A 72,089-nucleotide genomic window follows, 5' to 3' on the forward strand; every position below is an offset into this window, starting at 1 on the left:
GGACACGTGGCAGTTAACTGGTTAACAGGCAAATAAACCCAAACAAAACAAAAACTGCAGCTTGTGTCCCTGCCTGGTGAAAATATAGGGGTGGATTTGTACAGGTCATTTTGGAAAAATGTTTCAACCCTTGGATCTATTTATAAAAGCTTTTGGTCTAGCAAGTCCACTTCACCAGATTTGCTTCAGGAAATAATCATGTAAGTGAACAGAACAAAGACATTTATTACCATGCTGTAAACAATGGGGAAAACTATAAGCAACTAAATATTGAATATTGGGAAGTTTGTGATACATAATTCTGATACATAATTGAGTTGCACACTGAAATATTGCATAGGCATTAAGTAGTAATATAGCTGAATATTTACTAACATAGACATTATTATGTAAAAAAGCAAGTTTCAAAACAATTTGAATTCATTCTGAAAAAACACATATTTAGCCAAAATCAAAGTTTAAAATTTAAATACAGGTAATTATTTTTGTTTTATTTTTACTTGACTATTTCTAAAGTAATGCATATTGTTGGTTTAATAAAAACAATAAGAGTTAGAAATAGTAAACATTCAGTGGTATCTCATCGCCTACACAATATATTCCAAGCTCTTCAACAAAGGATTGGTGGCCCGTTCCCCACTATGTCCTCCTCAGCCACAGGGCTTGCTGTGTCTTGGTCACCAGTTACACTCAGGTGGGACAGTCTTAGCTACCTCAGGGTATTCCCACCCACACTGTTTTTTGTCCAGTTGTTCTGCTTAACAACAACTATACTGACTATGGATCATGCACTTTGCTCTTGCATATTATCTATTTAGTCCTCACAGCTACCCTCTGAGTGAGACATTGCTGCTGTTCTTAGTTTACAGGGGAGAAGAGGACACTTAGAATGGTGAGTGACTTCCACAGACACCCTAGGGATGGGGAGAGCAGTCCAAGGCCAATGGGAATATCCCTCTACTCCATGCCTCCTCCCCTCTGGGAGTGATCTTATTGCCCCCTGGCCACTTTTCCTGGGTGACTCATCAGCATTCCTTAACCTTAGCTCAGCTGTCCACCTTAAGGAAGCCTTCCCTGAATCCTCCATCACTGACAAGGCAGGCTAGGCTTTCCTACTTTGTGGCCCCAACCCTCCTGCCCCGACCATAACCTTTCAGGCATCACATTGAAGTTGTCTTCTTTCCTGTCCATTGTAAGCTCCTGATTCATGTTCATAACCCAATTTGGAGTGCATAATAGGCATTCAATCATTATCAATGGGAGGAAGTGAACCTCCGATCAATACAACTGTCTAAATGTCTAGGTCAGAACTGTCTCCCCTGACTCATCTGTAAGGGATTGCTCTCTTTTTCCACCTGCCACCTGCCAATGACACATCTTTTCATCAGTTACTATCCCTTTTCTAGCCAGTGCATTGTTCAGGGCAGGTTGAACTTAAGTAGAGCTTGGATCAACCATTTACCTCCATCCTGTCTACTGCCTCCACCACCACCCCTGTTCAGGAATGTATGTTGATATGCTGAGAGTTTTGTCTTGAGTGAAGAATGGAGTAGTTGCAAGGGCAATGGAGTGAGGAGCCACAGTAATAAAGGCTATAAAACTAAGACCCAGGAATAGGGTCTTCCCACAGGAAATAGAGAGGAGGAGAAAGGCACAGCCAGTATTGTTTAAAGCCAAAGAGACAAAAATAAACCCACAGCAAAGGAGAACATTTCTGCAAGTTTTGCCTGAATCAGAGGGGCTTTGTCCAGAGAGACTCTGGGTCAGATGGAAGCAGTGGGAGCTGTGCCCAGCAGAGCATCAAGAGTGGGGCAGCCTCACATAGAACACTTGCAGGGAGGGTAGTGCAAGGTGTCTCCTCCAAATGGCTTACAAGTATTGGCTCCTTAGAGAGGGCCAGCTCTCAGGATTGTGAGTGGGTGTGTGCTAGAGAACACAAGACTCCTCCCAGATCATAACTGGGTATGTTTTGAAAGGCTGGGTTGGGGGCACTGTGGTCCTATGGTCAGGTAAGTGAAGGGTCTGAGCCTGCAATCTTCTAGTATTAGTGTTTGCATGACCTTAGGTATTGCCAAGGCGGTGAGATCTGGTGTCTTGGGTTATACCTGTCTTTTTTCCTCACAGATCTGTGAGCTCATTCTGAGCAGGAGCTCTGTCCTATTTACTCCTGTGTTCCCCACAGGGAAATGCTCTTCACTTGGTGGAACAAGTTCCCAGTCTCCACATCAATGCCCCAAATTACCCTCATGTCAACCTCTGCAAGGCTTTCCCTAGGAGGTGTCTTCCCAAGGCCCCAATGCATGTCTTGTTCCTCAGGTATAAATGAAAGTGTTCTTCAACATGGAGTGACCACAGCCTACTGTGACCACCTAGACCTTCACGGACTAGGGGTAGAGAGGCTACAGTTATACTATGTGAAATGCCCCATGAAAGAGGGAGATTACATCCAAATAGGAGTCACAGGTGGAGAAGGCTTTGTACTTCCCAGTGGCTGAGGGTATTTGGAGGATGACTTAGACAATCCGGAATAGGGCATGATCATGAGCCCTTATGGGGTGAAGAAGATAAAGCAGCCTGTGGCCATCAGCACATATTAAACCTTACTTGTGTTTCAGTATAAACTAATGAATTAGATATGCTAATGTTTTATTTAGGCTTTTATAGTCATAGTTATTAATAAGTTGGTCCATAGCTGCTATTCTGTATATGCCTATCTTACTTTTTATTATGACATCCAATGCATTAACTTCCATAGTAAACTTGCATTCCCTTATTTTAATTTATATTATTTGGATTTTATTGAATTTTCATTAATATCCTTAAATATAACATCTAAAGGAAGTAAAAATCACCCCAGATTCTGTTAACATTTTGGTGAAAGTTCTTCTAATTTTGTTTTTTCATTAAATAGTTTTTATTCACTCAATGTGCTGGAGAACATACTCTGTAAATATTTTCATCATTCTTAATGGCTGTGTGCTATTACTCTTTATGATTGTATCAGATATATTTTAAATCATATTGTGATAATGATATTTAGCTTCTTTCCTGTTTTCCCTATTACAGACAATGATTCAGTAAATGTCTTTGTACATCACTTTTGGAAATATTTCTAGGTACATCAAAGGGGTGCACACTTTTCATTTTTATACATATTGCCAGAGTGTCCTCCAGGAAGATAGTTTCAACTTGCATTCCTCAAATTAATGCAAACTGTCAGGCTCATGGCACCCTGCCCATGTTATCTGTGAAACATGTTTAATTTTCTCAGCACTCTTTACTGGTAAATCAGGTGAAGATAAAGTTTTGTTTTTTTAATACTTTGTTGTTGAAAGTATTACATGTGCCCCCCTTTTATCCCACTGACCTCTCCTAGCCCTCCCATTTGCAGCAGCCTAGATGGACCTGGAGAACATTATGCTAAACAAAATCAGCCAGTCAGCGGAAGATAAGTATCACATGATTTCACTCATTTGTGTAATACAAATAAGTTTTTTTTTAAAAAAATTAGCCCAATACCTTAAGAAAATAGCAAAAGGAACTTTTTGTAGCTAAACCTCAAATATTGAGAAAGTTATCTCTCTCCAAGAAGCAAGACTAGCAATCAAATTATACTGACAATTATTATAGACTAGAAGCCCGGTGCATGAAATTCGTGCACGGCGGGGGGTTGTCCCTAGCCCAGCCTGTACCCTCTCCAATCTGGGATTCCCACCAGGATCGGGACTAAACGGGCAGTCGGACATCCCTCTTACAATCCAGGACTGCTGGCTCCCAACTGCTTGCCTGCCTGCCTTCCTGATTGCCCCTAACCGCTTCTGCCTGCCAGCCTGATCACCCCCTAACCACTCCGCTGCCAGCCTGGTTGATGCTTAACTGCTCCCCTGCCAGCCTGTTTGCCCCCAACTTCCCTCCTCTGCCAGCCTGGTCACCCCTAACTGCCCTCTCCTGCAGGGCTGATCACCTCCAACTGCCCACCCTTGCAAGCCTGGTCCCTCTCAACTGCCCTCCCTTGCAGGCCTGGTCCCTCACCACTGCCCTCCCTTGCAGGCCGGGTGCCTCCCAACTGCCCTCCCCTGCTGGCCATCTTGTGGTGGCCATCTTGTGTCCACATGGGGGCAGGATCTTTGACCACATGGGGGCAGCTATATTGTGTGTTGCAGTGATAATCAATCTGCATATTATTCTTTTATTAGATAGGATAGAGGCCTGGTGCACGGGTGGGGGCCGGCTGGTTTGCCCTGAAGGGTGTACCGGATCAGGGTGGGATTCCCTTGGGGCATGGGGTGGCCTGAGCGAGGGGCCTGTGGTGGTTTGCAGGCCAGCCATGCCCCCCAGTGACCCAAGAGGAGGCCTGGTATCTGGAATTTATTTTCCTTCTACAATTGAAACTTTGTAGCCTGGAGCAGAGCCAAGCCTGGGGCTCCCTCCGTGGATACAGCCATTTCTGTGGCAGTTAACTCACCTTCTACAATTGAAACTTTGTAGCCTTAAGCGGGTGGGCCCAGCCAGGGTGTGCGGAAAGCTTTGCTTCACCTGTTGCCGCCGGCAACGCTGGCCTGCTCTCTCAAGCTCCATTCTGCCACCATTTGTTTGAATTTGTTTACCTTCTATAATTGAAACTTTGTAGCTTGAGTGGAGGCTTAGGCCTGCAACGGCTATTGGAAAGCTTGGCTTCCTCTGTTACCTGGGAAACCTTGCTCTCTGTGGCTGTAGCCATCTTGGATGGGGGTTAATTTGCATACTCGCCCTGATTGTCTGGCAGGCATGGCTTGGGTGGTGGGCGTGGCTTATGTAGCAGAGTGATGGTTAATTTGCATATTACCATTTTATTAGAGAGGATACTTGAGACCAAGAAACGTCTTTTATGCTAAATATCACTATGAGAGGATTAGACACTGAAACAAATTATCAAACTGCTTATATTTGGTTTTTCAATTTTTGTAAACTTAATTTTATATTTCTTGAACGTCATGGAAGTATGCTACACAATCAATTTAGAGACTTTATTTATAGCATCTATAAAAATTAAAATGTTCATTTTGGGGGGGACAATTCCACTCTTTGAACTTATTTTATAGGAATTCAAGCAACTATAACAAAAATAAAATATGAGTACTGGTAAATTTATGACAACATTGTAATCATAAAAATTTGGATTCATTATAACATGTATCAACAGACAACTGAGTAAAATACACTACTGTGCATACATAATGAATACTTATTCAATTATAAAAAGAGTGATGCTATCTTAAGGCAATATGAAAAAAAGTCCCATGATGAAGTTTAAATTAATAACACAAGTTTGCATAATCCTACTTTTAATTATATATGTGTGTTTGTATATTATCAGAAAAATCTGCATGTGTATTATCACACCCTTAATATTGGGTATTTTATTATGTAAAAAACAAGATATTAAAAATATATTGTTCATGTGACTTGACTCTATAACTTTACTCCTATGGATACAGATCCTAATATATCATTCAAAATGGAAGTAGTTTTATAAACAAAGATATCCATCACGACATTTTGTACATAAAAAGAGTCTAAATACCCATAAAATAGGCAATGCTTAAGCACATGATAGTACTTAAACAGGTGAAATATTATTCAGCATGTTTATGGGCACCAGACATTTCTTTTGAGATAAATATAACAAGATGGGAACTATTGCAACATGCACAGGAAAATACTAGAAGCAAATATGCTAATATGTTGCATGTGATTGTCTCTGGGTGACGGGATTCAAGGTGATTTTACTTTTGTGTGTTTTTCAGTGGATTGATATCCAGGACTTCTCCTGGGTAAGAATCACTCATTCCTCTCAATGTCCTAAGGGTCCAGCCCAGCACTTGGGGCCCATGAGACTTGAGTCCTGTCTGCCTAAGGGAGACCATGTGGCTAAGCCTCCAGCAAGGTTTGGCTTCCCTCAACCTCCTCGGCGCAGATATCAATCGCTAAGAAACTACTTCCACCCAAGAAGCTTGCTCAGTAAGTAACATTGGATGTTGGAATTTCTGGAGCACCTCAGAGCAGCATTCATTCTATTCTGTCCACTAGGATTTTGTCTCACAAGGCTAGACAGAGATACAAAGAAACCACCTCAACAAACTCCTTGAACACCACCTGACAAATGGATTTGCAGAGCATGCCATATGCTTCTCTGGGTACTTGAAGAAAAATGTCCAGGGAAATCTCAAGGTCTTTGCCCCCAATCAAGGATTCAAGCGATCACTTTTGATCCATAAGCATCTGTTGATACCTAATGGAAATCAGCCTATAAGGTTTACTTTTCTGGCTCCGCCATATATCTCCAAGCTATCAGGCATGGTAGAAGTTTGGTCGCCAGATCTCCTGGGACCAGGACATAAAGTTGTGCAAAGGGGAAATAAAAAGACATTATTAACCAGGATTATCTTTGATCCCAGAGATAATCCGGGCTCCATGGAACTCGCAGAGAAAGGAGGAATTAGGCTGAGACAGTGCATCAGGAGCATCCACCAGGTCAGGCATGAGACTGCCTTATTGCTCCCATCTGTGTCCTCACTAATGAAGCTCCAGGGAGGTTCTGCTTCCTCTACCCTCTAGGTTCCTTGACTCAGATGGTGCACTAATCACCAGGGAAGGTCTTTGCCATCCAGTTCAACTCACTTAGTGTGTAAAAGTCGGTTTATTTGGAAGTTGTGTCAGAAAACCTGTTTCCCATCCCAGACATAGGTCTCCAAAAGTTGAAGGAAAATAATGGGTAGGGAGGGGGCTGATTACTGTTGTTTGGATTTTTGTTTTCTTGGTGCAGAGCTCCCTCATCACCTCCATTCCTTGGGAAACATCTTCCTGGTTTTATTATCTTATATATTTTTTTACCTCTAATCTCTGTTTCTTTCTTCGCCCTCCACATAGGTAGCCACTTCAAAATTGGCATGTATGCTTGAAGAATTCATGTCTTTACATGTCTGTATCTTTTATTGACACACCCAGTACTGTGCTATAAATTCCATAGTGTTTCCTACTTTCTGTGTTGACACTATAATTTTTATGATCCACTGACATTACTGTGTGAATATTCAAATCCTTGTTCTCTTATCTTCTTTCCAAACCATACTCTTTACACTCAGACTAATTTTCTTAAAGTCTAAATTGAACTGTATCACTTTCCTGCTTAAAGCATTTCACAAGATTCCTATTCCAGTTAGGAAAAAAATGGAAACCAGCATAAAAGGTCTACTTGTTTGCCTCCTAAATACATCTCCAACGACAACCAGTATCCTTCTATTTCAACTGCTCCCCACACTTCAGCCATATTGGCTTTCTTTCAGTTTGTTGAATTCACAAAGCTATTTCTTCTCAGAGCCTTTGCCTTCTCTGCACTTCAATTTTTTAAGGGCTTTCTTTCCCAGCCTTTAAGCCTCTCATAACTGTGGACATTGGTGCAGCCCTTGTGGAGAGACTTTGGCAATATTACTCATCTTGTGTCAGGTTCCCTGGAAGCAAAGGGACTCCTGGGAACTGGGATAGAGTTTAGTGATGGAGTGACCCCTAAAGTAGATGATGGAGGGAGGTGAGCAGCGATGTGGACTCAGCACATTACGTGCAGCCTGGTTTTGAGAGGGGATCTGAAACACCATTTGTACCCGATGGATGAGTCCCATTGGACATAAGAAGCCAGGCTTGTCTACCCAGTGCCAGTCAGTTACTGGCCTCTGGCTGAGCCTACATCCCAGGGCAGTGGAGTGGGAGCACCTAACCCCTCTGGTCAGGGAAAGGGCAGTTAGGAGCCGTTAACCACCATCATCCACAGCACCTGGGAGGTGGCTGAACCAGCCAGTGAAATTGCACCCACCAGTAAAACTTAAGGTGTGCATGGCCTTCCTCCTACAAATTCATTCTTAGCAATGTACTCTAGAGAACCTTCATTCATGTCCCCAGAATGGAGTATATAAGGAAGTCCATTTTAGCATTGTTTTCAATGGTGAAATACTAGAGATAACCTAAATGTCCTTCAACAGGAGAATGAAGTAATCATAGTAAATATCTATAAAAGTGATAAAAATAATGGACTAGAATATGTATAGCAACATAGATACATCTGGATAAATCTCAAAGTATGTTTTGAGTGAAATAGCAAGTTTCAGGATATATTCTGATTTATGCTATTGAAATAAAATATCAAAAATGCAAAACCAAAACTAAAATATTTTGTGGATAAACTACTTTAGAGTAAAACTATACAAACGTTCATAAGAAAGACTTATGAAGCGCAAAGTGGATGATAGTAACTAGCTCCGGGGAAGGAAAAACTGGGATGGAATCAGGAGTTCAACTGTCTCCCAACTGTCACTCTAATGTTCTATTTAAAGACACACATGCAATGGCAGCATTTTAAGATTTAGTAGTAACACAGGTGATCATGTTTTATTCAAGACACTGGTCTGTGTATTTGTAATACTCACACTTTAAAAAATTATAAAAATATTCATGTGTCTATATGTACACCTAGAGTAATACTTCTTTATTTCTATGTTATCATTTTACTGACAAATGACAACAGAAGAAAGTACACCAATGATCCATTTGCTCTTTTTAGGCTACATCACAGCACTTTGCCACATTTCATCACATCACATGAATTTATTAGCTATGCTGTTCATATACAATCCAATTAACACCGCCAGATGATGTTTAGTCAGTGGAAAAATACTCATAAAAAGGCTCATGTTTTTGAGATGTTATTGATAGGATACGTTTTTGGAACTTATTCCAACTGCTTCTTTGCTATATATTCTTTCAAATATTTCCAGTGGTCCATGCCCACCCTATGATGCTGACCTGAAAGCTGGGTTCATGCTCTTAAACTCTGAGAGGCTATGATTTCACACAGAAGGCCTGCTTTTTCTCATGTGTCCCAGCAGAGCAAATGTTATTCAATAAATGACAATTCAAACTTGAGAATGAGAGGCCTATGTTATAGATTCTCCTCCATTGATTCTTAATGCTCTTTGGCTTGTTTCCTGGTGGGAGGTGGCCAGAATCAAGCATCTGATCATTTTCCCTGAATGAGATCATATGAGGAGGCAAGGCTAAGTGCCATCATAATGAGGAAGTGCTTTGTTTTATTTGAACACACAGATCCTGAGTGATGAGAATGGGACCATGCACAGTGAAAATGCTTTCCCTGACCATGTCCTAGCTTGCCCCTGTTTGTCCATGTCTACAGTACTGTGGACCCAGGCAGACTGATGCTTCCTTTAACAAATTCATGTATCTACCACATTTTATTCACTCATTTCCCCAGGTGATGAACAGCTGACTTTGTACTGCTACAAACAAGGCTACGGTCTTGCATGTCTGACTATGGATCTTAAGACAAGACCTGTGAGATATATGCCAGGAATGGGATTCTAGGCAACAGGAGACTGATGCTAGATAGATAGATAGATAGATAGATAGATAGATAGATAGATAGATAGATAATAGATAGATAGATAATAGATAGATAGATATGGATGTAGATTACATATACATGCACATATATGTATATATTGTATATTTTCTAATATAGGACATCAGAGCAACTATAAGGATTTAGAAAAAGTATACATATGAATATTCAAATATATATAAAGTATTTAAATTTAATTTTTCTATGTACTTATAGATGGCCTTCCTGGATGCCTGTACTAGTTTACAGTACCATCACAGTCCATTTGTTCCATAGTCTCACCAACACTCCTCATCATCAGACTCTAATCTGGCTTTCAGATTGGTGTAGAGAGCATCTCATTACTTCTCTGACCAGAAGTGAGATTTAACATCTCTTCATATCGTGTTCACATTTCATGTTTACCTTTATGAAATTCCCTTTTCATATACTCTACACATTTTTTATGTGACAGACGTTTCTTACAAACTCTAGATATTAATCCCAACAAGGGATTTCAGAGATAGCTTACAAGTGTTAAAAAAAAAAGCTCTTATAGACATTTGTGCTCAGGTTTTTGAGGGGATGAAAGTTTCTATTGCTCTGGGATAAGTACCAGGAGTGCAAATGCTGGGTTGTGTGGTAGTTGCGCGTTTAGTTTTATAAGAAACAATCAAACTGCTTTCCCCAGTGGCTATAATAGTCTACATTCCCACCAGCCCTATATGAGTGACAGTTTCTCCACATCCTCACCATCATTGAGTGTTAGCACATGCTTTTATTTAGTTAGTCTTCTTGTGGTTTAATTAACCTTTCCTAATGGCTTATGATGTTGAACCTTTCAAGTGTGCTTCTGTCATGTTATAGCCTCTTCAATGAAGTGTCTGTTCATTTATTCTGTTTAATTCCCCAGTGAAACCATCTGGGCCTGGAAGCCCTTCATTAGAATGCTGTAACTACAAATTCAATCTCTTTAACAGACTACTCAGGGCATCACTTTCTTTTCAGGCAGTTTTCATAGTTTCTTTCTTTCCAGGAATTGGTCCTTTTTACCCAACTTGTTGGAACTATGTGCAGTGTTTTTCTGTTTCTTGGTCAGTCTGGCTAGAAATCAGTTTATTTTACCAATGTTTTCAGAGAAGCAGTTTTCCAGTTTGTTGAAGGCTATTTTACAATTCTTTGTAATACTCATTTCTTCCATTATGTTTCCCCCCTTCCTTGTTTCTTCAAGGTCACTCTGTTGCTGTCTCTAATTTACTGTTTTGATACTTTGATCTCACTTTACAACTGTATTTCTTCCCTTAGAAGTCTATTTAAAACTAAAACTCTCTTTTATGGCTGCTTTTGATTTGTAGTTTTTCTTTCTTTATTTTTTTTTTTAGTTGTAAATATTCCATAATTTCACTCATGATTTCTTTTGAACCCAGGGTTTATGTAGAATATACTTCACTTCAGGTTCCCTTAAACCTTCTCATGTGTGCAGATATTTGGTGGTTTTAAAGCATCATTCATTATGGTTCATGAACATAGCAACGGAGAACAAACATATTTCTTCTTTAAAATTTATTGAGATTTCCTATGTGGCATAGCACATGCTAATGTTTTATTTAGTTTAAAAGACTGGGTGTTAAATGTTAGTTGCTAATATAATATGTGTAACAAAGCAAACAATAACTTCCATTTGTCAAATTTTCTTCTGATTTTTTTAAAAATAACTTACTACTTCTCATTTAATAGGTCCTATTTCTGGAGGGAGGTTTAAGATTTACACATTCTATTTTATAAGCCAGGATCCTTTCCATTAACTTAAAATACATGCATTTAAATGTATTCCCTAGGGATTTCTTACACACATGTATGTGTTCCCAGCAAGACATGCTCCTTAGCATGCTCTCCTGTCTTCTATTCCCCTACTCTCATTCTCTACACAGCATTGACACTATCTAGTATTTTAGAATTTTATTTTCACTTTCTATGTATCCTTTTAGTCAAGAATAAGCTTTGCTATGTTATTTCTCTGAAATTCACATCCATGGCTCTCTTTGACTCCTTCCCATTTTACTAGGAGAAGTCCTCCGACCTCTGCCCTACAGAAATCTCCCTATGTGTGGGATCCAGTCTTTGGTCAGCAACTTGAATTCACAGTCCTCATAATTGCCTCACTGCTATGAACCAAAGGCCACTCTCTTTTTCTCCTGTTGCAGATATCCACCATTTTCTTCACAAATGGGAAAATACAGGCATAGGTCCTGGCTGACATCACATCAACTGTCCTGTGGACACTAGGAGCCTGTGCAGCCTAGCGTGACTGACTTGCTGCTAACTAGAAGGACGCTCTGCAGTGCAGGCGTGGGCTCTGCTCTGTACCCTGCATTATGGTCAGAGCCTAGAGACGTCTCTGTACCTGTTAGACCTTCTGATATATGTGCCGAATGAACACAAACCAGCCCTTCTCAGAGCTGGGTGAGCCTAGGGCCCCATTGCTCACTCCTGGGATTTTGGGTTCTGGCTTCACCAGGACACTGACCCCTCACAGAATCTCCAATCTCTTTATCAAAGGAGAAAAAAGCTTAGCTCAAGGCCCTGAGGACAATCACAAATGAGGTGGAGGTTTGGTTAAGAGGAAGAGAAAATGGCCAATTAGCTCAACCACAGCCCCTCCAGCACACCTCTCTACTGTGCAGGCACTCAGAGAGGACGCCACTGAGTCTCTGCAATAAACCTATAAGCTTGCTCTTTGGTCCCCTCACCTCTCCGGGTTCAGAGGAACAAACACTCAGAGACAGGAAATAACCTAAACACTCATAGTAAGCAGGTGGCCCAGTGACCACTGTGCTGTGGAGAGGCAGGTGGTAAGTAGTTTATCTCTCACCTGTTGGGTGGTGCTAATGTTCTGAAGTTACACAGAAAGGTGGGGATGAAAGTGGAGTCCCTGCTCAGGAAGGCCAGCAGCTAGTATCCCAGCAGTTTGTCCAGTCAGTGTGCCTGGGTTTGTACCATACAGGTGTTTGGTTCTGTTGTTGTTGTTGTTTTTCTCTGTGAGGCTGGAGTTTATTGGGAACCACGAGTAGGTGCTGCGGTGGCCACTTGGCTGGTTGGCAGCTGAGGCATAGGGCTGGGCTGATTGGCTTTGGTGTTATGCTCAGGATGCCTCCAATTCGAGGCCAGACCTTGTCATCTGGCCAATCAGCTCTGAGTCTGGGCACACAATGGAGCCAGATCCCCGGGAAGCAGAGTCCTGGTTTCCAGGTAGGGAAGGTGGAGACAGTGAGAACCCTTCTCATAGGAAGGTTAGGGGTCCTCAGGCCAAAACACATCTCCAATGATTCTCCAGCTCAACAGTGCCTGCCTGACCACCCACCCTCAAGAAGGTTAATAAGCAGAGCAGTTGGGGCCTCCCAATGGGGCCACCACATTAGTTTCCAGGTTGTGAGCACATTTGTACTCTTTGTGTTTCCAGGGTCAGTCTCTGTACTAAACTAAAATGTTAACAGAAAAGTAGTTGTTGTTGTTAACTAAAATGTTAACAGAAAAGTGGGTCCTCCTGTGCTTGGTGTCAGCAGGGCGACAGGCAGGGCTGGAAGGTGGACTTGAATGCCTGGATGCAAATGGGGAACTTGGGCTTGGTGGTGCTGAGGATGCCGTCATCATCGTCCCTGTCTGGGCTACTGTCACTGGTGTTCTCCAGCATGTTAGACAGAAGGTGTAGGTACTCTCCACTCAGGGCCATGATCTACAGGGCCCTGCTCTGGGTCCAGGGCCTGCTCTGACACTTAGACCCTGCTCAGCCAAGCCATGACTTTCTGATTTAAGTTTGGATGCCTTGTCATGGACATTGTTGTGACTTTCAATAGTCGCTGCTTCCTACTCCAGGTCCTACCTGTGTGTGGCATCTTCACTTGCCTCCTCCTCAGAGGAGAAGCTTTCATATCCCTCCTTAGAGTAGAGATCTGTGGACTTATCCTTGGGCTGGCCTGCACAGCACTGTCCTCACAGTGAATGGGCTGAGTAGACATGGAAGAGATCCAGACCCTGGCCACCTTAGGGTTGGGGGTGCTGTGGGCCACAGAGTCTGAAACACTATCACTGGACTGTTTGATGCCTGAGGGCCCACATGGTCTCTTGCACTTTGGCCAGATTTAGACGCTCCTTCTGGTTCTGAGCACTGTGGATGCTCCCCATCTTTGTCTGTGATCTGGAGTGTGCCACATTTTCGATGTACAGTCTGAGCTTAGTCCTGAGGGTGCTGCCTGAGAACATCCCCCATGTCTGGGCCTTGGGTTTTCCAAGTCCTCCTCCAAATCAGGGACATGTTCTGCTGTGTCCTGATCAAGTACACAACTTCCTCTGACACCTTGATTTGCCCATACATGCCACGACTTTCTCCTTGATATTTTGTGGCCTGGTAATGGATGTCTTTCCTAATATCAAAGGTGTCTGCTTCTTGGGGATCTTCGTGTCAATGCCCTCCTTAGCCAGCTCTTGTGCATAGTGGCATTTTTAATGGCCTGCTCCTCAGATAAAAAACTCTGGTATACCCCCTCGGAGTAGTTAACCCTTGACTTGGCCTTGCTTCTGGCCTGTATGGCACTATCCTCCTGATGGATGGGCTGGCTGGACACGGAGGAGATCCAGATCTTGGGCACTTTGGCAGAAGCCTCCTTGATGCTGCTGCAGAGGCACAGTCCCTGGTAATCTTGAGGGATTGCTGCCTGACCTTGGCCATGTGAATAGCACCCATGGGGTGTGCCTTGTAGCCCTAAGTGGTCTGGTTCTTAAAGCACTTCTTCCACTGCAACAGGACCTGTAGCATGTTGCTTCTCTCTTGAAGAAGTGGGGGTCCTGCAGTGAGGCCAGTCCAGGTCACTCCAGTTTTCCACTGGGGAGCATCACACTCTCATATGATGTGCTTATAGTCCTGCATCTTCATGGCAATCACCACTAATATGAGGTTGGAGCCCTATATCTTCATGGCAATCAGCATGAAGATGAGGCCCTCCAGCTCTTTGAAAATGACCATCTTCATTGAAGTCAGGTTGTACAACCTGGGCATGCAGCTGGGGCTGGGGCAGTCCAACTCCCAGGTAGCAAACAGGTTCGTGAGCACTGGTGTATTGTGCCTGGGGGAAGTGCAGGTCAGGCCTATGGGCAGTGAGGAAGCTGCAGGTGCTTGCACCATACAGGTCCTTTTTGGATTCTCCGTTGGTGGTTTATCTTCCTGTGTTGGGACAGCAGAGGGACATTACATTGGCAGCAGCTCATGTAGTGCCAAGTGGGTTGGGAATTGCTGCTCAGACCCAACCCCTAAGCTCTCTGTGATTGGTGTCAAGAAGTGTGACACTAGTGATCCAAGGACAGTGTGGACAAAAGGGGACCATATGCTCACTGACTAGCTCAGGGATGGCCTGCGTGGTGGTCTTGCAAACTCAGAGACCTAAAGCTATCACAAAGGATGGTCTGAAATTAAAACTTTTTAAATGAAAGCAGTTTATGTTGGATAGTCATGTCCTAGGCTGGCATCTTTTCTAACAAAGGCCAATCTTTACCTTAACTGAGCCTGTGTATTACCTTTTGGCATCTACAATAACATATCTTTGAAATGTCAAAGAGATTTTTTCTTTTTTCTGGATCCCTGAAAGCACAGGCAATGCTCTGCAGAGACCACAAATTCCCTCGTTGTTTTGTTTGTTTGTTTGTTTGTTTGTTTTTGCTATCTTTTTAAAAATTTCTTTATTGATTATGGTGTTACATATGTGTCCTTATTCCCCCATTACCCTCCCAACCCCCCCTCATGCCCTCACCCCCTGTTGTCTGTGTCCACTGGTTAGGCTTATATGCATGCATACAAGTCCTTTGGTTGATCTCTCCCCCTTACTCCCTCCCTTCCCTACCTTCCCTCTGAGGTTTAATGGTCTGATCGATGTTTCTCTGTCTCTGGATCTATTTTTGTTCATCAGTTTATGTTGTTCATTATATCCATAAATGAGTGAGATCATGTGATATTTATCTTTCTCTGCCTGGCTTATTTCACTTAGCATAATGCTCTCCAGTTCCATCCATGCTATTGCAAATGGTAAGAACTCCTTTTTACGGCAGCATAGTATTCCATTTTGTAGATGTACCATTGTTTTTTAATCCACTCATCTGCTGATAGGCACTTAGGCTGTTTCCAAATCTTAGCTATTGTAGATTGTGCTGCTATGAACATAGGAGTGCATATGTCCTTTCTAATTGGTATTTGTAGTTTCTTGGGATATATTCCTAGAAGTGGGATCACTGGGTCAAATGGGAATTGCATTTAGTTTTTTGAGGAAACTCCATACTGTTCTCCACAGTGGCTGCACCAGTCTGCATTCTCACCAGCAGTGCACAAGGGTTCCTTTTTCTCCACATCCTCGCCAGCACTTGTCCTCTGTTGATTTGTTGATGATAGCCATTCTGACAGGTGTGAGATGGTACCTCATTGTTGTTTTGATTTGCATCTCTCCGATGATTAGTGACTTTGAGCTTGTTTTCATATGCTTCTTGGCCTTCTTTTGAAAAGTATCTATTTAGGTCCATTGCCCATTTTTTTATTGGGTTGTTTATATTCCTTTTGTTGAGTTGTATGAGTTCCCTGTAGATGTTGGAGATTAAACCCTCATCGGTGATTGGCAGATATGTTCTCTCATGCAGTGGGCTTTCTTGTTGTCTTATTGATGGTTTCTTTTGCTGTGAAAAAGCTTTTTATTTTGATTTAGTCCCATTTATTTATTTTCTCTTTAATTTCCATTGCCCTAGGAGTGGTATCAGTGAAGAAATTGCTTTGGCATATATCTGAGATTTTGCTGTCTATGGATTCTTCTAGTATTTTTATGGTTTCCCGTCTTACTTTTAAGTTCTTTATCCATTTTGAGTTTATTTTTGTGTGTGGTGTAAATTGGTGATCTAGTTTCTTTTTTTTTTTTTTTTTTTTGCATGTATCTGTCCAATTTTCCCAACACCATTTATTGAAGAGACTGTCTTGACTCCATTGTATGTTCATGCCTCCTTTGTCGAATATAAATTGAGCATAGTGGCTTAGGTCGATTTCTGGGTTCTCTATTCTATTCCATTGATCTCTATGTCTGTTCTTGTGCCAATACCAGGCTGTTTTGAGAACAGTGGCTTTGAAATACAGCTTGATATCTGGTATTGAGATCCCACCTACTTTGTTCTTCTTTCTCAGGATTGCTGCAGCTATTTGGGGTCCTTTTATATTCCAGATGAATTTTTGGAAAGTTCATTCTAGGTCTGAGAAATATGCCATTGGTATTTTAATGGGGAGTGCATTGAATCTATAGATTGCTTTGGGTAGTATGGACATTTTAATGATGTTGATTCTACCAATCCATGAACACAGTATGTTCTTCCATCTGTTTATGTCTTCTTCTATCTCTTTATTCAGTGTTGTGTAGTTTTCCACGTATAGGACTTTTACCTCCTTAGTTAAGTTTATTCCTAGGTATCTTAATTTTTTTGGTGCAATGGTAAATGGGAGTGATTTTTTAGTCTCTCTTTCTGTAAGTTCATTATTGGTGTATAGAAATGTGTAGATTTATTGGCGTTAATTTTGTTTCCTGCTACATTGCCAAATTCATTTATTAAGTCTAATAATTTTTTGATGGAGTCTTTAGGGTTTTCTATGTACAGTATCATGTCATCTGAGAATAAGGACAGTTTTACTTCTTCTTTCCCAATTTGGATGCCTTTTATTTCTTCTTCTTGTCTGATCGCAATGGCTAGTACTTCCAGTACTATGTTGAACAGTACTGGTGAGAGTGGGCATCCCTGTTTTGTTCCTCTTCTTAGGGGAAATGGTTTTAGTTTTTGTCCATTGAATATGATGTTGGCTGTGGGCTTGTCATTTATGGCTTTTATTATGTTCAGGTATGATCCTATTCCCACCTTGCAAAGAGTTTTTATCAAGAAAGGGTGTTGGATTTTGTCAAATGCTTTTTCTGAATCAATTGATATGACTATGTGATTTTTATATCTCAATTTGTTTATGTGATGTATCACGTTTATTGATTTGCGGATATTATACCATCCTTGCATCCCTGGGATAAATCCTATTTGGTTATGGTGTATGATCTTTCTTATGTACTGCTGGATCCAATTTGCTAGAATTTTGTTGAGGATTTTGACATCTATGTTCATGAGGGATATTGGCCTGGAATTCTCTTTCATTGTGTTGTCTTTATCTGGTTTTGGTATTAGGGTGATGCTAACTTCACACACACACACACACACACACACACACACACACACACATACACACCTACAAATCAAGAAAACACACCCAAAATTAACAAGGGACATTGTGCTTCCAAGGCTGGAAACTCCCAGATCCCAGCCCTCATTAATACTCCTGAAATGAAGTTTTTACTTGCAAGTGCTTTACAGAAATGGGAAGATTTAACTAGAAAATATCCACCTTAAAATTGGCAAAATGCAGTTGTCTTTGCATGCCTAAATTAACTTTTTGGCATGCAATAAAAATTAGAAAAATGCCAGGTCTAACATTACACTGAATGAATGAATGGGAAGCATATCTTAATTTGGAAATGAGGAGATTTTTAAGGAAAAGTGCAAGTAAATTTTTAAAAAATTAAGGAATTAGAAATTTTAGAGACTGTCTCTGAACTCTTCTGAAGCTAATAAACGCCAACACCCCATTCTTCTGCCTTCTCTAGCTCCCCTACTATATCCTTCACCCTTTCCCCTCCCTCTTCCTTCCCCTTTAGTCCCCTCCACTACCACTCCCTACTGACTTAAGAAATAATGAGAATAGGAATTCCAACAGCTTCCTTTGGAGAAAAGCTTGTCTCAGCAAGAGAGGAACCAGCAATTGTTCCTGATTTTCTCAATGACCCTGATGGGTTCACAAAGGCATTTATCTGTTAGAACATGCAATCCTGGCTATTCTAACCGATTCCAATTAATATAGCTAGTGGTTTCTGCCAGCAAATGCAACACAATTTCTAAATAAGGTTTGTAAGAAAATTCCTGTAGAGAAATCTGTCCACTGTTAGAATCATAGGAAACTGAAATAAGATGTAGTAAAAGGGGGAAAAAAAACCCACAAAATAACTATAGGGTTGACACAAGGGTGTTTCCCCTTCTCACTGATAGTTTGGGAGAAGTTGAAATTATCATAGAACGAGAAGCCACTGAGACCCCTGTAGATACCGGGGCTGCTTTATTTGTTCTTAATCACATCCAACTAATTGTCTTCCCCTTCAGAGTAAAGCTTCTGTATAAGTGGCAGGAATATTTAACCAATGTCTGGTTTTTTTTTTTTTTTTTTAAATCGAAACATGCTTCCTTCCAAATAGGGAATGTTATAGGAATATAAGCAAATATATATATTTGCTAATAAAATCTTCCCCAATTCAACAGATAGGGAGTGGTGTTTTGTTTGTTTGTTTCATGGAATCAGTGATACCAATACACGATTTTTCCAGAAGGGTAATCTATGTTTAGAAGTAAATGAACAAGACACCGAACACAACAGAGCTTGAGATAAACCCAGCTGTGTGTCCTCAAAGTTGGGGTCCCCAGCTGCACCCAGGTTTCCTAGATGGCTCTGGAAAAGATGGTGGCATCATGCATAGACATGGAGATGGCATGGGAGAGATTGTGAGCATTCAGCAGGTAAGATGGGCATTTGGCCAGTGTTTGTCTGAAAAGGAGGCCAGAATTGGAACCACATACATGCACCTCTGTGCAATACCCACCCGGAGTGGAGGGAGCTGGGCTCTTTATTCTAAGGTCAGGCCTATGCAGTTCTGAACCCCACCCTCACTGGAAAATTGGGAAACTGATGTCCATAGAGTGGCAGATATTACCCAATGTCCATGACATTCAGAGTCCAGAGTTGAGGAATGTTCAGGCCTTGCAGGCCAAGGCTTCAACCTCTCCTACAGAGTTGGTCTGGAAATTAGAAATCCTGACATATTGGGAAACTCCTGCCTATTCCTCCATATCTGGGGAAAGCTGGCTCTTTGTTCTGGGATCCAGAAAGAGCACTAGATAGATCAAATGACTTTGGGTGAAATTGGAAGAAAAGGAGACACAGAGGAGGTGACGATAGGAAGAAAAGGAAGGCTGGAGGTACTACTGTTTCATGACAGTTCTCCTCTTTATAGCTACTACCCACATGAGCCTGAACATCGCCAAGAAGCACATGCTGCAATAATCTATTGTGCAGTCAGGAGAGAGACAGGCCCTGACAGGTACAATGACTTATCCAGGATCAAGAAGAGGTAAGAATGAGGGTTTGAGTCTGAGCCCAGGTCTGTCTCCTAAAATCTGGGATCCTGGCTTCAGCCAGACTTTCTAGGGAGCTGTGGAGAGGGGTATGTAGGTGTCACTATGTGCACTGTTGCTATTCCATGAAGAAGGTGGGTGAGAAGTCAGCAACCCACAGGATTATATGTATAGCAGTTATTAGATGAGGGGAATCAGAGGAGGTAATCCCAGGAAGTGAGGTCACTTCAAAATAGAACTTGGAACTGCCGTATCCAGGCACCCACTTTCTAGCAACTGCCCAACCACCACTCACTTGGCAAGAGACGGTTGACAGTTCAAGATGTTCTCTTGTTGTGTTCCCAGTTATCAGGGCTCTGGTTCTGGCAGACCCTGCAGTGAGAGTTGTTCCAGACTCTGTAGACTGTAGACGGTTCAACACTCACGCCTGACATCTCTGGATATTTTCATGAAGATCTCCTCAGGTAACAGAAGGTTAGACCCATTCATACCAGGCCAGTCTCCTCTGTGGGCCATCCCAGTGCAGCCCACTTCCCTTCCCCTCCATGTGGTGGAAAGAGGGACCTGAGGGAGAACCCTGGGACAGGAACAGTTTTCCAGGCAGTGGATAACCTAGAGGTCCTGTTGTGATCACACCCCAAGACAAGGCATGCAGTTGTTATGGGCTTCCAGAGGAGTCTCTTATCTATGCCAGTGGGAATCCTAGGCCTTCAGGCTGTCATGCCTTTTCCTCCCCAGGGGAGATCCCAGCAGATCACACTGTGTGTGTGTGTGTGTGTGTGTGTGTGTGTGTGTGTGTGTGTGTGTCTGGAGTGGGGGGTCACAGGGTTAGAGAACCAGCAAAATCAGGGCTCTGAGGCTTTCCCCTGGTGACTGGGAACTGTCTTTACAGAGCTCTGCACAGGAGAATGGAGGGGAGCTGACAGATGAGGTCCTCACCTCCATGCCCCCACAGGAGGCACTGGTGCTCCAACCATCCACAAGCATGCAGCATGGCCTCAAGGTGAGTGTAGGTGCCCCGTTGACCCAAACTCCAGAACACCAGGGACCCAACTGGACCCAGATTCCAGAAGGCACTCTGCTACTCCCCGGGGATCCCTCCTTGTGTCCAGTTTACAAAGGAATCTGGGGCCTGTATCTTCCAGGTCAGAAGCTGGGGCCTCTCTGGGCTGCATATTGTACGGGGATGGGGACTGCTTATCACTGTGATCCATGTCTTCATTGCTATGAGACCTGGGCCTTATATCCTTCTGTTGCCATGACAACGGTGCCACCCTGAACATACCACATGTCCTAATATCCAGACCCTCCACCCCAGGAAAAGCCTCTGTGTTCTCATTTTATATTGGGATGTTTTGTCAGAAATCCCATGGGTGACACTGTTAATACAAGCATGTGCTATCTGTCCTCTGCTAAGAAAATGACCTAAGGTACTAATGTATTTCATCATTCCTCACCTCTAATTCTACTTTTCCTGCTAAGAATCTTTTCTTTTATCAATGTGAAAAACACTCAAAGATGTGAAAAATGGTTGTGTGTTTATTTGAGCCAAATTGTTGATAATTGCGGGCGAGCAAAATCTCAACGGGCTGAGACAATGCTCCGGAAAATGACAATTTTGCACCTTATTTGATACATTACTAGAGGCACAGTGCACGAAAATTCTTGCTCTCCAAGGGAGTCCCTCAGCCTGGCCTGTGCCTTCTCACAGTCAGGCACCCCTCCAGGGGTGTCCATGGGATCGGGCCTAAGATGGCAGACGACCATCCCTCTGACAGCCCAGGAGCCCTCAGGAGATGTCAAAGAAGTGGGGAAGGCTCCCACCACCGCAACTGCGCTCAAAGCTGCAGCCATCAGCCTAGCTTGTGGCTGAGCAGAGCTCCCCCTTGGGGGCACACTGAACACCAAGAGGCAGCTCCTGTGTTGAGCATCTGTCCCCTGGTGGTCAATGCGGATCATAGCAAACAGTCATTCCAGGTCATTCTGCCTTTAGGGTCACTTTGTATATTACCCTTTTATTATATAGGACAAGCAAAAGTAGAGACTTATGTGGGTTACATAAAATCCATTGGTGATAGACTAGAGAGAGGGGAGAAAGCAAAGTGGGGAAACCTCTGTGATTAGATAAACAGTAAAATGATAGATACTTACTTCTTTTACATAGGTGGGTACAGGATAGTTACCCATCAACAATGAACTCAATAACAATGAGGGGATTTGTGGTCTCCCAGGGCACAGAGTGGTGCATGTGCTTGAGCTGTTCAAAATAAGAAAAATTCCTTTGATAATCCAATGATATGTTTTCATGGATGCAAAAAGGCAGTACATAGACTCTGTTAAGGTAAAGATTGACCTTTGTCAGGGAAGATGCCAGACTAGGACATGTCTACCCACCATGAACTCCTTTTAGTTAGTGTTTTAATTTCAGACCATCCTTTGTGGTTACTTAAGGTCTCTGAGTTTGCAAGGCCTCCAACACAGGACTTCCTTGAGCTAGTCAGGTTAGCATGTGGTCCCTTTTTTCACCCATACATCCTCCTTTTGTTCATAAATCAATACAAATTATGTACTGATGATGAGTGTTAGTATTTTGTCTTGCTGAACAATGGACTATTGGAAATGAGGCAAGACCATAACCTTAGATGGCATTCAAGGTTCAATTTTTATTATTATTCAAAATAAAAAGGCCTGTAAATGGGAATCTTTCAGATCCTATATGACCTTGTTAAAAAGTATTCTGGATCAATTTTGAATTTTGAGCTACCATAAGCAGCGTCCTTTTGCTGCTTGTCTTAAGATTTGTTATTTTTCATCTAGTATAACATTTACATACCAGGAACAAAAGCAACAGCATTAAAGCAGTAACACCGTTTAGGAATAGAAAATGTCTAGTGCTAGACTGAGGGGAATAAGCATCCCAGCCAACCAAAAAAACATTTACATGTATTTTCATAATTGTTTATTAAGCTAAATATATGTTTTCCTCTTCATGCACTGTCCCTTGTACTTATGATATGTTTGGCCAGATGAATTAAGCTACTCTACTATTTCCTTGTAATAACTGATCATCAGAATGTCATTATCTGTATATGGGAAAAATTATCAGGTATCCAAATTCAACTTTTCATATGTAATAAGGAGGGTAATAATAATATAAAAATCATTTATGGACATTTAATTAATAACAATTAGGAGATATAAGAACCAGTTTTGAGCAGTAGTAATTTGTGAGCATCCAGGCCTTGTTGACTTCTTGGGCTAGCTGTCAGCCCCCATGGTCAGTGGCTTCTCATCCTTGAAAAGTCTTCAGTCTCCATGGTGGATGGAGGCCAGTGTCAGAGACAGATGTCCATTTGTGGTTAGGCATCTGATAAGGTAACGTCCTTTTAAACACGCTGGGGAGAGTCTTTAATTAATGTGTTTCAATAAACAAAACTCTCCTGGTTGTAAGTTTTGGTCTTTGAAGTCTTTGTCTCTTGGGAGTACTGTGAAATGAATGTCATTAATTTATCAGACCCTATAACCTTCTTAGTGAGTCATTGATAGTAATGTAGAATGTCTGCTTTTAGTTTTCCTTATATTTGGAAAACAAAAAGATTTAAAAATTGGCAGTATTTTAAACAGAGTCATAAGACTAATAATCATCTTCACTTCATTTAGTGCCATATCCATTTTTTGTTTTTTCCTGATTATTTGCCAGTATTTAAATGAATTCAGTTATTCCTTAGAGTTCTTTACATATTCAGTTCAAAGATATGACCTGCTTAGAAACCTGTCATTTAGAGTAAGTTGGAGTCCTTTTCATGGATTTTTCTAAAGATGTAACATATTTGAAAATGCAGTAGTGTAAAAAAATAACTACCTATGAATGACAAAACAAAGTGGCATGGTTATAGTTTTGGTTATAATGCAATTGATAAAAAAAAACTTTGCTGTTTTTGTAAACTATAACATTTCAAGGAAATAATTTTTGGAAAATAATAATTACTGTAAAATGACAGAGTATAATATAAAAACATATATAATATATATATACATATATATATATATATATATATATATAGATATAGAGAGAGAGAGAGAGAGAGAGAGAGAGAGAGAGAGTTGGGAATAATTCATAAACTTCCAATGTTTGCACCACATATATCCAGGGTCCCCCTGCCAGACGCCTTCACAGGGAACCATCCCTCTCATCTGGTCCGGTATTGCTGACACCAAGACCACTGTTACAGCTGAGAGTTTCCTATTTGAACTTTTATTTGAATCTCTCTACATTCCTTCCTAGGGCAGGTTGAAATCTTTAGAATATCTATTTTAATAAAAATATATGTACACAAATAGTGCAATTATTTTTATTTTTTAATTTGGCTTCCCATGTAATTTCAAGCATATTAAGTAGGCCTAATTTAGTTTAAAAATGTCCCTTTAATAAGGAGAGAGAATAAATCCTTGAGGTATTCCAAGGCCCTTTGGAGTTACCTTAAAGTCATCTTTGTTTGTAAAAGTCTCTTAAAATGAGAACTTTGGGAAGACTGACAAATATATGTACATAAAAGATTATACCATGGATTTTTGTAAATCCAAGGAAACAAACACATACATATGGTAATAACTCTAAATAACTCATACTTACAGTTTTAATATTAAAAATTCTGTCCAGACTGCAAAATTATCCTTAATTTATATAAGTATTTAATCTTTTTAGGCCAATAAAAGATTATATCCTAGTATTACCATCTGGAGGCTGAAAATTCACCACACATAACACATAGATGAACACATATCACATAAAGACCATACATATAATTTGAATTACTGATTTTTGTAGAGAAAATACAAAAATCTTTTTATAAAGTTAATACTGTCACAAAATTTTATAGCCTGTACCACCTTTTACAAACCTTACCTCAATTTTCCCACACCTTCTTACCCATTCAGAAATAACAGTCCTTAGAGAAACTTACATTTTTCCTTCAAATATGACTCTCCATACCTCAAGCCTTCTATCACCACAACTATATGATTTCTTCCAACTTAACTGTAACTTTTAACTCTTAGAAGCCTTAATTTCCAATGATAACCACAAAAGTGAACAACCAGCATTCCTTAGATTGATGATGACGAACATATTTTAAAAAAATATATTTTTATTGATTTCAGAGAGGAAGGGAGAGGGACAGAAAGATAGAAACATCAATGATGAGAGAGAATCACCAATTGGCTGCCTTCTGCACGCCCCCTACTGGGGACCGAGACAGCAAGGCAGGCATGTGCCCTAGACTGGAATTGAACATGGTACCCTTCAGTCTGCAGGCCAATGCTCTATCCACTGAGCCAAACCAGCTAGGACAACGAAGAACATATTTTAATCACACTCTCACTTTCAAGAAACACACCTTCAACAAAGCACAAAACATTACATCAACAGCTCCAAATCCATTTTACTGACCTTCTGTAATAAAACAAAACAAAACCCCCAAAGCAGGTGAATTTAAGACTTGTCTAGCAATCAATGTTTCAGTATTTCATGTTATTTCCAAATATCCAGATATTCAATAACTTTCATTAAAACTTACCAAGTTAGAAATAGTTGAAATAAGCTAAAGTAGTGTGTGTAGGTGATTTCTTTAGTTGGATAATTTTCTAAATGTTATTTGGATTAGACATATCTTTCAGAGATTTGTATTTTAAAACAGTGCCCTAGATAATAGGTCTTGGTGAACTCAGGTATTTTCACTTCAAAGGTTCTGGGACTTTGGTTGCATAAAGCTGATTATCGATAAGCCTCTGAAATTAATAGGAAGGGGGGCTTTGGGGAAGGTAAAAAGATTTGGTTGGCTTTGAATTGTTTCTGGAGCCAAACCTCAGGCCCTGTGAAGACTTCGTTTGTAAAACAAGGATCGTCATTTTCAATACCTCAGGGACTGGGTTGCCATCCAATGTAATCAAGGGACTGACAGAATCATTCACCCAGTTTTGGGATGTTGCTTTTTATTTGGATACATTTTTCTAGTTTTCAGAAAGCACATAGCATAGGGTCACCTCTGAGAGGTATAAAGGCTTTCAGGTATATGAAACCTTTAGGTCCATTTCCTTTGGGAATGGCAAAACAGGTCCTAGCTGCAAGATAGTATTAACATCAATGGTGCCAAAACTCTCTAATACCCACTTTATATTGCAATGGGGTCCTATAGCAAAACAAGATTGGATTTTTTCTTGAGAGCTCAGGGTCCTGTTTCTCCCATTTGGTGAATATGTACCCAAAAGAGGACTCTCAAGTCACTGTGGGCTGCTTCCCCATCTACAGAAAGACATATGAGCACACCAAGTGTTAGAGGCATCTCTGCACCTCTCTGGGCTGTTTGGGGCTATTCTGAGTAGGGTGGGTACCCTGTGAAGCAATCTCTCAGGCTCTTGTGGAATTTAATAATGAACAAAAGGTGATTATCAAAGGTTTAGTCACCAAGATTAGTTTATTCTAGGGAGGTTCCTTTAAAATCATTATTTTTTTCTTTTAGTTCAGTATTTGGTTCATTTATTCCAAATATATAGAACTACCTGGCAAAAGCATATGTGAGCATCACTCATTTCATAAAAAAGAAAAATAAACCTCAGCTATCAGGTGAATTGGGGTAGATTTGATTAGAAAACTATATATATATACTAGAGGCCCATTGCACGAAATTCATGCACGGATGGGGGGGGGTGTCCCTCAACCCAGCCTGTACCCTCTCCAATCTGGGACCCCTCGAGGGATGTCTGTCGGACATCCCTCTCACAATCCAGGACTGCTGGCTCCCAACTGCTTGCCTGCCTGCCTTCCTGATTGCCCCTAACTGCTTCTGCCTGCCAGCCTGATCACCCCCTAACCACTCCGCTGCCAGCCTGATTGATGCCTAACTCTCCCCTGCCAGCCTGTTTGCCCCCAACTTTCCTCTTCTGCTGGCCTGGTCACCCCTAACTGCCCTCCTTTGCAGGCCTGGTGCCTCCCAACTGCCCTCCCCTGATGGCCATCTTGTGGTGGCCATCTTATGTCCACATAGGGGCAGGATTTTTGACCACATGGGGGCATCCATATTGTGTGTTGGAGTGATGGTCAATATGCATATTACTCTTTTATTAGATAGGACTAAGGGCCTGGTGCATGAAATTCGTGCACTAGGGGTTGGGGGTCCCTCAGCCCAACCTGCCCCCTCTCACATACTGGGAGCCCTCAGGGGATGTCCTACTGATGGCTTAGGCCCGCACCCCACGGGAAGTGGGCCTAAGCCACAGTTTGGCATCCCTTTGTGGGAGGCAACCTGGCTGATCAGGGGAAGGCACCAGCCCCATCACCCCGCTGCTGCAGCCACTGTCAGTCACCGCAGCCACCAAGGTGTTTTCATCAACACGGACTCCAGTCCCTTCACCAAGAAGAAATGACAACTTTCTTTAGGCATTTTAAAGATGTGTCTTTCATAGGATATGCATTTCTTTATTTTTTTATCCTCACCTGAGGATATGTTTCCATTGACTTTTAGAGAATGTGGAAGAGAAAGGAAAAGACAAAGAGAAACATCAAAGTGAGAGGAACACTTTGATTGGTTGCCTCCTGCATGAGCTCTGATCTGGGCCCCAGCCAGGGAAGAGCCTGCAACCTAGGTACATGCCCTGATCAGAATGAACCCAGACCCTGCTGTCTGCAGGCTGAGGCATTATCCACTGAGTCAAACTGGCTAGGGCAGGATATGACATTTCTTAGCCCTCCAGCAGCGGACCTTCATTTTTTTTCTCCAGAAGTGTGGTGGAAAAACCCTAGATTACCTTTTTGTATTCTTATTACCCAAGTTACTAAGAATATTACCAGTGGCATACAGGAAGCTTAGCCAATGTGCAATCAGAAAAGGTGTTTCCTCTATAGTTCACACCAATGGAGGGCTGGGCCCTGCCCAGGCCTAAAGCCTCTGGCTGAAGCTTTAGGCCTGGGAAGGCCCCTCCAGCTCCCTCTGATCACCAGCTCAGCCCTTGCCCAGGCCTGCCCAGACCGAAAGCCTCTTGGGCAGAAGCAGACCAAGCTCCCTGCGATCAATCACAGGGGGTCCGCTCCTGCCCAGGCCGAAAGCAGACCGCCAGCTCCTGCCATCGATTGCAGGGGTCTGCTTCGGGACCAGGTCAAAAGCTTCCGCTGGAGGCTTTCGGCCTGGTGCCAGAGCAGACACCCAGGTCCCTGCGATGGATTGCAGGGGGTCCGCTCGTTCACCAGACACCCAGCTCCCAGCGATCCATTGCAGGGGTCCGCTCCGGCACCAGGCCAAAAGCATCCGCTGGAGGCTTTCGGCCTGGTGCCAGAGTGGACACCCATCTCCCTGTGATCAATCGCAGGGGGTCCGCTCGTGCACCAGGCCGAAGCAACCCCAGCTCCCTGCAATCAATTGCAGGGGGTCTGCTCCGGCACCAGGCCAAGCTTCCGTCATAGGCTTTCGGCCTGGTGCCGGGGCGGACACCCAGCTCTCTGTGATCGATCACAGGAGGTCCGCTCATGCACCAGGCTGAAGCAACCCCCAGCTCCCTGCAATCGATTGCAGGGGGCTCCGGCACCAGGCCAAAAGCTTCCGTCATAGGCTTTCGGCCTGGTGCTGGGGCAAACACCCAGCTCCCTGTGATCGATCACAGGGGGTCCGCTCGTGCACCAGGCCGAAGGAACCCCTGCTCCCTGTGATCAGTTGCAGGGGGTCTGCTTCAGGACCAGGCCAAAAGCCTCCGCCAGAGGCTTTCGGCCTGGTGCCAGAGCAGACACCCAGCTCCCTGCAATCGATTGCAGGGGTCTGCTCCGGCACCAGGCCAAAAGGCTCCGCCATAGGCTCCGCAGACACCCAGCTCCCTGTGATCGATGCAGGGGGTCCGCTCGTTCACCAGGGTGAAAGCCTCCAGTGGAAGCTTTTGGCCTGGTGTCAGAGCAGAAACCTAGCTCCCTGTAATTGATCATAGGGGTCCGCTCCTGCACCAGGCCGAAAGCCTCCAGCGGAAGCTTTCAGCCTAGTGCTGGAGTGGACACCCATATCCCTGTGATCGATTGCAGGGGGTCCACTTGTGCACCAGGCCAAAGCAAGCCCCAGCTCCCTGCAATTGATTGCAGGGGGTCTGCTCAGGCCCAAGGCTGAAAGCCTCTGCCAAGGGCTTTCGGCCTGGTGTGGGAGCGGACACCCAGCTCCCTGTGATCAATCCCAGGGGGTCCGCTCATGTACCAGGACAAAAGCCTCTGCCGGAGGCTTTCGGCCTGGTGCTGGAGCGGACCATTTCAGGGGGTTCACTCAGAGCACCTATGTATGCAAATTAACCGCCATCTTGGTTGGATTAATTTGCATACTTACACTGATTGGCTGGTGGGCGTGGCTTGGGCTGGTGGGCATGGCTTGGGCTGGTTGACGTGGCTTGGTTGTAGCAAAGTTGTGGTCAATTTGCATATTACCCTTTTATTAGGTAGGATAGAGGCCTGGTGCAGGGGTGGGGGCCAGCTGGTTTGCCTTGAAGGGTGTCCTGGATCAGGATGGGGGTTCCCTTGGGGCGTGGGGCAGCCTGAGCAAGGGACCTGTGGTGGTTTGCAGGCCAGCCACACCCCCTGGCGACCCAAGAGGAGGCCCTGGTATCTGGAATTTATTTACCTTCTACAATTGAAACTTTGTAGCCTAGAGTGGAGCCAAGCCTCCTGCTTGCTCTGAGGCTGGCAGCCATTTCTGTTGGGATTAATTCACCTTCTATAATTGAAACTTTGTAGCCTTAAGCAAAGGCCTGGGCCTTTCAGGGTGTTCGGAAAGCTTTGCTTTCTCTGTTGCCAGGGGCAACCCTGGCCTGCTCTCTCCAGCTCCTCAGCTGCCACCATTTCTGTTAAGATTTGTTTACCTTCTATAATTGAAACTTTGCAGATTGAGTGGAAGCTTAGGCCTAGCAAGGGCAGGTGAAAAGCTTGGCTTCCTCCGTTGCCTGGGAAACCTTGCTCTCTGTGGCTGTAGCATCTTGGTTGGGTTTATTTGCATACTCGCCCTGATTGGCTGGTGGGCATGGCTGGTGGGCATAGGAGTAGCGAAGTTGTGGTCAATTTGCATATTACCCTTTTATTAGGTAGGATGTTATTCTATAACATTCCCTAGTTGGAAGGAAACAGGTTTTGATTAAAAAGCAGACATTTGTACAGAAGTTTTAGTCCGATGGAGAAAGGATTTAGTTGGGTGCAGTTAAGAACAAATAAAGTGGCCCCAATATCTACAAGGTCCTTAGTGGCTTCCCACTTAATGATAATTTCAAATTCTCTAAAACAATCAGTGAGAAAGGGAAACACCCTTAGAGCAACCCTATGCTTAAGGGGTTTTTTTATTCCTTTTTTCTAAATCCTATTTAATTTCCCATAATCCTTAAAGTGGGCAGACTTCTCTACAGGAATTTTCTTAAAAACCTTATTTATTAATTCTGTTGCTTTTCTCCAAGAAACCAGGCCTATATTAATTAGAACAGCCAGGATTACATGTTCTATCAGTTAAATTTCTTTGGATCCAATCAGGGCCATAGAGAAAATTGACAACAATTGCTGGTTCCTCTCTGGCTGAGAGCAGCTTTTCTCCAAATGGAACTGATAGAATTCCTATTCTCATTTTCCCTTAAGTCAGTAGGAAGTGCTAGTGGAGGAGAGAGATGGGGAGGGAAAAGTACACATCTGGACAAGGAAGCTCAGAGAACAAAAGATATAGTGGACATTCTATAAAAGGAGGAGAATGGGATGTTAGCATTTATTGGCTGTAGGAGAATTAAGAGATAGTCTCGACAACTTCTCATTAATTTATTTTTAAAAATAATTTTCTGTTCTTCTCTTTAGAAGCCTCAAATTTCCAAATAAAGATATACTTCCTATTCATTCAATCAATTTTATTTTTGGACCAACTTTTTTCTAGATTTTTTTGCCTGCAAAAAAAATTAATTTAGGCACCTAAAGACAGCTGCATCTTGGCCATTTTTCAGTTAATATTTTCAAGTTAAATCTTCCCATTTCTGTAAAGCACTTGCAAGTCAAGTCTTCCTATCAGGAATATTAATGAGGGCTGGAGTCTGGGAGATCCCAGCCTTGGAGGCACAACTTCCCATGTTAATTATAGGTGTGTTTGTTTTTGTTGGTTTTGCGTTGTTGTTTTATATCTGCAGAACTGAGCAAATTTTCTAGGGATGTTATGTAGTGGGTCAAAGTGTGCAGCTTCTGGGTTGAACTCTATGATGCTCACACCACTCCATTCTCGTTCAACTCTCTTATGGTCCTTGGCTTCTCTCCCGGCTATCTAAAACAACCAGAAGGCCTCTAGCCACTTTGGCTCAGTGGGTAGAATGTAGTCCCTTAGAGTCCTGGGTTTGATTCCAGGTCAAGGGCATGTACCTCAGTTGATGCTTGTTGGGGTGTGTTGAGGAGGCAACCAATCTATATGTCCCTTCAATTCTCTCTCTCTGTATTTCTCCATCTCTTCCAGTCTCTCTAAAAACCAATGGGAAAAATAGACTCAAGTGAGGATAAATAAATAAATAAATAAATAACCACAGGAAGGACTAGGAACGCTGGTGGACCAAACCTTATCGGCTCTCCCACAGAAGAGCCAGCCAGTTGAATTACAATTGTCTTGGAATTCCCTATGGGGCTCCTGCTTGGCCTGAGGAATGACCTCTGACACGTCCGCAAAGATTCTTCATTGCTTAAGAACAAGGAGATCAGGTCAGAAAGACCATGTGCCTTGTTATCTTCAGAGCTGAACAAGTTCAGCTCTCACTTATACAGTGAAAGTTTTTTGCTCAGACTCTCAGAAGGCAATTCCAAATGAAAACCCAGAATTAAAAACCAGCCACCCATGTTTCCTCTTGTCTCTCATTAGCCTTGGTTCTGCCAACCCTTAACCTTAGTTCTACCTTAAGGATTTAAAAGTACAGCTCAAATAAAGTCAGACCCCCTGCCATAAGCAAGATTCTGGATATAAGAGACAACTTAGCCAAATTGACCTAACAGGCAAGGAAGTGGCAGGCCCATTGGGCCCTTAGCTGGATGATAGCACTGGGTCTGGGTCTGCAGGGTGGTCCTGTGTGAGCTTCTTTAGAATCCTGCCACAGGAAGCCAAGTAAATATCATTGCAACAGCATTCAAATCTGTGCAGAATATTTGTGAGTTTATTGGAGCCAAACTGTCAACAATTGCCAGAAAACAAAATCTCACTGTATTGAGGTGATGCTCCAGAGAATGGCAGTATTGCACCTTATTTTATACATACAATCAAAAGTGGAAATGTATGTGGAGGACATGAAATCCATTGCTTAGGGAAGCAGGAGAAAGCCGAGCAGAGAAATCTTTGGGATTAGATAAAAAGTAAAACGATAGACACATGCCTCTCTTATACATGTGCCTATAAGCTAGTTAGCAGTCATCATTGAACTCAATAGCAATGAGCAGATCTGTGGTCTCTGCAGAGCACAGAGCAGTGCCTGTGCTTGGAGGTGTCCAGAAAAAGGAAAATTCCTTTGACATTATAAAAATATTTTATTGTAGATGCCAAAAGACAATAGACAGGCTCAGTTAAGGTAAAGATTGACCTTTGTCAGGGAAGATGTTGGCCTAGCACATAACTACACACTGTAAACTGCTTTTAGTTAATAAGTTTTAATTTCAGGCCAACTTTGTGGTTAATTTAGGCCTCTGAGTTTGAAAGGCCATTATGCAGGCCTTCCCTGTGCTAGTCACAGATGAGCCTGTGACCACTTGTCATTCACTTGCTCCTTCGATCACTTGTGTCCCATTTTTTGCCACAAATCATGTCCCTCTTCTGTCCCACCACAGGGGGAGAAACCATCAAGGACCTGTATGCTGCAAGCAGCTGTAGGTTCCTCGCCACCTGCAGGCCTGGCCCGCATGCCCATTGTGCTCAACACCCTAGTACCCATGAACCTCTTGTCTACCTGAGAGGTGGACTGCTCTAACCCTAGCAGCGTTCCCAGGTTGTGCAGCCTGACTTTAAAGAAGCTGGTGATCTTGAAGGAGCTGGAGAAGGAGCTCATCTCCATGGTGATAGCAGGCCTCCAAGGGCATTTTGAGATCCCATGAGATTGTGCTGCCCCCGAGTGGACCAGTGGAGACCGACCTGGTGCTAAGCTTCTCCCTACAGTACTCCCACTTCCTCAAGAGAGAAGGCAACAAGCTACAGATCATGCTGCAGCAGAGGAAGTGCTATAATAACAGGATCATCCTGGACTACAAGACACTGGCCACAGGTGCCATCTGCATGGCCGAGGTGTTGTAGTGACCCCCCGGCGGTGGCCAGGTGCTGAGCCTCAGCAGCAGCAACCAGGAGTCCTCCACCAGCTGGCTAAGATCTGGATCTCCTCCCTGTCCAGTCAGTCTATTGACTATAAGTACAGGACCATGAAGGCCAGCCCAAAGGACAAGTTCATAGATAGCTACATGGAGGGAAATTCTGAGAGCTTCTCTAAGCTGGAGGCCAGCTGCAGTGCCCAACAGAGGCAGGACCTGGGAGAAATTTATTTTGACTTGGGGCAGCCCAAGAAGCAGTAGCAATGCATGCAATGAAACTTGAAGCAGAAAGTCATGGCACTGCTTCCCCGATCCAACATGTCAGAAGAGGTTGTGGATTCAGATCCAGATCCTACAGAGCATGTCCCCGAGGTGGAGGAGGACCTGGACCTTTTCTATGACAACCTTGAGAATCCCTGCTACCGTGAACCAAACATGGAGGACGATGACAGCATCCTCAGCAACACCAAGACCAAGACCAGGCAATACTTTGAAGGTCTGTCACGCTCCAGCTGGCAGAGGGAGATGAGGAGCTAACACTGTGCCTGGAGACAGAACGAGTCTCCTCAGCTGGCCAACATGCCCATGAAGACCCAGGGCCCGGGCAGCAAGCTGTTGAATGACAGTGTCTCTGACTTGATGGCCTGCAGCACACTCGCCACCAAGGTGGACAAGACCTGGATCTCCCCATCGAGCCAACCCATCAACCACTTGGAAAGTGCCATGCAGTCCAGCACCAAGGCAGAGTCCACGGATAACTTCTCCGAGGGAGAGTGTGAGTTTGTTTTCTCTGAGCTGGAGGTTAGCTACAATGCTGCCCACAGGCATTGCCTGGATGAGCATGACTTGGACCTGGAGAAACCTTTAGTAAGAAGGAGGTCCATGAACAGGCAACAGAACTACCAGCAGAAAGTCGCAGAATGGCTGCTTAGGTTCCAAATGACGGAAGAGGTCCTGGACTCAGAGCAGGACCCTGAGGAGCAAATCCCCAATGTGGACAAGGACCTGGCCCTTCTGTTTCACAGGCTGGTGAACCACAGCGACAGTAGCTCACACATGGAAGATGATGACTATCTCCTAACTCCTCCCATGCCTGAGCTCATGACATACTCTGAAAGCCTGTCAAGTGGCCCAGACATGGAGAAGGATGACACAGTTCTTGGCACCCATAGCCTAAGCTCAGGTTATACTTTGAAAGCCTGTCAAGCGACAGTGGCTCTGACTGGGTGGCCCACAGCATGCCCAACACTAGAGAGCAGCCTGCATAGCCTGAGGACATCCTGGAGGCAGAGACCTCTGCTTAGGACATGCTCACTAAGAAGATGCTGCCCAGTGGGCACATCACCAAGACCAATTCTCTTGTCATGCCCTCCAGCAGCTCCACGGGGAAGCAGCCTGCCTGCCGGGGCTGAAACAGGTCTCTGAATGCGTTGTCCAACAGCCTGAACAAGGAACGCTGCCCAGATCCACAGAATCAACTGCAGTTCTCCAGGAAGACCGTGTACTACCAGCTGAACCACATCCTTATCTCCAATGACTGTCTGCCTAAGAACATCATCCTCATCAACTCCTCTGACAGGCAGGGGGAGTTCCTGTCAGACATCCTGCAGCAGCACACACTACCCGTCCTGTGCACCTGCTCCATGGTTGATGTCCAGCAGGCTTTCAGCTCCATCATCTCCTGGATACAAAGATACTGCAACTGCAATACAGAGGCCCCCAAACCAGTGAAGATCACTGTTGTGGGGGCTCTGCATTACTTCAGCACCATGTTGCGGGTCTTTGTGGAGCAGCTGTCCCATCAGAACCCAGCCTGTCTGGGCTACATGCGCTTCCTGGTCATTCCTCTGAGTTCCCATTCCATGGCCGGGTACCTGGGCTCCATGGATTACCGCTACAACAAACTCTTTCAGGTCGTTGCCTGGCAGAACCTGTTCCACAACCTGGAGGCTCAGAGTGCTGTGAAGGACACGCTGGACATCCTGTCGAGAATCACAGAATACATCACAGAGCCAACCGTGTCCACCAGCTGCCCATCTCTGAGGCCATGCTCATCTCTAAGACAAAGAGCCCAGGCGAGTTGTCCTCACAGAAGTTCATTCCCTTTGTGGGGACAGTGCATGTTGGAAGAGTGGAACCATCTTCAGCCATGTCTGGAGACACAGACGATGCGGTCCCTTCATGCTCCAATGTGCTTTTGTCCACCGCCAGGGAGGCCTCACACACCCCAACCTCCTTCCCAACAGTGAGTGGGGACCCGTCCTCCCCCAGCCAGGGTGTCGTTGCTGAGCTGATGGAGCTGCAGGTGGATTACTGGATGGAAGCCCAGCTCACACACAGGAAGAGAAATGGGGAGAAGGAAGACCTGCCGACCACCAAAAACACACTCCAGTGCACCTTCCGGTCTCTCCAGGTCAGCAGGCTGCCCAGCAGTGGCAAGACCGCAGCAACACCCACAATGTCCATGACTGTGCTCACCAAGGAGAAGAACAAGAAGGTGATGTGTTTTCCCAAGAAAATGAAGGACAAAGACTTGGAGTCCAAAAGCCAGTGCATTGAGGGCATTGGCCCCTTGGTCTGCTCAGCCAAGAACCAGCAAAATATGTTGCGGGTCCTCATCGATAGTGTGGAGTGGAACAACATGACCTTCTTCCAGCTGATAGCCTAGTGGTCCTCCCATGTCAAGCACTTTCCCATCTGCATCTTCGGACACAACAATTCCACCTCCTAGCCCTGCCCCTTCCCCTGCCCTTCAACCTGCCTGGGCCAAGCCCAGGAGGACCCGGCTGCTTTTGTGTTAACATTGTAGTTTACTATGGAGACAGACCATGGAAACACAAAGAGAAACCATTTTAAGTTAGAATGTGTTCATAACCTGGAAGCTAAGGGGGTTGTCCCCACTGGGATGCCCAATTGCTCTATTTAATAACCAGCACACTACTGCAGGTGGGAGGTGAGGCCCGCACGGTTGAGCTAGAGAATCATGGAAGATGTATTTTGGCCTCAGGATTTCCAACACAGGGTTCTGGCCTTGGAGACCTTCCCTTCATGGAATCCAGGGCAATACTTAACCCTGGGAGCTGGCTCCAGCCTCTCCAGCCTGGGCCCAGACTCAGAGCTGGGCAGCCAGAGGCAACTGGCCTCCCTTTGGGGCATTCTGAGCAAAACACAGAGGCCAGTCAGCCCAGCCTGGACACCAGCTGCCAAGTTCCCCAGCACCAGCCACTTATGGTTCCCAATGAACTCTAGCCTCACAAGGCAAAATGAAAAATAGACCTGTATATGGTGCAATCCTTACAGGCACACTGGCTGGACAATCCGGTGCCTACCTTCCTGAGCAGTGACCCCACCTTCGTCCCTACCTTTCCATGTTATTACAGAACAGTTGCTGCCACCCATCAGGTATTGGACCAGCTATTTACAAGGTGAGCAACCTGCCCCTCCACAGCACAGTCGTCATATGGCCACTTGCTGGCTGTGAGCTCTCAAGTAACTGCATCTCTCTGAGTGTTTCTTTCTCTGAACACGAGGTGAATCGAGGAACAAATTCACAGGGTTATTGTAGAGTTTGTGGGTCCTCCCTGGAAAGCTTTCTCTGGGTGCTGCACAGTGGAGAGGTATGCAGCAGAGGCAGTGGTTGTACTAATTGGTCATTTTTCTTCCCCATGATGAAGCCTCTGCCTCATATGTGATTCTCCTCTGGGCCTTGTACTAAGCTCTTTTCTCATTTGATAAAGAGATTGGAGATTCCATTAGGGGTCCCTGTCCTGGGTGAAGCCAGATCAGATAGCCCAGGGGTGAGCAGTGGGGCCCAGGGTCACTCAGCTGCCTGAGAAGGGCTGGTTTGTGCTCATATATTCAGCAAATATATTAGAAGCCCTGCCAAGTACAGACACGACTCTAAGCACTGACCAAACTCCAGTACACAGAGCAGACCCCAAGACTGCACTGAACCGTCCAGTCGGGAGCAATTCAGTCACACTAGGCTACACAGGCTCATAGTGTCCACAGTACATTCGATGTGACATCCTCCTGGCCCCCGCTACTTATGGCTACATCCTCCCATATTGTGAAGTGGAATGTGGACCTCTGTTGCAGCAGAAAATGTGAGTCGGCTTTGGAACCTGAGGCGAGTAGGGGGACTGTGAATTCAAGATGCTGATGGGATTTCCGCAAGAGGGCAGAGGTCTGAGGGCTTCTCTTAGAAAAAAACATGGTTCAAAGACCTTTGTATGTGGATTTGGGTAGTGTGGGCAAGTGGGGAGGTCAATGAGAGGGTGAGCACTCGGAAAATTCATACTCTTACACTCTTAATCCCAGCCCTGCCTGCACCCCTATCCAGGGACCCTGCCCACTAATCTGGTGGAACCTCCTCAGTGGCAGCTTGACAGGTGTACCCACCTTGTGGGAGTTGAGTTTCAGTGGGAGGCAAAGAAACATACAGGACATCTAGTGAATTAGGCAGCATGTAGGTGCAGGAGTCAAAGTCTGAGGTGATAGGAAGTCCCTGCGGTTCATTTGCTTGCTCATTGGTCAGTATTCCTGAAGCACCTACTTTGTGCCAATGAGTGACATGAACAGGGTGGACACCAGCCCTCTCAGTCCTAATGGGAGGGTCATGGGAGGGAACAGGGACACTGGGAGAGCATGTCAGGTTCCCCTGAAGAAAGGGACAGGTGGTTACCTCATTGATCCAGAGCAGTCAGTTAGGAGGGCTTTCTGCCAGCCCCTTCTGGGTGACCAGCGCATCTCTGCCAGGACTGTCAGACTGAAGGTGGACAAGAAGTAGGTCTGGCTTCTGGATGGGAAAGAGCAGCAGGCACAGGACCCAGGCTGTCTGAGTGCTGTTCTGGGAAGACCGTGTGGAATGAAAGGCCCGGCCTCAGACTGCTGCTCACCTATCTCTCTCCCCAGAACCATCTCCTGCTTCCTGGGCATCTGGCTGGACCAGAACCTCCAGAATTTCCCAGCCTGATGATGCTGTTGGCTTCTCTAGAGCTCAACTTTCCAGGCCCTGACCTGCCAAACCAGGCCCAGTGCCTCCAGTCATGATGGGAGCACCTGAGCCCACTGAGGCTGAGACATGAGGAGGAGGAGGCCTCCGGGGGTGGTGTGGGTGAGTGTGCCTTTGGAAGGCACACAAAAGGCAGTGAGGGTGGTAGCATGTCCTCTTCTTGGATCTACAGAACCAGCTCCAGAGCAACATCAGGAAAACCCTCAAGAGGCAACGCCACCCTAGTGACCTCTCCAGAGCCAGAGCTGGATCTAGGCCCAGCTTTCACTGAACTTCAAGAGGCAGAAGAACCACCTGCAGCATTTGAGCACCTCACCCCAGCTCCCTGCGAGGCCTGTGGTGCCAGATCACTGGCCACAGAGCATGTCAGCTGTCACAGCAGAGAGGGCACACCCGCCCCCATTTAGATGCAGTGTTAAAAGTTTTGTGTTTATGTTACATATGCCTATAATTTTACTGTATTTTTTATGATGTTCAGTAACATACAGTGAATTGTAGAGAACATTCAATGACATACTCCTAAACATAACCTTCATTTAGTTTCTATAAAATTTAACCCTATAAACCCTCAGAGCTTTGAGCAAGTCTGTTTTTCTGGACCCTGACACACACAAAGAGAACTGTCCTCACCTTCTCCACCTGCCTTTTCTGGAAGCCAGGACTCTGCTTCCCAGGGAGCTGGCTCCATCCTGTGCCCAGACTCAGAGCTGGGTGGCCAGAGGCCAAGGATTGTCCTCCCATGGGGGCATCCTGAGCCCAACATGGAGGCCAGTTAGCCCAGCCCTGGGCCTCAGCTGCCAACCAGCCAAGGGGCCCCAGCAACACTCTCAGGGTCCCAAATAACTTGACCCTCACAATGGAAGAAAAAGGACCTGTACAGTGCAGACCACCCAGGCATCCCTTCTGGGCAATCTGATCCAATACCTGATGCCCGCCTTCCTGGATAGGGGCCCCACTTTCATCCCCACCCACCTTTCTGTCTTAATACAGAACATTTGCTACTAACCAACTTGTGTGGGACCAACCATATACCTGGTGAGCCCTGCCCCACCATAACACAGTGGTCACTCTGCCACCTGCTTGCTGTGAGTCTTCAGGTCACTGCATCTCTCTGAGTGTTTGTTTCTCTGAATATGGGGAGAACTGAGAACCAACCTCATAAGGTTATTGTAGGGACTCGGGGGGTTCTCCTGAGAAAGGACTCTCTGGATGCCTAGACAGTAGAGAGGTGTGATGTAAGGACTGAGCTAATTGGCCATTTACTCTTCCTTTTAAGAAAGCCTCTGCCTCACTTGTGATTCTCTTGGCACCTTGGGCTAAGCTATTTTCTCTTTTGGTAGATACTGGAGATTCCATTAGGGGTCCCTGTCCTGGGTAAAGTCAGACTAGAAATCCCAGGTGTGAGCAATGGGACCCCAGGCTCACCCAGCTATCTGAGATGGGGCTGGTTTGGGCTCATTCATTCAGCAAATACATTAGAAGGCCTGCCAGGTACAGACACATATCTAGGCACTGACCCCAGGACTGCACTCCAGAGGTGCCTTCTAGTCAGGAGTGATTCAGTCACACTCGGCTACACAGGCAGGTAGTGTCCATGGACAGTCAATGTAATGTCCTCTTCGAGGTATTGCTGCATCTTCCCATATTATGAAGCAGATGGTGGATCTCTGGACTAGCCGAAAAAGTGAATGAGCTTTGGATCAGAGCCATAAGGAAAATACAGGGATTATGAATTGGTGATGCTGACCAAACCATTGTGATCCACATATGGTAGGATATCTGCAAAAGGACAGAGGTCTGAAGACTTCTCCTAGTAAAAAGGGAGGGAGTCAAAGAGAGCTGTGCATGTGGATTTGGGTGGTGTGGGTGAGTGGTGAGGGGATGGGCGGGACCACACGGAGAAAAGCTCCCAGCGGCTGGGTTTAGGCAGGAGCATAGAGTCGCTCAGGTCAGTGCCCATGGTCTGCAGTCTGGAGGACTTCCGGGGGTGGGGGTTTAAACTGAGACTTCAGTGATGGAGATGGGAGGTTCCCTTCCTTGGAAGGCACACAGAAGGCAGTCATGGTATAACATGTTCTCTTCTTGGATCTACAGAAGCAGCTCCAGAGCAAGATCAAGAAACACCTAAAGATGAAACACCAACTCTAGTGCCCTTTCCAGAGCCAGAGCAGGCTCCAGGCACAGCTTTCAATGAACTTCTAGATGTGGACCCACCTGCAGCTTGTGAGCCACTCTCCTCAGTTCCTGGGAGGCCTGTAGTCCTGGACCACAGCATGTGTCAGCTGCCACCACAGAGAGGGCTTCCTCCCTTATATGCAGTTTTAAAACACTTGTGTTTATTTTATATATACTTACAATTTTACTGTATTTTTCTTATACTATTCAGTAACATAGAGTCTATTTTAAGGAAAATTTAATAAATACTCAAACATAAATTTAATTTAGATTCTATAAAATTTAACTCTATAATCCTTCAGAACCTTGAGCAAGTCTGTTTCTTCTGGGCCTCCATCGTGATACTATGAGTCATTGGTTGGGAATAATTAGTCTCTCAGGAGCCCTCTGCTCTAAAGATGTGACATTCTTGAGATCCAGGACAATGGGACTTTGGGGGAAATTGACCAATGAGCATTGGGGCAGAGACGCTTTATGTCAGGGCTGTCCTTGGGAACCTGTATTTCATTTGACTTCATCTCCCACCAGCACATGGGCAAAACATGCTTTAAGCGAGGGTTAAGCAGCAGCAAGCAGTTCCTGAACACTGACTGTCACCTGCACCTGGGACAGAAACTCTACCCTGCTCCACTCCCAGGAAACAGCATCCTGAGCATCTCCTCTGTTCGCCCATAACACTGAAGAGGGGACAGGGCATGTTCCAGGTCCCAGGGGTCCACACTCATCTTCTCCACAGGCACCGCTTCTAATCTCCCCTGGAGTCAGAGCCTCTCTCAGCCCTCAGCACTTGAGCTCTGGTTCAGCTGGGCTTTTTCCTGAGGCTCTTCTGTCTCACCCAGTGGCCATTCCTTCTCACGCCCTAATGCTGAACAAGATTGTGGATGTGGCCTGGCTTCTCCCTTTCCATCAGTCCTCTTCAGAGCTCCAAACTACTCTGGAGAGAAGGGACTAACACCCTTATAGGCACCATGCATGACACAAGCTGCAATGTCTCTGGACAAACGGGAATAAACTTTGGAAAAGACACATGATCCATACCCTCAAGATGAGCACATGACTGGGTTGACTTGGGTTTTAAAATATTCTAGTAGAATGTGATGAGTCCTGTGGTTAACCTGGTACCATAAGCACTGAGAACACAAACCCATCTGGGGATCATACACAAGGGTCTCTTTAGGATGGGATTCCTAAAGCAAACGAGAAGATGAATAAGTATTTGTCCACCCTCTTTATCCTGACTTAATGCACCATGGCATTTGCGAGAAGCATTTTGAGATTAAATAAAGGTTGGAGAAGTAAAGGGAGGGTAGGTCTACATTAGAGGCCATGGTACTGTTCAGTAGACTTGTTCATCCTAGCAATGGGTTTGGAGGTGGAGCCACCCGCCTTGAGTGGAACATCTCCTTATTTTGGAAGCTCTGGACTGTGGTCTCCACAGCAGCTGTTTACTATTTAAAATTGCACATTTTAACCTGGTTTCTCTTCCCCAGGTACTTTCCTCAGCTTCACAGCCAACCTAGAAACTGGAGGTTTTGCATTTTTAAAAATAAATGTTTTTATTGACTTCTGAGATGAAGAAAGAGGAAAAGAGATAGAAACACCAATGATTACAGGAAATCATTTATTGATTGTCATTCACAGATGACATGATATTGTACATAGAAAACCCAAAAGACTCCTTCAAAAACTACTAGATTTAATACATGAATTCGGTAATGTAGCAGGATAAAACATTAACACCCAGAAATTGATGGCATTTTTATACACCAAGAATGAACTTTCAGAAAGAGAAACTTAAAAAAACACCTAATTTACCATTGCTATAAAAAATTAAGATACTTAGGAATGAACGTAACCAAAGAGTTAAAAGACCTGTACTCAGAAAACTACAGGACATTGAACAAAGAGGCAGAGGACGATATAAACAAATGGAAGGATATACCATATTCATGGGTTGGTAGAATCAACATCATTAAAATGTCCATATTACCCAAAACAATCTATAGATTCAATGCAATTCCTACTAAAATACCAATGGAATATTTCACAGATTTAGAACAAACGCTCCAAAAATTTATATAGAACAACAACAACAAAAATACCCCAAATAGCCACAGCAATCTTGAGAAAGAAGAACAAAGTTGGAGGAATCACAATACCAGATATCAAGCTACATTATAAAGCCACCGTAATCAAAACAGCCTGGTACTGGCACAAGAACAGGCATATAGATCAATGGAACAGAACAGAGACTCCAGAAATCGACCCAAGCCATTACGCTCAATTAATATTTGACAAAGGAGACAAGAGCATACAATGGAGTAAAGACAGTCTCTTCAATAACTGGTGTTGGGAAAATTGGACAGGTACATGCAAAAAAATGAAACTAAACCACCAGCTTACACCATACACAAGAATAAGCTCAAAATGGATAAAAGACCTAAATATAAGTAGGGAAATCATAAAAATCCCAGGAGAAATCATAGGAAGCAAAATCTCAGACATCTCTTATGTTTATGGATACATCTCCTAGGGCCGTGGTCGGCAAACTGCGGCTCGCAAGCCACATGCAGCTCTTTGGCCCCTTGAGTGTGGCTCTTCCACAAAATACCATGGCCTGGGCAAGTCTATTTTGAAGAAGTGGCATTAGAAGAAGTTTAATTTTAAAAAATTTGGCTCTCAAAAGAAATTTCAGTCGTTGTACTGTTGATATTTGGCTCTGTTGACTAATGAGTTTGCCAACCACTGTCCTTAGGCAAAGGAAACTAAGGAGAAAATAAACAAATGGAACTACATCAAAATAAAAAGCTTATGCACAGCAAAAGAAACCATCAACAAAAATGAAAAAGGAGCCCACTGAACGGGAGAACATATTTGGCAATGATACATCTGATAAAGGGTTAATATCCCAAATATATAAGGAACTTATTCAACTTAACAAAAGGAAGACACACAATCCAATTAAAAAATGGGCAAAGGACCTAAATTGGCACGTCTCCAGAGTAGACATACAGATGGTCAAGAGACAAATGAAAAAATGCTTAGTCGCTCATCATCAGAGAGATGCAAATTAAAATAAGGTATCACCTCACACCTGTCAGAATGGCTACCATCAATAAATCAACCATCGACAAGTGCTGGTGAGGATTTGGAGAAAAGGGAACCCTCGTGCACTGCTGGTGGGAATGCAGACTAGTGCAGCCATTATGGAAAACAGTATGGAGTTTCCTCAAAAAATTAAATATAGAATTGCCGTTTGACCCAGTGATCCCACTTCTAGGAATATATCCTAAGAAACCTGAAACACCAATCAGAAAGAATGTATGTATCCCTATGTTCATAGCACAATTTACAATAGCTAAGATCTGAAAACAGACCAAGTGCCCATCTGTAAATGAGTGGTTAGAATAGTTATGATATATTTATGCCATGAAATACTATGCAGCAGTAATAAAGAAGGATCTCTTACCCTTTGAGGTAGCATGGAGGGATCTGGAGATTATCATGCTAAATTAAATAAGTCAGTCAGAGAAAGACAAGTATCATGTGATCTCACTCATATGTGGAATCTAATTAACAAACTAATGAATGGTGTGGATACAGAGACAATGAAGCATGGGACAGAGTGCAGACTCTTGGAGGGAAGGCGGGTGAGAGTGGGTGGGAGGGAGGTAATCAACCAAAGATCTGGTATGCGTATATGCATAACACATGGACCCAGACAGTGGGGTGGTGAGGGGTTGGGGTGGGGTTTGGCTCTGGGCTGAAGAGTTGATGAGGGGAAAAGGGGGGCATATGTAATATTTTCAACAATAAAGAATTAAGAAATAAGTAATACAATTTTAAAAAAGAAAAAACGAAAAGAGAAGAATCCCAGAGCTGATACTGTTAATATGGGGTTGTGTTATCCATTCTCTGCTAAGAAAATGACTAAGATTCTAATGTGTTTCATCATAACTTACCTTCAATTCTACTTTTCCTTCCAAGTAACTTTTCTCTTGTCAATGTTTCTACTTTCAAAGCTCTGAAGAATTTTTGTGAATTTATTTGAGCCAGTGTCGACAATTGGGGTGAAGCAAAATCTCAATGGATTGAAATAATGCTCCAGAGAATGGCAGTTTTGCACCTCATTTTATACATTAAAAACAGGAGTCATATGTGCATTCTATGAAATCCATTGGTGATAGATTGGGGAAGCAGAAGAAAGCAAAGTGGGGGAAACTCTGGGATTGGATAGACAGTAAGATGACAGATACATACTTCTTTCACTTAGGTGTGTGCAGGATGGTTAACAGTAAACAATGAACTCAACAACAATGAGGGGATGTGTGGTCTCTGCAGAGAGCAGAGTGATACCTGTGCTTTGAGGGGTCCAAATTAAGGAAAATTACTTGACATTCCAAAGATGTTATTGTAGGTGCAAAAAAGACAATAGACAGACTCAGTTAAAGTAAAGATTGACCTTTGTCAGGGAAGATGCTAGGCTAGGACATGACTACCCACCATAAACTGCTTTTAGTTAAAAAGCTTTAATTTCAGAGCATCCTTTGTGGTTACTTTAGGTCTCTGAGTTTGCAAGGCCACTAAGAAGGCCTTCCCTGGGTTAGTCAGGTTAACATGTAGTCCCTGCGATCACTCCTATACCGCCTCCCTCCACCAATCACTGAGTGCCTGGGGGTAGAAATAAGCCCGCTGAGGTACCCGCAGCTGCAGCTTTGCCTGCAGTCCTGGACAACAAGCCCACAACACACGGGTCCCCATGAACCTGTTTTCTACCTGGGAGGTGGACTACTCCAGCCTCACCTACCTGCCCAGGCAGTGCAGCTTCTCCTTAAACAAGCTGGTGATCTTCAAGGAGCTGGTGAAGAGCTCAGCGCTGTGGTGATCAGTGTGAAGATTCAGGGCTCCAAGACCATCTTGAGGTCTGACAGGATTGTGCTTCCCCCTAGTGGACAAGTGAAGGCCAACCTGGCGCTGACCTTCCTGCAATACTCCCACTTCCTAAACAGAGAAGGCAGCAAGTTACAGACCATGCTGCCTCAGAAGCAGCGCTTTAAGAATTAGACCATCCTGGGCTACAAGACACTCTCCGTGGGCGGCATCAACATGGCTTAGGGGATGCAGTGACCCCTTGCAGATCTGCATCTCCTCCCTGTCCAGCCAGCGCATCAACCCCGAGGACAATGCCATGTAGGCCAAGTCCAGAGTTCGTTACTCTGAGCTGGAGTATGAGATATTCTACTCTGAAAAGCAGATCAGCAATGATACCGAGCACAGGCAAGACCAGGATGAGGACGACTTTGACTTTGGGGAGCCCAGGAAGCAGCACCAAGGAGTAGTAAGGACACTGTGAAAGTAGTAAGAAGCAACAAGAAAGTCCTGGCGTGGCTGGCCAGGGTCGAAGTGTGGGAGGAGGTCCTGGACTCAGAGCAGGAGTCTTGGGGGCATGTCCGTGAGGTGGAGAAGGACCTAGAACTTTCGTATGACATCCCTGATAATCTCAGTGACAGTGGCCCATGACAACATCCCCAGCACCCAAAAGCCCAAGCTCAGGCCATACTTGGAAGATCTGTCCCAATCCCACTCTCAGATGGAGATCTAGAGCATCCACAGTGCCTGGAGCTAGAAGGAGCCTCCCAGTCCAACCCATGTGCCAGAGAAGATGAGCCCCAAGCAACCAAGGAACAGTGTCTTGGACTCAGTGGCCCACAGCACACCCACCCCCAGGGAGCAGCTGGCACAGCCCTAGGACTGTCCTGGGGCAGAGACCTCTGCTCTGGAAGTGTTCACTGAGAAGCTGCCACCTTGTGGGTGCAGCACCAATACTCAGTCTCTCCTCATCCCCTCCACCAGATCCCAGGGGAAGCAGGTGGGCCGTTGGGGCTGGAGCACGTCCCAGAAGGAGCAACAGGTGGTACAACCAGAAACAAGAGGACCAACAGCCTGGACAACTGATACCTGCTGAGCCAGCTACAGATCTCCAGGAAGACTGTGCACGGCCAGCTAAACCACATCCTCATCTCTGACAACCAGTTGCCTGAGAATATCCTCCTCCTCAATCCCTCCAACTGGCAGGGGCAGTTCTGGTCCGAGTCCTGCAGCAACACATGCTGCCTGTGGTGTGCACCTGTTCCCAGGGTGAGGTCTAGGCAGCCCATCTCATGGATACAGAGACACTGTAACTACAATTCCCAGCTCCCGAAGCCAGTGAAAGTCCTGGTGGCCAGAGTGCAGCACTACTTCAGTGCTGTGCAGCCACTCTTCCTGGAGCAGCTGTCCTACTGGCTGGGCTACATGCTTTTCCTGGTCATCCCGCTGAGTTCCGACCCCATGGCCAGGTACCTGGGCTCTGTGCATTACCGCTACAACAGCTTCTTCCAGGACCTGCCCTGGTGGGACCTGGTCTACAAGCTGGAGGCCCAGGGAGTATGCAGAACATACTGAACATCATGTTGGGAATCACACAGTACATCATGGGGTCCTACTATGTCCACAAGTTGCCCATTGAGGAAGCCATATTCACCTACAAACAGAAGAGCCCCAATGAGTTCTTGAACTGTATTCCTTTCATGGGGGTGGTGGGACTTAGAATAGTGGAACCATCCTAGGTTATATCAGGAGACTCAGATGATGCGGCCTTTGGGTTTCAGGGTGCTTTCATCCACCCAGCCATACAGGTCTGTGTCCAACAAGGAGGCCTCACCCTCCTTGCCCCTTCCCTCCCCTGAGCATGCGATCATTCCTGTCCCAGCTCCCTTTACCAATCATTGAGTGCCTTGGGGTTCAGTCTGAACTGGAGTCCCCAGCACACCTGGCTTGTTCTCCCCAAGCCAGGGCATTGGCCCTGAGCTGATAGGGCTGCAGGTGAACTATTTGATGGTAGCCCATCCCAAAGACAGGAAGAGAGACTCTGAGAACAAAGACCTAGCTACCAACAACAATATAAGAAACCTGAAACATTCTTGGGCAGGGACCCCACTTTTCTTCCCACCTTTCTGTGTTATTATAGAGCATTTGCTACCACCCAATGGGTGTGGGACCAACTATTTACCAGGTGAGCCCCTCCCCCTCCACAGCACAGTGGTCACTCTGCCACCAGCTTGCTGTGAGTCTTCAGGTCACTGCATCTCTCTGAGTGTTTGTTCCTCTGAACCCTGGTCAACCTAGGAGCAAGCTCACAGGGTTATTGTAGAGACTCAGTGGGGGCCTCCCTGGAAAGTTTTCTCTGGGTGTCTGGACAGTGGAGAGGTCTGCTGGAGGGGCTAAGGTTGTGTTAATTGGTCATTTTCTCTTCCTCATGATGAAGCCTCTACCAAATTTGTGATTCTTCTAGGGGTCTCGGGCTAAGCTCTTTTCTCATTTGATAAAGAGATTGGAGACTCCATTAGGGGTCCCTGTCTTGGGTGAAGTCAGATCAGAAATCCCAGGGGTGAGCAGTGGGGTCCCAGGGTCACCCAGCTATCTGAGTTGGGGCTAGTTTGGGCTCATTCATTCAGCAAATATATCAGAAGCCCTGCCAGGTACAGACACATCTCTAGGCACTGACCATAATCCAGTGCACAGAGCAGACCCCCAGCCTGCACTGTCTTCTCTTATGCTTTTTGATTTTGTCTCTCACTTTGAATGGAAAAGATGTTTCCATCTTATCAGGAAGATAGGCTATGTTGTATTGTACTAACAGAACCCTAAAACTCAGTGGTTTGCAGCAGCAAAGATTAATTTCATAGTCATGTGACTTCAATGATCTGATGGATCTAACAGAGTTCCTGTTTTTTGGATTGTTCATCTTTTCTCTTAACATAAGGATGAGAATAAGGACTTCCAAGCTCTTTATATGTCATAATGGAAACCAGAAGTCGACATTTTATTTGACAATGGCCTGTGGTGGACATGACTTCTATTTCCCCTGCCAATTTCCACATCCAGGTGGTTCTGGGGAATGCGGTTCAGGGCCCCAGAGAGGAGGTATCAGCACATTTAACTGGCTCACCACAGTGATGATGCTTGTATGTGGACATGTGACTTCAGTGAGTTTAATAAGATTCTTTATACTAGTGACCAGAAAAAAAATTCTGGATGTTCTCAATTAAATTAGAGCAGCCAGGAAGTGAGAAAAAGAGACAGAGCAGTTAGCCTGTAATGGCGGGGAGCCAGCAGACTGAAGGGTCTCCAGTTTGATTCTGGTCAAGGGCACATACTTTAGTTGCAGCATAGATCCTTGGCCCTGGTTTGGGAAAGTGTGGGAGGCAACCAATCGATGTGTCTTTCTCACATCAATGTTTCTCTCTCTCTATCTCTCCCCCTCCCTTCCACTCTCTCTAAAAATCAATAGAAACTTACCCTTGCATGAGAATAACAAAACAAAAAAAAATTAGTGATAAGAATGGCACTACCACCTGCTTTGAAACCTCAGACATGTTAGCTGAGCTCTTTATGATTTGCTCTTTTCATGTGGGAAAAAAAAAGAGCTGCAAGGTTAACATCCTATATAATAAAGAGGTAACTTGCAAATTGACCATCACTCCAACACACAAGATGGCCACCCCCAGGTGATCAAAGATGGCCACCCCCATGTGGACACAAGATGGCTGCCATAAGATGGCCAGCAAGGGAGTGCAGTTGTGGGCAATCAGGCCAGCAGGGGAGGGCATTTGGGAGGGACCAGGCCTGCAAGGGAAGGCAGTTGGGGGTGGAACAGGCCTGCAGGGGAGGACTGTTAGGGGCAACCAGGCTGGCAAGGGAGGGAAGTTAGGGGTAACCAGGCCAGCAGGGGAGGGCAGTTGGGGGTGACTAGGCTGCAGGGGAGGGCAGTTAGGGGCAACCAGGCTGGCAGGGAGGGAAGTTAGGGGTAACCAGGCCAGCAGGGGAGGGCAGTTGGGGGTGACTAGGCTGCAGGGGAGGGCAGTTGGGGGTGATCGGTCTGGCAGGGGAGCAGCTAGGCGTCAATCGGAATGGCAAGGGAGTGGTTAGGGGGTGATCAGGCTGTCAGGCAGAAGTGGTTAGGGGCAATCAGGCAGGCAGGCAGGCGAGGGGTGGAAGCCAGCAGTCCTGCATTGTGAGAGGGATGGTCGGCAGGGGAGGGCAGAGTGACCAGAAAAAAATTTAACGGACAGTTGGACATCCCTCAAGGGGTCCCAGATTGGAGAAGATGCAGGTTGGGCTAAGGGACATGCACCCCACCATGAACAAATTTTGTGCACTGGGCCTCTAGTTAAGTAATAGTGTTTAACACAAAGAGTTGACCTGTTGTGGCCCCTCAGTAAATATTTCCCATTACTATTATAAATATATGTATATGTATATGTATATGTATATGTATATGTATACGTATATGTGTATATATAGACAATCATCAGGTGAAAATACAATGTGAAACAACCACAAATTAATCTAAAGCATTAAGATGTTAACAGGAATTGTGCAGGGCCTTCCAATGCTCCATTTCCCCATCTATATATATAAAACCTTATTTTGCAAATAGACTAAACAGTGGAACAACCCAACAATTGAACTACCTAATAACTGGTTGCTATGATGCATGCTGACCACCAGGGGGTGCATGTGGAACATGGCAGGCATCAGCAGCAGGAAGCAGTGTGTGGAACATGGTGGGTGTCAGCTACAGTGGGATGGTGGAGCAAATGAGTGGAGGCACCAGACCAAGGCAGGGCACCAGTCACTGTCATGTGGCAATCCTCTGGTGGTTACTGAAAATTCTTTGCTCCTGCATGCCACGGTCCCATTCAGCACTCACACCTGCTGCTGGTGCTGGCTCCGATTGCTCGGCACTGTCAGCCAATGTGAGCGGGCCGGCACCTTCAGTGCATGGGATCTGCGGCAGTGGGATCAGAACTGCCTGCAGACAGGGGATTGGGGGCTGTGGCAGGAGGGTCCCGGAGGATGGGTCGAGACTTGCCCCTGTGCCCACCACAGCCTTGTGGCCCACAGTTGCTTTCAAGGTGCATGAATTTGTGCACTGAGCCCTTAGTCTAATCATAAATGGATGGACTTACTAATTTCTAGATAGAAAGATAAAATATTGCAAAGGCACACATTCTCCTAAATTAATATAAATTTATTAACTTATTTGAAGTCAAAATCATAACAGGATTTTAGGGAAACAAAAACTATTCTGAATTTTATCTAAAAATAAATATGCAAACAAATCAGGAAATGGTTGATTGTAAGAAGGGGACTTGCTCTGTCAAGTAGAAAAGACTCTAAAGCAGTGTGGCCCTGGTGCTGGAGTGAGCAGATCATGGGAGCTGGGCAGCAACATTAGGAACAGGGCTGAGCACACCTGGTATTGAGTGGGTCATTATGGGGACCCTTTGGCATAAATAACACTGGGGCAGCTGTTTATTTATTTAGGGGAAATCTTTAGATCAATATTTTAGATCTCACCAAAAACATTTAAAATGGATTTAAGATTAATACATTTTACTATGCCTTTTTCATTTTGAAAATCTAATGCAGGTGGAATGAAAATTTTAAAAATAAAAAATTCCATGATATAGAGATATATAACACTTTCCATATTTTGATGTCTTTTTTGGATGAGATATAAAGAAAGTCCTGAACAGAGAGCCTTGCAGACAGAGATGTGTGTGTGCAAAGGCCCTGAGGTGAGAAAGAGCTCACTGGGGTGAAGGAATGAAATAGGGGCCAGGGTGGCTGTAGTAAAGAGAAGAGTTGTGAGACAGAAAGTTGTGCAGGCCAAAGGGGTCCAGAGCCTGCATGATCTTGTTCAGGTTGTAAAATGTATTCCAAGTGCAATGAGGAGTTTTAGAGGATTTTTAAGTAAAAGATATTTAGCAACTATCTTTCCATTTGCATTTTACAGTAGTACTTTAATAATCAGATATGGCTGTTGCATTTTGGATCAGATGCTTTTTCAGTGCCTATCACTTTTTATTAACTTCTATAAAAATACCTTTTTAAATTTTAGAATAATCATTCCTAGGTTTAATTTTCTAAAAAACCTACAATATCTGAGAAATTAATTATTTTTATTTTTTATTTCTTCTTAATTTAAGTATAGTTGATATACAATCTTATATGGTCATTAGAGGCCCAGTGCACGAAATTTGTACACTTGGGGGGTTCCCCTCAGTTTGGCCTGTGTCCTGTTGCAGTCTGGGAGCCCCCGGGGGTTTGTCCAACTGATGGCTTAGGCCCACTCCTCACTGTCAGTCAGACAGCTTTAGCGCTGCCGCAGAGTCAGGAGAGGCTCCTGCTGCTGCTGGTTCGCCAGCCGTGAGCCCGGCTACTGGGCTTCTGGCTGAGCAACACTCCCCCTATGGGAGCACACTGACCAGCAGGGGGCAGCTCCTGCATTGAGCGTCTGCCCCCTGGTGGTCAGTGTACATGATAGCAACTGGTCATTCCGCCATTTGGTCTATTTGTATATTAGCCTTTTATTAGATAGGATATTGTTTCTGGATTCGACAATTTTTTACTTAAAATGTGATCACCCCACCAATTCTTATAATCATCTGTCACCATGCAAACTTATCACAATATTATTGACTCTACTTCCCTTCCCCTTTCCACCCATCCCCCAGACTACCTTTTGTCTCTTTTTTAAATGAATCTGCTCTTTTTGTTTTGTGTTTTGATTCCACATATAAATAAAACTCTATGGTAATTGTCTTTCTCTGCCTGACTTAGTTCACTGAGCATAATACCCTCTAGGTCCACCCATGTTGCTGCAAATGGTAACATTTCCTTCTTTTTTATGTTCCAGTAATATTCCATTCTACATATGCCCCACATCACCTTCTTCCATTCATCTGTTGATGGAAGGAAGGTTACTTCCATATCTTGGCTATTGAAAATAATGCTGCAATGAACATAGGGGATAGTGCATATCACTTTTAATAGCTCTCCTAATATTAAACCACTAGTGACCCAGTGCACAAAATTCATGCACATTAAAAAGAGGATTAGAGGAAATAATTTAATATTGCTATTTGCCCTTTCTCTATAATAGAAGTGTCAGAGATAAAAATTACTAAAACATATATGAAATCCTTCCTCCTGTCAGAGTCTGGGGCACACCACTGGACCCAGAGTCAAGTCCCTGCCCACCCACATGCACCTCAAAATTGTGTGAGAACCAGACCAAGCCAGCCCTGCCCCCACTGGGCTAGATCCAGATCGGCCATTCCCACACTTGTCAAGCCCTGCTGGGCAGGGGCATAGCCTCAGGTCCCCTGGCCTGGTGCCAGGATGGGGGGCGTGGCCTGAGGTCCCCCAGCTCAGTCTGGGGCAGGGAGTGTGCCTTGAGGACCTCCATCAAACCCCACCAGGTCGGGAACACAGCTTGAGATCCCCTGTCAAGCTCCGCTGGGTGTGGGGCATGGCCTTAGGTCCCCTGTCAAGCCCCTCCAGGCAGGGGTTGCAGCCTCAGGTCCCCCAGCCCAGCACCAGGAGGGGGGCGCAGCCTCAAGTCCCACATCAAGCCTTGCTGGGCAGGGGCACAGCCTAAGTTCCCCTGACCCAGCACTGGGGGTGCATCTTGAGGTCTCCCATCAAACCCCGCTGGGTGGGGGGCATGGCCTGAAGTCTCCTGTCAAGCCCAGCCAGGCAGGGGGGCACAGCCTGAGGTCCCCTGGCCCAGTGCTGGGACAAGGGGCACAGCCTGAGGTGCCCTGTCAACCCCCGCCAGGCTGGGGGTGTGGTCTGAGGTCCCCTGGCCTGGTGCCGGGTGGGGGGCATGGCCTGAAGTCCCCTTTCAAGCCCCACCTGGTGGAGGGCGCAGCCTGAGGTCTCCTGGCCTGGTGCTGGGGCAGGTGGAGCAGCCTGAGGTCCCCTAGCCCAACACCAGGACAGGAAGCGCACCTTGAGGTCTCCCGCCAAGCCCTCCTGGGGGAGAGCATGGCCTCAGGTCCCCTGGCCTGGCACTGGGGTTGGGGGGGTACGGCCTGAGGTCCCCTGTCAAGCCCCATGGTAGGGGAGGGTGTAGCCTCATGTCCTTGCTTATTTCTCGTTAAGGGTCCTTATGGGAACTTGGCCTCAGCCGTGGGTGCAGCCATCTTTGTGACAGCGTGATGGTCAATTAGCATATTCCCTCTTTATTAGATAGGATACTTGTGTTTCAGTATAAACTGATAAAGTAGATATCCTAATGTTTTCTTTAGGCTTTTGTATTTATATTTATTAACTAGAGGCCCGGTGCATGAAATTCATGTACGGGAGTGGGGGGGGGGGTAAGGGGGTGTTGTCCCTCAGCCCAGCCTGCAGTCTCTTCAATCTGGGACCCCTCAAGGGACCTTCATTTTTTCCTCCAGGAGTGTGGTGGAAAAACCCTAGATCACCTTCTTGGATTCTTATAACCCAAATTACCAAGAACACTGCAAGTGGTGGCCTATAGGGAGCTTAGCCAATGAGTTGTCAGAAAAGGTATTTACTCTCAAACTGGTTTGGCTCAGTGGATAGACCGTAGGCCTGCAAGACTGAAGGGTCCCAGGTTTGATTCCTGTTAAGGGCATGTACCTTGGTTGGAGGCACAGCCCCAGTGGGGAGTGTGCAGGAGGCAGCTAATTGATGTTTCTCTCTCATTAATATTTCCAACTGTCTATCCCTCTCCCCTCTTCTCTGTAAAAAAAATCAATAAAATATATTTTTTAAAAGGTGTATCCTCTGCAGCTCATGCAGCCCCTGGGTTTGTTCACTGGGCTAGGGGCGTGTCCCTGCCACCCAGTGGTGGCTGCCAGGGTCTCTGCACACCCCAGAGGCCAGCAGCTCTCCCCCTGTGGAGGGCACTGGGCTGAGGACATGGACACGAACCGCCACTTGGTGCTGAAGCTTGGAAAGCCTCTGGGGTGGGGCAGGAACATCCCTGTCTCCAAACGCCCCAACGCCAGCAGCTAGCCCCACCATGGGCCCCAGGCTGGGGGCATGCAGGGACCCTGGGCAGCATGTAGCAGTGGCTGCCAGGGTTTCGGCACACCCCAGAGGCCAGCAGCCAGCCCCCGGTCATGGGAGCCTGGCTGGGGGCATGGCCCCAAACTGCCGCTTCATGTGCGAGCCTTTGCAAGAGGCTGGGGGAGGCCAGCAGCCAGCCCCACCATGCGCCCCAGGCTCTGGGCATGCAGGGACCCTGGGCAGCATGCAGTGATGGCCGCCAGGGTCTCGGCACACCCCAGAGGCCAGAAGCCAGCCCCAGGTTGTGGGTGCCTGGCTGGGGGTGTGGCCCCAAACCGCCACTTTGTGCACGAGCCTTTGCAAGCTGCTGGGGGCAGGGTGGGATCATCCCCACGTTGCTATAGAGACACGGGGATGTTCCCGCCTGCCAGGTGGCTTGGCGCCTGCACCCATAGGCTTCGAGTGGCCAGGGGGTGTTCTGGGACCCCTGCCGCTGAGGACCTAAGCACGGGCCTACAAGCTAGGAGCGGCTTGGGTCTGGAGGATGTTTCCGGGACCCAGGCTGCTCAGCACCCTCATATGCAAATTAACTGCCATCTTGTTCGCTCTGATTGGCTGTGAGCATAGCGAAGGTACGGTCAATTTGCATGTTTCTCTTTTATTAGGTAGGATAAGTTGGTGCATAGCTGATTTTTTATATGTGCCAAACTTACTTTTTATTATGATATCTGTTCAATAAACTCCCAAATTAAACTTGCATTCACATATGTTTATTTTCTACTATTGGATTTTGTTGAATTTTCTTTAATGCCCTTAAATATAAAATGTAAAGGAAATAAAAATCACTTAACATTTTGGTGAAGATGTTTCAATTTTATTTTTTTACTAAAGTGTTTTTATTCACTCAATGTGCTGGTGAACACATTCTGTTTATATTTTCACATTTTTAATGCTATTAAATTTTATGATTATATCATATATATTTTAAATCAATATTGTGTTGATGATATTTAGCTTCTTTCCTGTTTTCCCTATTACAGACGATGAATCAGTAAATGTCTTTGTACATCACCTTTGGATATATTTCTAGGTAGATTCAAAGGGAAGCACACCTCATTGTTATACATATTGACAGAGTGTCCTCCAGGGAGATAGCTTCAACTTGCATTCCCCAAATTAATGCAAACTGTCAGGTTCATGCCACCCTGTCAACTTAATCTGTGAAACATGTTTAAGTTCCACAGTACTCATTACTAGAACATCAACGTAAATATGAAGAAGGTTTTTTTTAATTAACTCAGTGCCTTAAAGAAATAGGCAAAGAAACTTTTTGGAGCTAAATCACAAATATTGAGAAAGGCATCTCTCCAAGAAGCAAGGATAACAATCATAACTTATACTGACAATTATTGCGGATATGTGAGACCCAGAAACTATTTGCTTTTATGCTAGAAATTATTGTGATAGAATTAGACACTGAAGCAAATACCAAACTGCTTATAATTGTTCTTCCAGTTTTTTTGTAAATTTAATTTTATATTTCTTGGAAATCATATAACTATGCTACACAACCAATTTGCGCGCGCACACACACACACACACACACACACATACAATTCACTCTTATTCTTGAAAAATAGTGTCTCCATATTACTGAGTATTTTTCCATACACATGGAAAAGGAGAAAAATGTATGTTCAACACCATCATTTTGTGACTTTAAAAACAAACAAACAAAAGGACATGCTTTGGATTAGACATATTCTAGCTCTAGAAATTTATCTTAAGAATATAATTCAACAAAATGTAAAAATATGTACGGCATATTAGTTGTTTATCAGAGTCTTGTTAATAATCATAATATGAAAACAACATAAACATTCAACATTAGATATTTTGTTTAAAAAATTAGAGAAAAGGCAAATCCATAGAGACAGAAAGTAGACTAGATGTTGCCAGGAGCTATGGGGAGGGAGAAACGGGATGTACCTGGGAATGGGTATGGGGTTTCTGTGACAGTGATTAAAATGTCCTAAAAGCACATTGTGGAGATATTTGCACAATTCTCTGACTATATGAAAGCCATTCAATGGTATACTTTAAATGGGTGAATTTTATGATATCAAATTATCCTATATAATAAAAGGCTAATATGCAAATCGACCCAAGGCAGAACCACAAGTCATTATGATGCACACTGACCACCAGGGGGCAGAAGCTCAATGCAGGAGCTGCCCCCTGGTGGTCAATGTGCTCCCACAGTGGGGAGCACTGCTCAGCCAGAAGCAGGCTCACTGCTATCAAGCACAGCGGCAGTGGGAGGAGCCTCTCCTGCCTCCACAGCAGGACTAAAGATGTCCAACTTCTCCCCACGGGCTTAAGCCGTCAGTCAGACATCTCCTGAGGGCTCCCGGACTGTGCGAGGGCACAGGCCCGGCTGAGGGATGACCACCCCTTCAAGGACCCTACCCCCCCCACCCCCAAGTGCACGAATTTCATGGACTGGACCTCTAGTATCTCAATAAAACTGTTAATAAACTATGTAATCCAATAAATCAATAGAACCCACTTAGTGGGTACAAGTTGGATTATTTGGAAGGTCTCTCAGAAAACCTGTTCCCCATCCTAGACATAGTTCTCCACAAGGTGAAGGAAAATAATGGGTGGGGAGGTGGGTGGTTGCTGTTTTTTTTTTTTTTAATTTAAATTCTTTATTGATGAAAGTACTACATACGTCTCCTTTTCCCCCATTGACCTCTCCCCGGCTGCTCCTGCCCCTAAGCACATGCCCTCGCTCCCCTAGTGTCTATGTCCAATGGTTATGCTGTCTGCATGCATACAAGTCCTTTGGTTTATCACAACACCCCCACTCACACCCTCCCCTGCCTTCCCTCTGAGGTTTAATGTTCAATGGTTCTATGTCTCTGGATCTGTTTTTGTTCATCAGTTTATGTTGTTCATTATATTTCACAAAGGAGTGAGATCATGTGATATTTATCTTTCTCCAAGTGTCTTATTTCACTTAGCATAATGTTCTCCAGGTCCATCAATGCTGTTGTGAATGGTAAAAATTATTTCTTTTTTACAGCAATGTGGTATTCCATTGTGTAGATGTACCACAGTTTTCTAATCCATTCATCTGCTGATGGACACTAAGGCTGTTTCTAAATCTTAGCTATTGTAAATTGTGCTGCTATAAACAGGGTGCATATATTCTTTCTGATTGATGTTTCTGATTTCTTGGGATATATTTCTAGAAGTGGGATTACTGGGTCAAATGGCATTTCCATTTATAACTTTTTTGAGGAAACTTCATACTCTTTTCAACAGTGGCTGCACCAGTCTGCATTCCCACCAGCAGTGCATGAGGGTTCCCTTTTCTCCATGTCCAGGCCAGCACTTGTCCTTTGTTGATTTGTTGGTGATAGCCATTCTGACAGGTGAGAGATGGCACCTCCTGTTGTTTTGATTTGCATTTCTCGGATAATTAGTGATTTTGAGCATGTTTTCATAGGCCTCGTGGCCTTCTGTATGTCCGCTTTTGAGAAGTGTCTATTTAAGTCCTTTTCCCATTTTTTGATTAAATTGTTTATCTTCCTTTTGTTAAATTGTATTAGTTTCCTATGAATTTTGGAGATTAAACCCTTATCAGATGCCACATTGACAAATATGTTCTCCCATGCAGTGGGCTTTCTTGTTGTTTTGTTGATGGTTTCTTTTGCCGTGCAGGAACTTTTTATTCTGATGTAGTCCCATTTGCTTATTTTCTCCTTAGTTTCCATTGCTTTAGGAGCTGTATTGGTAAAGATATTGCTAAGACAAATGTCTTCTATTTTGCTGCCTATGGCTTCTTCTAAGATTTTTATGGTTTCCCGTCTTACATTTAAGTCCTTTATCCATTTTGAATTTATTCTTATGTATGGTGTAAGTTGATGGTCTAGTTTCATTTTTTTTACATGTATCTGTCCAAGTTTCCCAGCACCATTTATTGAAGACACTGTCTTTACTTCATTGTATGCTCTTGCCTCCTTTGTCAAATACTAACTGACTATAATGGCTTGGGTCAATTTTTGGGTTCTCTGTTCTGTTCCACTGGCCTATATGTCTGTTCTTGTGCCAGTACCAGGATGTTTTGAGAGCAGTGGCTTTGTCATATAGCTTGATATCTGGTATTGTGATCCCTCCAACTTTGTTCTTCTTTCTCAGGATTGCTGTGGCTACTTGGGGTCTTTTTCTATTCCATATAAATTTTTGGAGAGTTTGTTCTTGGTCTGTGAAATATGCCATTGGTATTTTAATGGGGATTGCATTGAATCTATATATTGCTTTGGGTAGTATGAACATTTTAATGATGTTCATTCTACCAATCCATCAACACGGTATATTTTTCCACTTGTTAATATCTTCTATCTCTTTTTTCAAAGTCCTCTAGTTTACTCCTTATCTCCTTAGTTAAATTTATTTATCTTTTATCTCCTTAGTTAAATTTTATCTCCTTAGTTAAATTTATTCCTTAATATATTTGTTGCAATGGTAAATGGGATTTTTTATTTTTTAGTTTCTCTTTCTGTGATTTCTTTATTGGTAAATAAAAATGCCATCGATTTCTGGATGCTAATTTTGTATCCTGCTACATTGCCAAATTCTTTTTTTAAATCTAGTAGTTTTTGATGGAGTCTTTAAGGTTTTCTATGTACAATATTATGTCATCTGCGAATAATGACAGTTTTACTTCTTCTTTTTCAATTTGGATGCCTTTCATTTCTTCTTGTCTGATCGTCATGGCTAGCAATGTGGTGAAAGTGGGCATCCCTGTCTTGTTCCTGTTCTTAGGGGAAATGGTTTTAGTATTTGCCCATTGAGTATGATTTGGCTGTAGGTTTGTCATATTTTTCTTTTATTATGTTGAGGTAATACCCTTTATTCCCACTTTGCTGAAAGTTTTTACCAAAAAACGGTGTTGGATGTTGTCAAGTGCTTTTTCTGCATCTGTTGATATGATCGTGTGATTTTTGTCTTTCAATTTGTTTATGTAATATATCACGCTTATTGATTTGCGGATATTATACCAGCCTTGCATCCCTGGAATAAATCTCACTTGGTCCTGGTGTATGATCTTTTTAATGTATTGCTGGATATGATTTGCTGATATTTTTTTGAGGATTTTAGCATCTATGTTCATCAGGGATATTGGCCGGTATTTCTCTTTCTTTGTAGTGTCTTTATCTGGTTTTGGGATTAGCGTAATGCTGGCTTCATAGAAATAGCTTAGAAGTGTGCCTTCCTCTTGAATTTTTTAGAATAATCTGAGGAGGATAGGTTTTATTTTTTCTTTGAATGTTTGGTAAAACTCCCCTGTGAAGCCATCCAGACCAGAGATTTTGTTTGCTGGAAGTTTGTTTGTTTTATTGCTTCAATTTAATTGGTAGTTATTGGCCTATTCAGATTTTCTGATTCTTCCTGATTGAGTTTTGGAAGATTGTATTTTTCTAGGAATATGTCCATTTGATCTAGGTTGTCCAATTTGTTGGAATAGAGTTGTCCATAGTATTTTTTTTTTTTTACAATCCTTTGTATTTCTGTGGGCTCAGCTATTACTTCCCTTCTTTTATCTCTGATTTTGTTTACTTGGGCCCTCTCTCTGTTTCTTGGTGAGCCTGACTAGAGGTTCATCAATCTGGTTTATCCTTTCAAAGAACCAGCTCTTTATTCTATTGATCTTTAGAATTGTGTGGTGTTTTTCTTTTCCTCTCTCTCTCTATGTCATTTATTTCTTTTTTTTTTTTTCTTTTTTTTTTCTGGATAGGTGTACTTTTTTATTCTCTCAGGGGTCTGGTGGGATGGGTCCTGTTCTTCCAAATGACAAGTGAGGAAACTGGAAACCGAGAATCAAGGTCTTGCTTTCTAACACATACTTTTATACATCTTAGAACTCACCCATAGAAACCAGCTCTCAGCTCTGAATCTCAGCGGACAAAGATCGTTCTTGTGAAAACAGGCAGGAGGAACACGGCATGCCTGGCTCTCATGAATCCACGGCTCTGGCTCAGAGTCTGCCTGTGTTTCTTTTTTTTTTTAGATGTTTTTATTTTATTTTATTTTATTTTTAATTTCTTTATTGATTAAGGTGTCACATATTTGTCCTCATCCCCCCATTCCCATCCCACCCCTCTCCCCACGCATGCCCCAATCCCCTGTTGAACTTAACCGTTGGATAGGCTTATATGCATGCATACAGGTCCTTTGGTTGAACTCTCCCCCTCCCCCACCCTCCCCCTACCCTCCCCTATCCTCCCTCTGAGGCCCGATAGTCCGATCGATGCCTCCTTGCTTCTGGTTCTGTTCTTGTTCCTCAGTCTATGTTGTTCATCATTTCCCCTAGATGAGCGAGATCATATGTCACTAGATATATACTAATAAGCACTGAATGTGAGACGAGCAATAATAGTTATGCTGACAGGCAAATGAATCAGTCTGTAGCGAGCTTCCCCCTGGACCAACAGTTCTTTTGAGACTCAATTTCAATGTCCAGTAGTTCCTTATGTGTACATGTCAGCACTGACCCCCCAGCTCTGGATGGTGGACAAATGGCGGTAACGGAGGTCCGACTCCCTCTGGTTTGGTCTTGGCCGAACCCAGGGGCACGGCGTCACCCGGACTAAGGGGCACGTGGCCTCACCCATACCCAAGGGGCGCGTGGTCTCACCCGGGCCTGGGACCCAGCCTCACCCGGATGGATCCAGGGGCACACGGCCTCACCCGGACCCAGACTCTGGCTTCACCCGGACCCAGGGACACTTGGCCTCTTCCAGACCCAGGGCCACTTGGGCTCACCCGGGCCTAGGTGCACGAGGCCTCATCTGGATCCAGGGACACATGGTCGCACCCGGACCCAGGGACGCTTGGCCTCTCCCAGACCCAGGGCCACTTGGGCTCACCCGGACCTAGGTGCACGAGGCCTCATCTGGATCCAGGGACACATGGTCGCACCCGGACCCAGGGACGCTTGGCCTCTCCCAGACCCAGGGCCACTTGGGCTCACCCGGGCCTAGGTGCACGAGGCCTCAATCGGATCCAGGGACACATGGTCTCACCCGGACACAGGGACGCTTGGCCTCTCCCAGACCCAGGGCCACTTGGGCTCACCCGGACCTAGGTGCACGAGGCCTCATCTGGATCCAGGGACACATGGTCGCACCCGGACCCAGGGACGCTTGGCCTCTCCCAGACCCAGGGCCACTTGGGCTCACCCGGACCTAGGTGCACGAGGCCTCATCCGGATCCAGGGACACATGGTCGCACCCGGACCCAGGGACGCTTGGCCTCTCCCAGACCCAGGGCCACTTGGGCTCACCCGGGCCTAGGTGCACGAGGCCTCATCTGGATCCAGGGACACATGGTCTCACCCGGACCCAGGGACGCTTGGCCTCTCCCAGACCTAGGGCCACTTGGGCTCACCCGGGCCTAGGTGCACGAGGCCTCAATCGGATCCAGGGACACATGGTCTCACCCGGACACAGGGACGCTTGGCCTCTCCTAGACCCAGGGCCACTTGGGCTCACCCGGGCCTAGGTGCACGAGGCCTCACCCGGATCCAGGGACACATGGTCTCACCCGGACCCAGGGACGCTTGGCCTCTCCCTGACCCAGGGCCACTTGGGCTCACCCGGGCCTAGGTGCACGAGGCCTCATCCGGATCCAGGGACGCATGGTCTCACCCGGACCCAGGGACGCTTGGCCTCTCCCAGACCCAGGGCCACTTGGGCTCACCCGGGCCTAGGTGCACGAGGCCTCACCCGGATCCAGGGACACATGGTCTCACCCGGACACAGGGACGCTTGGCCTCTCCCAGACCCAGGGCCACTTGGGCTCACCCGGACCTAGGTGCACGAGGCCTCATCTGGATCCAGGGACACATGGTCGCACCCGGACCCAGGGACGCTTGGCCTCTCCCAGACCCAGGGCCACTTGGGCTCACCCGGACCTAGGTGCACGAGGCCTCATCCGGATCCAGGGACACATGGTCGCACCCGGACCCAGGGACGCTTGGCCTCTCCCAGACCCAGGGCCACTTGGGCTCACCCGGGCCTAGGTGCACGAGGCCTCATCTGGATCCAGGGACACATGGTCTCACCCGGACCCAGGGACGCTTGGCCTCTCCCAGACCCAGGGCCACTTGGGCTCACCCGGGCCTAGGTGCACGAGGCCTCACTCGGATCCAGGGACACATGGTCTCACCCGGACACAGGGACGCTTGGCCTCTCCTAGACCCAGGGCCACTTGGGCTCACCCGGGCCTAGGTGCACAAGGCCTCACCCGGATCCAGGGACACATGGTCTCACCCGGACCCAGGGACGCTTGGCCTCTCCCTGACCCAGGGCCACTTGGGCTCACCCAGGCCTAGGTGCACGAGGCCTCATCCGGATCCAGGGACGCATGGTCTCACCCGGACCCAGGGACGCTTGGCCTCTCCCAGACCCAGGGCCACTTGGGCTCACCCGGACCTAGGTGCACGAGGCCTCATCTGGATCCAGGGACACATGGTCGCACCCGGACCCAGGGACGCTTGGCCTCTCCCAGACCCAGGGCCACTTGGGCTCACCCGGGCCTAGATGCGCGAGGCCTCACCTGGATCTATGGACCCCTGGCCTCACTCGGACCCAGGGGAGCGCGGCCTCCCCCAGACCCAGGGGCGCTTGGCACCTCCGCAAGAGTCCCGCCTCTCCCCGCAGGCATCTGGGTCTCCCACGGGTCCCCAGAAGCTGGATTTCAGTGTGATGGAGAGCTAATCTCCCCTAGGTTTGGAACAAAAGCCCCTTTCCCCCGCCACCAACCAGACCCACGCGCCTCCACACCTCATCCCCTCCGATTTCGCTGGTTTCCTCTTCCCTCTTAGCTATAAATCTACCATTCAGCCATCTCTCCTGTAGTTCTGGATGGCAGAGGCTCTGTCCTCCATTCGTGCCCCTGAAATTGCTGTGCGCGGTGGAGTTCGCAGTTCCTTTGTTTAACTTAGCCGCCTTCTTGATTCTCCTCTGTCAAAATGGCTTAAAGGGCTTGAATGTAAGATGAGAACTCCTAAGAATCCTCCAAATCGGTGTTGGCAGCCTCCGGGGCCTCGAGGATCTCACTGCGCAGTTCGGCCAGGTCGGTGGCGCAGATGCGCCCCTCCTGCAGAAAGATGGTCTCTTCCTTCACAGAGAGCCGCTGCGCCGAGTCCGCGGCCGCCGCCACAGCAGCTGCTGCGGCGCCCACGAGCCCATGGCCCCGGCTGCGGTGCTGACTGAGAGGAGCAGCCGCCCGGTCTGGGGAGACGCGAGCAGCAGTCGCCACCCTCACTAGTCCATGTTCCAGTTGTATTTCCGAAACTGCCATGTGAGGCAACACATCAGCCTTCACCTCCGCCGTCATCTTTTTCGAATTCCCCAATTTGTTCTTCTTAATCCCTTGAATTCAGTCAACTCTACTGAGGTCTAGTGGCGCCGGGAGGTGCACGGAGAGGGCGCCCGGGCCTCCGTCCGGTGTGCGGAGCGCGCGGCCCGCGGAACCAGGCGCGCGGGGGCCTCGCGGTGGGGATGGGCGCTGGGCGGCCGCCGGGCTCCGGGCGCCGCTGCCGCCGCGGCGTCCCCAGTGCCCCGGGCCGGGTGGCCTGCGGGGGCGGCGCAGTTGCGAAACTGAGTGAGTATCTACAGTTAAGTCTTGATTGTTGTTGGTGTCACTAGGAGGAATTGTCCTCCAGGCCAATTGTCCATGAGGACCCTCTTTGTCTATATAGGAAGAGTTGCTGTGCAGGAGACATGAGGCTCCTGTGTCTGTGTCCCTCTGTATTCCTTGCAAACACCTCTGAGAGAAACGCGCCCTGGAGTTTCGCCCGCTGCCTGGAACTGGGTTTCAATGTAGTTGGAACTGGGTCTCAGCGCAGTCTGGCGCCTTTGTCTCCTTCCCAGCAGGGCCGTTCAGTGGCGCAGGCAACAGTCCCTCCTCTGCGCGCCCTCCCGTGTGCGCCTCTGGAGCCGCCGCTCCTCTGTGCCTCTGCCCCACAGGCCAAATTCATTCCCCCAGCATGTGCCTGGCTTCCCAGGGTTTCGCCCAGAACTGGGGTTCAGTGCAGTCGGAACTGGGGTTCAGCCCGGTCCGGAGCCCTTGTCTCCTTCCCGCTAGGGCAGTTCAGTGGCGCAGGCAACAGTCCGTCCTTTGCGCCCTTTCCTGCGCGCGCCTCTGGAGCTCTGCCTTCCGCCGCTCCTCTGTGCCTGCGCCCCACAGCCCAGATTCATTCCCCCAGCCTGCGCCTGGCTTCCCAGGGTTTCGCCCGGAGCGGGGTTCAGTGCAGTCGGAGCCGGCGCTCAGCGCAATCCGGAGCCTTTATCTCCTTCCTGCCAGTGAACGCCGGCCAGGCCGTCAGCCGCCCCTTCCTCTCCGGCTCCATCCTCCCCGCAGGCGCGCGTGCTCGTGTCTCCGTCCGTTTCTCCATACCTCAGGCTTTTGCGGCTCCCCCGACTGTCCCCGTGGCCTTCTCCTTCTCCCCAGCTGTGGGCATTTCAGTCCGCCAGCTTTCCTGTGGTTCTGGACGATGACCGTTCTGACCTCTAGTTGTATTTTTGAAATTGTTGTGCCCGGCTGCGGGTTAGGTGTTTAACCTATGGCGCCATCTTGGTTTCTCTATGTCATTTATTTCTGTTCTGATCTTAATTATTTCCTTCCTTCTACTTACTCTGGGATTTTTTTTATGCTTTCTTTCTAGGTCTTTAACTTGTAGGGTTAGATAACTTATTACCAGTTTTTCTTATTTCTTGAGGTATGCCTGTAGTGCTATGAACTTTCCTCTCAGGACTGCTTTCATTGTATGAGATAGATTTTGGATTATTGTATTTTCATTTGTTTCCAGGATGTTTTTTTTTATTTCTTATTTGGTCTCTTTGGTAACCCATTCATTGTTTAACAGCATGCTATTTAGCCTCCATGTGTTTGATTGTTTTTGTGTGTGTGTGTGTGTTGTGTGTTTTTTGTACTTGATTTCTAATTTTACACCATTGTGATCTGAGAAGATGGTTGATATGATTTCAATCTTCTTGAATTTGTAGAGACTTAGACCTAAAATGTGGCCTATCTTTGAAAATATCCCATGTGAAGTTAAGAATAATGTGTATTCTATGGCTTTGAGGTGAAATGTTTTGAAGACGACAATTTAAATCCATCTGATCCAGTGAGTCATTTAGGATTGTTGCTTCTTTGCTGAATTCTTTTGTTTAGAATATTTATCCAGTGATGTCAATTGGGGTATTAAAGTCTCCTACTATGATTGTTTTGCTGTCAATCTCTCCCCTGATATTTTCCATAAGTTTTTTTTTTAAATGTATTTGGGTGCTCCTGTATTGGATGGATATATGTTTACCAGAGTTATATAACCTCTTGTTTAATCAATCCCTTTAGTATTATAAAATGGCCTTCCTTATCTCTTGTTATGGCTTTCACTTTGAGGTTATTTTATCAGATATAAGTATTGCTACCACAGCTTTTTTTTTTTTTATTTCCATTTGCATGAAAAATATTTTTCCATCCCTTCACTTTTAGTCTCTGTGAATCCCTTGTTCTGATGGATCATGTTTTCTTATCCAATCAGCTACCCTATGTCTTTTGATTTGTGCATTTAGTCAATTTACATTTAAGGTTATTATTGATAGGTACTTGTTTGTTTGCATCTTTATTCTTTATGCCTATGTTCCTTGTTTCCTATCTATATCTTCTTTTTACAGCAGTCCCTTTAGTATTTCTTGTATTGCTGGCTTGGTGGTAATAAACTCCCTTAGACTTTTTTTTTGTCTGTGAAGCTCCTGATTTCCCCTTCAATTTTGAATGATAGCCTTGCTGGATAGAGTATTTTTGGATTCAGTTCCTTGATTTGCATCACTTTGTATATTTAATTCCATTCCCTTCTGGCCTGATGTGTTCTGTTGAGAAATCTGTTGATAGTCTAATGGGAGATCTCTTGTAGGTAACTCTCTGTCTTTCTCTGGCAGCCTTTAAGATTCTTACTTTGTCATTGATGCTTGCCCATTTAATTACAATGTGTCTTGGTGTTAGTCTTTTTGGGTTCATCTTATTTAGGAGTCTGTGTGCTTCTTAGACTTGTGTGACTTTTTTTTCTGCCCCAAGTCAGGGAAGTTTTCAGTCATTATTTCTTTAAACAGGTTTTCTATTCCTTGCTCAGATTCCTCTCCTTCTGGCACCCCTATTATGTGAATGTAGTTTCATTTCATGTTGTCCCAAATCTCCCTCAGACTCTCCTTCTGCTTTTTAAGTTTTTGTGGGTTTTGTTTTTGTTTGTTTGTTTATTTGTTTTTTGTTTTTCCTGATGCTGCTCTACATGGGTGTTTTTTTGTACCTTGTCTTCTAACTTCTGGTTAGGTCTTCAGCTTTTCTATAATGTTGGAACATTCCATTGTGTTCTTTATTGCAGATATGTCATTCTTCATTTCCTCTTGATTCTTACACATGTTGGTGAATTTCCAATCCAGCCTTTTGCACATCCCTATAAACATTACTCTGAATTCATACTCTGACATATTGCCTCCATTTCATTTACTTCCTTTTCTGGCAATTCCTCCTTTTCTTTCACCTGGAGGTTGTTTCTTTGTCTCCCCATTTGTGCTATTCCTTTGTGATTGTTTCTATGAATTAGAACAAACAGGTATGCCACCCAGATTGTTTGAATTGGTCTTATGTAGTAGATGTTTGGTGGGACCCAGTGACACACTCTCTCAGGTCTTCTAGGCTAATTATTCTAGGGATGCCCCCTACTGAAGATATTTGGGTTCTCTTGATGTATTTGGGTCTGGAATGTTATTGTCCCATTCATGAATGAAATCTCCCCTCAGGGTGTCTGGTTATGTATGTGGCTTGCTCTCTACCATGTCATGCCAACCATTTTGGAGGTGCTGAATGAAAAGCACAAAATACAACACAGCAAGACACAACATAAAATAACAGAACACAAATGCACACAGGACACCTATATCCCCAATAAATGTGACCACCAGAGGAAAGAGAATTAGGGGAGAGAAAAGAGAGTGAAAATGATATTGAGCAAAGAAAAAAAGGAAAGAAAGAAAAGAAAAAATATGGGGAAAAAACATCACAAAACAAACAAATAAACCAAAAATCACAAACAAAAAAACACCCCCCAAAAAGGGGGGGGGGATGGGGAATAGAATCTGTAAAGGTAGAGCTTAAATACAGAAAATAAGTCTAAGAAATTGGATGGATAAGGAAGAACCATGATTTAGTATAGAGGAGGTAGAAAGAATGAGTGGATACGGAGGAAAATTTTTAAAAATTAGAACAGTATTTATTTTTACTTTTTTGAAAAGGAGACTAGAGGAGAGAGCAGATAGGCTTGATTTTAGGAAGTGAAATTAATTTTAAAAATTAGGAGAAGAAAAGAGCAAAAGAGTAGAAAAGTTGACTAGCAAAGAAAAAGAAAAGAGAAGGGGGGAATTGAGTAGGAGCAGGGAAGAGGAAATTGGCTATATGAATAAGCCAACAGAGAGTACAATAATAATAACTCATCAATACAGCAGATAAAGACTATCCATTTTTAGCAAAGGGTAAAAAGAAAGAAAAGAAAAACTAAATAGGGACAGGTAAAGAAAAAACAGGATGAAAAAAGGAGAAGGGAGGAAGAGAAAGGTAAAAAGAATAAAAAATGAGATAAAATAAAATAACAATAAAAACTGAAAATAGAATAAAGAAAAAATAATACTAAAAATATTAAATTGAAAAAAATTTAAAAGTGAATTGTCATTTGCTTCAGCAGAGTTTTAATGCCTCATGGGGGCTGCTTTAGGACCCCACTCTTCTGTTCCATCTGCCAATTATGGGCTTCCTGTTAGGTACTTAGGTGCTGACCACTGTCAGTCACTGTCTTTGGCGTTTAGCACTGTGTTGAAGCTCCAAGTGATCCACTGCTCCTCTGCTTGTGTCTGTCTCCACAGGCATTGACTGCAAGCAGGCGGGATCAATCTATCCACCTTGCCTGTCTGCCAGCTGTCAATCTTAATCATTCAAGCTTCTGTTTTTGACAGGGCTTTAGGTGGGGCTGGTGCTGTTTTGCTTTCCCAGAATCAGATAGATGTTTCTTCCCTGACCCAGAGCTACTCCTTCACGAGTGTCCCAACATATTACTCTGTCCTTAGTTGGTCAGAGATCCTTGTATGGATACCAGTAGGGTTGGATGGCAACCTGGAGTTTTTAATCAGTCTGGTTCTCAGAATAGTGGGGCCCCCGAGCCTTCTCCCAACCCACCACTGAGAGCTCTTTGTGACTATTCGGAACATTTATATATCTCAAAATGCAGGCAGGGCGTGCCAGGCTGTGTTACATGCCTTGAGGCTACTGGGGTTGACTCTTCAGGAGAGAAATGGCCGCTGAGGTTTGGGAGGTTACAAATGTCCCAATGCCAGATTCCTGGTCATGTCCTCCTGCCCTACTTCCCTCCACAGCCTCTCCTTAAGGCTCCACAAATCTGGGCCTCTACCTGCACCACAGCCTTGGGTGAATGTTTGCAATTGAAAGGTCCTATGAACTGGGTTTAGTGAATAAAAGCAAAAGCAAAACAACCACAAAACTGTGAGTTTCTCCATGCAGCACCATGCTGCTCAGGCGACTTTTCAGGCCGCCTTTCTTTGGCTGCCTTTTTGGATGCAGTCTTTTGAAGTTATGATCTTAGATATAGATTCCCTGGTGGCCAACACCCTGTGACTTTTCCTTTCCACAGTCAGGTGTTACACCTGTCCCCAAGGGACACAGCTTTGGTGTGGTGCAGCTTCCTCCTCACCCTCTCGGCCTGGTGGTGCTGTGTCTCTCTCCAGCCCAGATTCCCTTTCTTACTATTCTCCAGGTGTCCTCTGCCCTTCCAGTTGCCAATTCTTTCCTCAGCTGGGTCTAATTTGTTAATTTCTGGTGGATGATCTTCAATTTAGTTGCTTTTACAGGCTGGCCCCAAGAGTAGGTGCACGACACATTTGCCTATTCAGTTACCATTTTTTCAAAAGACGGTTGCTGTTGCTTTGATTTTTGTTTTCTTGGTGCAGAGCTTGGTAAATCATATGCCTCAATTCATAGACACCTCATCACCTCCATTCCTTATAAGACATCGTCCAGGTTTTATTGTCTTTTATTAGCTCTAATTTCCATCCCCTTTCTCTCCCTCTACATAGGTAAACACTTCAAAATAGATATTTATGGTTGAAGAATTCATATATTTGTACATCTGTTTGTTTTATATATACACATAGTATTGTGCTATGGAGCCCATTGTGTTTCTTACTTTCTGTGTTAACACTATAACTTTTATGATCCACTCTCCTTTGCTATATGGATACTTAGGACTACAAAGCAAGGAGATAAGTCTTTGGCAATCTTTGAGCTGTCCTGCATGTTTCCTGTGAGCTGTTGGGTTTGGGTAATTTTCAGCTATGTCAGTCACAGCAGTTCTTTCAGCAATCCACACATGTGCACACCCACAGACTTCTGGCTAGGTTTGCCTCATTTTCTGCTGTTTACTATCCTGTTTGCCACAGCAGGGACTTATGCAGCCCACTCCTCTGTGTCACTCTGCTCCCCAGGTGTCATGCACCCATGTAGTCAGTGTGCTGAATCTCCCATGGGTGTTGCCATCCCTACTCCATCCTTTTTGTGTGGTTTTTTGATGTTGTTGTTGTTATATGTTAATCCTTGCTGAGTTAGAATTTTCTTATTTGTAAATTTTGGGAAGGAGGAGGGTGGAGGGGGTGATTTTATAAGGTTCCTTCCAACTGTGAAGGTGTATACCTCCTAGTAAATCTACAAGGCCCCTCACCCTGGCCCTGTACCCTGCCTGCCCACCTGGCTATGCCCTGCCCATGAGCCTGCCCTCCCCCCCCTCATGAGTTGTTGAGTTGCTGCTGCACTCAGTATGCTGTGGTGCCCACACCTTGGCTGGCCTAGGTTAGCCTAAGGTAACTTTATAGAGGTGATTATGGCTCTACGGAATGTGTGGTATACCAGAAAATAGCTAGATTGGAGGTGCCCACTTTTTTTAAAATTATTTTTACTGTTGACAGTATTATAGATCTCTCCCATTTTCTTTGTTTTGCTCTCTTTCACCTGGCCCCCACAGAGGTGCCAATTGTAATTGGGGGTTGGGCAGCTGTCGGACTTCCAGAAAACTGGCAGTTCCAAAGCAACAGTTGGCTTGGGCCACTGGGATGAGCCAAACTTTGGACCATCTTCTGTCTTCAGGGCAAGAGATAATATTTATTACATATTTTAAAAGATTTATTTTATTTGTGCCCTGTCTGGTGTTGCTCAGTGTTTAGAGCATCAGCCCAAGCATCACAAGTTCAGTACCTGGGTCGAGGTATGTGTGGGAGGCAACCAATTGATGTGTCTCTGACATCAATATTTTTCTCTCTGTTTCTCTCCTTCTTCCTTCCCTTCCACTCTCTCTGAAAATCAGAGTAAAATATCTTCTGGTGTGGATTAACAACAACAACAAAAAAAAGGTTTCTTTAACTTGTTAGGAGCAGATTATTTTGCCATTTTCGGCCTAACCCATAAAGATGACTGGAGACCCCAAGGCAGCCAGCACTGGCACAGAAACCAGATGATCTTGAAGGGAAAAACTGCTGTGACTAGGATTCTAGCCTCACCACCGACCAGATTGGCCTCAGACACAAGCTGGGACCCTACAGCCACTTTGGACAAAGACCTGCTACCACAACTGCAGACCCAGGGACACCAAGACTACAGACATTCCAGTCACAGATTTCTGTGAGTCACAGAGTGCATCCCCCTCCCCACCAGCCCGCCACAGCAGCAAAAGACCTGCGCTACCCACAGGCCTCCCACTGACACAGGGCAACTGTGCAAACTGTCCCCCCTAACAGGCCAGGGACTCTGATTATTGGAGTGCATGCATGAACTGATTCTCAGTGCACACATGAGGCCACACTGAGCACCACTGATTTTGATTCTCAGAGCATTCACGCGGGGACTCTGTTTCTTGTCGTGTGCGCACACAGGGACTCTTATTACCAGTGCACATGAACGGACTGATTCTAGGCATGCACACAGGCCACACTGAGCACCAGTGATTTTGATTCTCTGTGCATGAACATGGGTACTCTGTTTCTTGTTGTGTGTGCATGAGGACCCTGATTCTTAGAGCCCACATGAGGCCACAGGGACCCTGATTCTCAGCACACACACGAGGCTGCATTGAGCACCCGTGACTGGTTCTTGGCATGTGCAGCTCCTGCCAACCCAGCAGCCAGACGTCTCGGTGTCTGAACTCTTCAGTGATACTTGGGTGGCATGATACTCCCACCGCACACAGCTCAGGCCCCTGAAACTCGGTGCTGAGACCTTCTGGTGATAGTTAGAATGGGGAGACAACTAAACAACCCCCAAAGGAAAGAAAGAGGAATCACCAACAAAGGAACTAAATGAAACGGATGATGCAATATGTAAGAAAAAGAATTCAAAGAAATGGTCATACAGTTCATAAATCAGATGGATGAGAAAATCAACAACTTAGGGAAAAATCAGGAAGAAATCAAAAGTGATATAGCTACAATCAGAAAGGCAATGGAAAATTTCAACAGTAGACTAGGAGAAGTGGAGGACCAAATTAGTGAGTTAGGAGATAATGTAGAGAAAAACTCCAATCTGAATAGAAACTGAAAAAAAAAATTAAAAAGCAGGAGAATCTAAGGGAGGTTTGGAAAAATATGAAATGAAATAACATATGTATAATAGGGGTGCAAGAAGGACAAGAAGAACAGCAAGGAATAGAGAATTTATTTGAAAAAATAATGACAGAAAACTCCCTGATATGGGGAAGAAAAAACCTATATAAGTACAGAGAGTCCCAAGGAAAATGAACCCCAAAAGAGGACCCATACAGAAATGAAAGAGGTGAAATAACAACAGACCCCACAGGAATACAACAAATTGTAAAAAAATTACTA

At 45.2% G+C, this 72,089-nt stretch overlaps 2 pseudogenes; both read left to right on the plus strand.

Annotated features, from left to right (window-relative positions):
- Positions 1 to 14,373: 14,373 nt before the first annotated feature.
- LOC129147388 (phosphofurin acidic cluster sorting protein 2-like) lies at positions 14,374 to 35,754 on the plus strand (annotated as a pseudogene).
- Positions 35,755 to 43,827: 8,073 nt separating this feature from the next.
- Positions 43,828 to 51,386, plus strand: LOC103300572 (phosphofurin acidic cluster sorting protein 2-like; annotated as a pseudogene).
- The last annotated feature ends 20,703 nt before the right edge of the window (positions 51,387 to 72,089 follow it).

Source organism: Eptesicus fuscus, chromosome 20 (assembly GCF_027574615.1).
Source record: "Eptesicus fuscus isolate TK198812 chromosome 20, DD_ASM_mEF_20220401, whole genome shotgun sequence".
NCBI classification, from domain to species: Eukaryota; Metazoa; Chordata; class Mammalia; order Chiroptera; family Vespertilionidae; genus Eptesicus; species Eptesicus fuscus.